The sequence below is a fragment of the Strongylocentrotus purpuratus genome, unplaced genomic scaffold, assembly GCF_000002235.5.
Source record: "Strongylocentrotus purpuratus isolate Spur 01 unplaced genomic scaffold, Spur_5.0 spur5_scaffold_3, whole genome shotgun sequence".
In the NCBI taxonomy this organism is placed as follows: Eukaryota; Metazoa; Echinodermata; class Echinoidea; order Camarodonta; family Strongylocentrotidae; genus Strongylocentrotus; species Strongylocentrotus purpuratus.
The window spans coordinates 4,252,619-4,320,038 of NW_022145609.1; the positions used below are offsets into that span (position 1 = coordinate 4,252,619).

At 38.2% G+C, this 67,420-nt stretch overlaps 3 protein-coding genes across 4 annotated transcripts; 2 read left to right on the plus strand and 1 right to left on the minus strand.

The window, feature by feature from the left end:
• Window positions 1-16,045: 16,045 nt before the first annotated feature.
• LOC115928762 (tyrosine-protein kinase receptor Tie-1-like) lies at window positions 16,046-18,457 on the plus strand. The gene is made up of 4 exons (XM_030996635.1): window positions 16,046-16,064; window positions 17,315-17,590; window positions 18,034-18,168; window positions 18,429-18,457. The coding sequence occupies exons 1-4, from the start codon at window positions 16,046-16,048 to the stop codon at window positions 18,455-18,457; spliced, it is 459 nt and encodes a 152-aa protein (XP_030852495.1).
• Window positions 18,458-20,289: 1,832 nt separating this feature from the next.
• LOC115928763 (receptor-type tyrosine-protein phosphatase U-like) lies at window positions 20,290-38,930 on the plus strand. Its single transcript, XM_030996636.1, has 10 exons — window positions 20,290-20,317; window positions 21,086-21,214; window positions 23,083-23,379; window positions 29,266-29,571; window positions 29,999-30,069; window positions 34,633-34,864; window positions 35,578-35,819; window positions 36,256-36,325; window positions 37,925-38,030; window positions 38,493-38,930. Exons 1-10 carry the CDS (start codon window positions 20,290-20,292, stop codon window positions 38,782-38,784), a joined length of 1,773 nt encoding a protein of 590 aa, XP_030852496.1. The 3' UTR covers window positions 38,785-38,930.
• A 10,283-nt stretch (window positions 38,931-49,213) lies between these two features.
• LOC115928699 (thioredoxin domain-containing protein 12-like) lies at window positions 49,214-58,995 on the minus strand. Of its 2 annotated transcripts, XR_004066188.1 has the most exons (7): window positions 58,810-58,995; window positions 55,006-55,066; window positions 54,120-54,172; window positions 53,011-53,084; window positions 51,915-52,068; window positions 50,921-51,109; window positions 49,214-50,838 (listed from the first exon to the last, which is right to left on the minus strand). XR_004066188.1 is itself a non-coding variant. In XM_030996484.1 (6 exons), exons 1-6 carry the CDS (start codon window positions 58,889-58,891, stop codon window positions 51,048-51,050), a joined length of 486 nt encoding a protein of 161 aa, XP_030852344.1. In that variant the 5' UTR covers window positions 58,892-58,995; the 3' UTR covers window positions 49,214-51,047. The 2 variants fall into 2 exon arrangements, 1 of the variants encoding a protein (XP_030852344.1); XM_030996484.1 differs by having other exon boundaries at window positions 49,214-51,109.
• Window positions 58,996-67,420: the final 8,425 nt, after the last annotated feature.

Consider the following 67,420-nt stretch of genomic DNA (forward strand, 5'->3'; position numbering starts at 1 on the left):
TGCCCCTATAACTTTGTAAAAGTGTCCCTCCCCTTTCCACCTCTTATGAGTGCCCCTTTTATTTTGACACGTGCCTTTTTACCCTTGACAAGTTCCCATTTACCTTTGCAATGAAGTGTCCATTTTCCATTCGCATAAATGTACTTTTTAAGGCAGTGCTATGGGAGTGGTTAACCCCAAAGTGCCCCTTTTTACATAGGAAAGATGCCCTTTGACTTCATAAGAAGTGCCCGTTTTCAGGTACGAAAAGTGCCCCTTTTATAATTTGAAAAGGGCCCCTTCACCTCTGATAATTGCTCTATTCAAATCTAAGTGGTGTCCCTTTTACTCTGACAATTGCCCATTTTTCCTTCTAAAGAGGTGTCCCTCCCCTTTTAATAACTACCCATTTTTAACTCAAAAGAGTGCTCCTTTTATTTTCACAAGTGCCCCTTTTCCTAATGATAATATCCCCTGTTTAAAAATAAGAGCTCCTTCCCCTTCTCATAACATGCCCCTTTTCATTTCCGGTAAATGCTAGTTTAACTTTGACAAGTGCCCCTTTCCCGTCCTGATAAGTGCTCTCTTCATCTCTGATGAGTGCCCCTCTTCCTTTCTAATAAATGCTCTTTTTCTTTTTGATAAGAGCCACTTCCCTTTCACTTCCCTATAAATGCCCCTTTTCTTTCAACAAATGAACAGTTTCCTTTATTACAAGTGCCTCTTTTGCATTTTCATAAGTGCCTTTTTTCATTTTCATAAGTGCCCTTTTTCATATCTGGTCGGTGCCCCTTTTCATGTGCGATAAGTGACCCCTTTCACCTCTGATAATTCCTCTATTACCCTTGATCCCTCTGATGTTCCCCTTGATATATGCCCATTTTCCTATCTACTAAGGGACCTATCCCCTTTTCATAAATGACTCTTTTTACCTCTTATAAATGCCTTGATCAAAATCTGATGGGTGCCCTTTTACAAGATTCAAGATTCAAGATTCAAGATAATTTATTGTCTGATTTTAAAAAAAATACAGAAATTCGTCCTCCACTGGCGAGTAACGTACATATACAAACAACATAAACAATATATAAATACATTCGAGGATACAAAGAAAATACAATAATAATAATAATAACAATAATAATAGCAATAATAGCATTAACAAAGCTGACATGTAAACTTGAAAACTGGCATTTAAAAATGAATCTTGATAATGCACAGAATGCATTGAATAAATGAATTTAAAAGTGCTCTGAAACATTCACCCCTTCTCTCCCAGAAAAGGGGTATGAGGAGAGAGAGAAAAGAACAAATGAGGGAGAGAGAGAGAGAGGAGTCGAATGGAGTAGAACAGAAAGGAAATGTGAGGGAGAGAGAGAGAAGGAGGGAGAAAAGAGAAGGTGACAGAAAACGAGGAGCTCTGGGAGGGAAGAGATGAGGTAGAGGTAGAGTACAGGATATCAAGAACAGTGACTGCCCGTGGTTAAAAAGACAAATGAGTCGTCAACATTCAAAAATTCGAAAATTCAGAGCTGCAAGCTAGAGATAGACCCTGTGCAGTAGAAAGTTAGAATAAAAAAAGTGTTCAATAAGGAACCTAGCCTTAGCCATTTCACATTTACATATACACAAGTGTCATGGGACAGCGGCCATAACATACTAAAAACATGTGAGAGGGCATGCATGAAGTCTGGTACATGTATGCAAAGAGATGCAGTGTAGAAGAGAGGGGAGAAATAATAAAAAGTGGTAGATAAGGGAGAAATGCACACCTAAAACAAAGCTTCAAGTGAAAGGAGGGAAGAGGGAGGGAGAAAGAACATAGCAGCTGACACTCATGCACGCACTCGAGATACGTTGTTCATTCATTAAAAGTTTAAAAGATTACTGTTTCGCATCATTATGGACAGAGTGAAAGGCATTTTAACACTATCATAAAAGACAGTTCTTCTCAAATATACATATTTGTTGAGTTGAAAGACATTTACTGTTATAGGTTACATTATTGCACTTAATACTGACATTTGAAATATTGACATTGATTAAAAAAATTGATTAAAAATTTGATCAAAAAAGCATGACAAAAGACCTCAACTGTTCGAAAAATGGTTATCATGAAAATGACTCTTAGTAGGAGACCAGCCTGTAGGTCCCGTGACCAATCTCTGGGAACAAAGGTTTGAAAGTGTTTTTGTGTTCCCTGATGAATACTGAACAATTTTGACTTGGGCTGCCCCCTTGAAAATCCCGGGCATTTTCGTGAGGGGTCAACAAAGGTCACACAGGGATAAACATTCGAATAGTTCCAATCTTGTCAATATGCATATTAAATTACTCGTCTGGTCATGAGGATTCAAAAAATGTATAGTTTGCTATACCTCCGACCTTAAATGAGGGCGCTATGGTCAAAAATGTTGAAAGGTCAACACACTTTTGACAGGTGGTCAACTTCTAAAACACAGTTAACCTAATCAAATCGCACATCAAATTACTCGTCTGGTCATAAGGATTCCAAAAATGTATAGTTTGTTATACCTCCGACCTTATAGGAGGGCGCTATGGTCAAAAAGGTCAATACACTTTAGAAATTCACCAACACAGTTAACATTGTCCGATTCTAATGATTTTAGTGTCTAATAATATGTTTCCTGACATGGCAAATTCAACTATACAAGTTTCAAAATTAAAAGTGCTTACCTTGACCATGTACATTAAAAATGGCTGCCGTTTCGGTGACAAACATCTAACAACTTCTTATCCATGGGTTTGGGGAAATTTTAAGATTATGGCAACCACTTTTGATTTTAAAAGTTGCTTAGTTGAATTTGTTATGTCAGAAACCATATTATTAGACACTAAAATCATTAGAATCGGACAATGTTAACTGTGTTGGTGAATTTCTAAAGTGCATTGACCTTTTTGACCATAGCGCCCTCATTTAAGGTCAAAGGTTTAACAAACTATACATTTTTGGAATCCTTATAACAAGACGAGTAATTTGATATGCAATTTGATAAGGTTAACTGTGTTGGTGAATTTGACCAACAGCCAAAAGTGTGTTGACCTTTCAACATTTTTTACCATAGCGCCCTCATTTACGGTCCGAGGTATAGCAAACTATACATTTTTAGAATCCTCATGACCAGACGAGTATTTTGATATGCATATTGACAAGATTGGAACTATTTGAATTGTTATCCCTGTGTGACCTTTGTTGACCCCTCACGAAAATGCCCGGGATTTTCAGGGGGCAGCCCAAGTCAAAATTGTTCGGTATTCATCAGGGAACACAAAAACACTTTCAAACCTTTGTTCCCAGAGATTGGTCACGGGACCTACGGGCTGGTCTCCTACTATCTGCTTAACATGACAAGACATGCAAAAAACCAGAGTTGTGATCCGAGCATAACATACCAATTTACATGTATGCATGTGTGTGTGCAGGCATGCGTGAAGTCAGGTACATGAATACAATAGAGATAGAGGAAAGGAGATAGATAAGGAAATAAATAAGAAGAGAAGAAAGTGGTAGAATGATAGGTGCACACCCAAAACAATGCTTCAGGTAAAGTTAGAGAGGACAGAAAAGGAGAAAAGATTACGACCTGGCTCCACGCATGCACCCAAACCATCCACACATTACATACACTCAAATTAGAAAATCATCGTTTTACAGAATTGTTGAAAATGTGTATGGCATTTGGAACAAAAGATTGTCTGAATCTACATCGTATTGTTTTAGGCACTGTTAGACGTATACCTGAACGGTTGAACTTAAAGAGCTCATGTAGAGGATGGGATGAATCTTGCATTATTTTATGAATCTTCAGTAGAACCTTCTTTTCATACAGAGCACCAATTGTGGGCAACTCTGTGTGAGTAATTCGCTGAGCGACTTTCCTAGCTCTATTAAGCTTCTTCACATTCTCATTTGACAGGTTCCCATACATGCACACGAGACTGAAAGTAAGGATACTTTGTAACAAACTTTGGTAGAATAGTACCAGGATGGTATTGTCAACTCGGAATTCCCTTAATTTCCTTAGGAAATACAACCGTTGATTAGCCTTTCCTGCGAGAACTTGTGAATTTGGATTCCAATTCAGTTTGTTGTCGATGATTGTCCCTAGATATTTGTATTCTGGGACCTGTTCTATGGGATGTCCATGGATAGTAATAGGCTCATGAGAATGTGAAGAGCGACGAAAATCAAAAATTATTTCCTTTGTCTTTTGTACATTGAGGATTAGATTTGATTGATCACACCATTCTACAAAACTCTGTACTTCTTGAAAGTAGTTCTCAGGCCCATGCTTTAGAAAGCCGCATATAGCTGTGTCATCAGCGTATTTTACGACAGAGCAGTTAGAGAAGAGAGAAGTGCTTCCACTGGAGTAAACAGAGAAAAGGAGGGGAGAAAGCACACAACCCTGTGGAGCTCCTATACTTACACAAGTATCACTAGAGGAAACTCCATTACACCTAACACGCTGTGGCCTATTTACAAGAAAATTAAGGATGATCCTAACCAATTTAGGGGAGACATCAAAATTTGATAGAGAGGCAGCCAATTTATGTGGGATAATGGTGTTGAAAGCACTACTAAAATCAATAAAAACACATCTCACAAAAGCCTTTGGGATTTCAAGGTGTTGGTATATCTTATGTAAGAAGACCAACACAGCATCTTCAACACTCCTATTGGTTTGATAGGCATATTGAGTAGGGTCAAAGAGACCTGTCTGACGTCTCAGAGATTTAGCAAGAATGTTCTCAAAGCACTTCATTACATTAGACGTAATTGCTACAGGACGGTAGTGATTTAGCTCTACCGGTTTTGTTACTTTAGGAACAGGAGTTATGATAGAAGATTTCCATAATTGTGGGATGTCACCAGTATCTAAACATGTTTGGAAAATAGCTGTAAAAACCTCAGCAAGTTGCTGGCTGCAAGCTTTTAGAAGTTTGTTTGAAATCCCATCCTGACCAGTAGCTTTACCAGCTTTAGCCCTAGCGAACAAAATTCGAACATCGTTAATATTAACCACTACATCATCATCAGATTCCCTAACCTTGGTGTGAAGCAGTTCTAGCATAGAACTGTTTTCAGCAGAAAAGTCATGAGTGTCGAACCTACTATAAAAATCACAGAGTTCATTTACAAAATCCGCACTGAGTTCTTGATTTTTGAGTTTTTTCTTGTAACCTGTGATCAGTTGCATCTTTTTCCATGCTGCTCTAGAATCAGAGCTTCTAAAATCCTGTTCTAACTTCCTTCTGTAGTCAGCTTTCCTACATGATATCTGTTTCTTTATCATTTTCTGTAGCTCCTTCAAACGATCCTTCTCGCCTTTCGAAAAGGCATCTTGTTTCTGCTTCAGAAGCCCCTTCAATTCTTTGGTGATCCATGGTTTATTGTTAGGATATATTTTGAATTTCCTAACTGGTATTGAAGACTGTACGCAAAAAAGGATATACTGGTTAACGATGGATACAGTATCATCCGCAGATTCTGCTGAGTCGACAAGAACCTCCCAATCAGTGCACTCCAAACTAGCACGCAGCACCTCCACTTCCTCTGAGCCCCAGATCTGTTTCTCACCGGTGACTGGCTTGCGAGATTTAAGCTGCTGGCGGTACTTTGGGCGTAGACGAATGTTGCAGTGATCGGAGTTACCGAGCTGAGGGCAGAGAGAAGAAACATATGCATTTGGTACATTGCTGTAGCAAAGATCCAGTTTGGCATTATCACGGGTATTCTGGGTAACATATTGCTTATATGATGGCAGTGTAGAATGCAAACTACATTGATTGAAGTCCCCCAAAATGACCTTAGCTGAATCTGGAGAACCATTCTCAATATCATTTACTTTTGCTGCTATGTTTTCACTAGCCACTTTAACATTTGCTTGTGGTGGAACATAAACCACAAACACAAATATTTGGCCGAACTCCCTTGGCAGGTAGAATGGGCGGAGTCCAACAATCAGCAACTCATAATCAACAGTACATATCTTCTCTTTAATCGACCAGTTATTGCACCATGACTTGTTCATAAACAAACATACACCACCACCACGGGTCTTACCGGAGCTTGCAGTTCTGTCACTTCTGGCAAGTTCGAAGTCTGTGATCTCTATTGCACTATCTGGAACGGCAGGGTGAAGCCAAGTCTCTGTGAAACAAAGCAGGTTTGCTTCTCTGTACTCGTATAAATACCGAGCATTCGCACGTAATTCATCCATTTTGTTCTGTAGTGAGCGTACATTCCCAAACACAATTGATGGAAGCGGGGTATTGTGTCTGCGCTTTCTTAGTCTTCGTCGCAGACCGCCGGGCTTTCCTCTCTTGTGTGGCTTGACTTCCCGCGGAAAGTTTTCATATCCGCTGGGCTTGCTACCCGCACCCGTGGGGCGGTAGGACAGCAGCTCCGCTCGTGTGTACGAGACGCTAGCTCCTTGGGTGTGGTCAAAGTCAGAGGGCAAACAGGTTGTCAGCTTAAAAAACCTCGTAAACAGCAACACAAACATCAGGAACAAGGTCCATCTAAAGCCTAACAAATGAGGCTCCATTTTGACACAAATTCACAAAAACACAGGTCCACAAAAAGTACAAAAAAATGAAAAAATACCGACGGAAAACGGGAACATAAAAAGCCAGTGGTGGTCGCCACGACAAGTGCCCATTTCCATTATCATAACTGCCTTTGTTCATCCTTGGTGAGTGTCTCTTTTCAGATGTGATAATTGCCAAAATTTTAGCTCTGATAATTACTCTTTGTATTTTGACACGTGCTACTTTTCTTTTCTAATAAGTGTTTTATCAATTTCGATAAGTGTCCTTTTTTTCCTCTCATCATTAAACGTGCCCCTAATTTAAAAATATTGAGAGCAACTTCTCCCAAAGCTCGCTTGCTACGCTCCCTCGCATTTATAGATGATATAATCATGTTACGTATCAGGTCTTTTCAGTCTTCTGTTATGAGAATATGCTTATAACCCCATCATGATTGTGTTTTTTCCCCTCTTTATAAGATGTAATCTTTGTACTGCGACCTCACAAATCTTACAAAATGTCCTCGCTTGCTTCGCTCGCTTGCAAATGAATATTCAGATCATCACCCAATTGCAATGTTTTGGGAAATTTTGAAATTAGATGGACAGTAACTCTTTCAATTGTTGATGTATTTGGATGCCTCTGTGGATGTATTATTAGCACTAGGAAATCTGACCCAAAAAACACTTCTGCTTTGGAAAAATTGAATAATCAAATATTTACCGGTGCTTTCAAACATTTCAAATACCGCTTAAGGCCATTCCATGGTAGCTGCGACAATGACAATCTCAGAATATGCAGTTCTGATATATAATTTCAAACTGGGAATAGCTACTCGGTCGATAGTAGTCAAGAAACATTGTTTTAAAGCTAAATTAAAATCAGCCCCTTCCTCCCCCATTTTGGAAGTCGCTCCGCACCCCTGTACAGGCATATGAACATATGCGTATATAGGGCAATTTTTTTCGCGGAGGGCTCAACGATGCTTGTACGAATGTTAAATTTGCAGTGACAATAAATAGAATAGAAAAACTGAAAGTTGGCGCGTACGCATGGGGGGGGGTGTTTTGGGGGTTTAACCCCCCCCCCCCCACTCAATTTGTTTAATGTGTGTGTTCTCGAGGGAACCCCCCCCCCCCTAAAATACATTTGTTTTAACAAAACTGAATACCGTCTCTCAGCGCTGTACAGATATTATTATAATATGGTATCCCTGTGAATCATCAGCGAACCATTTTTTCAGTTTTTACGTCTAACATCTCGTGCTGTTTGTACAGATAACCAAAGAACAGAGGAAAATACGTAAGGAACATGATCTAAACACGCTTGATAGTTGTTCATGAATTGCATTTATCTTTGAAGTAAATATTTTACAGTAACATGCCTTTAATTTAGCATGGGGTGCATGTTTTTACATGTCTGAATCCAATCTTAAAGGGAAAATCCACCCTGATATTAAGATGGTTTTAATAGAAGCAGAAATGAGACAGAAATTAAACACAAATTGGCAATTCTGTGACGTATCTTTTGAGGCGCTTTCCATTTGCCCTGTACACGTACTAAAAGTATTTAAAGATCCACATTTTCCTTTAGGAATATTTTCATTCAACCCTTGTGTGAAACAACTCTATTCTGTCATCAATAACTGAGAAAAGAAAAGTTCATAACACTTTCTGTACATGGGAAATCGGTGAGTAGCTTGCACGATACGTCACAGTGTTGCCAATTTGTGTTTCACTGATTACAACTTCAATAATCCATTATTTTTCTATTTCTAATCTGGTATTGCTCAAACTTTCACAAATTTGTTTCTCTCCCTTTCCCCTCGCTTATTCAAACCAACTTAATATCAGGGTGGAATTTTCCTTTAATGGCAAGTTGCTCTTAAAGAACCAAGAAATACCAAAGGAGTAGATGTGTAAAAGTTTGAACAAAATTGGGACAAATTGGAAAGTTATGAATTTTGGAAAATTGTATTCATTACCCATATGGGAATTTGAGAATTGCCAAATAATTGATTACAATACCTGTGTGATATAGTGCCTGAAAACTCTACCATTTGTTTCAACAAAAATGATAATTAAAATAGACTATTCCATAACAATTTCAAACTGAAATATCCCATACTAGTTATTAGCTAGTCAGTGATACAAACAGCACAGAATAAAAAAAAATTGTTGTGTATTTTCCATTTTTCCAATATAAAAATAGAAGAAAAAGAGTCTTCTACAATGTGGGAAATACCATCAGAATGTAAAGAAAATAGCAACAGGAACTACAAAATGTTCACATGTGGGAAACGACCAGGGACTTTTCCTCGTCCCTCTGTTCTTCCCTTCCGTTTGCTCACAGGATAGGGAGAAAGGGTTACAGAAAGGAAGATATTTCATTAAAGGAGAGAGAAAGAGAAGAAATGAATGCAATGGAGGATACTATAGGAGGAGGAGGAGGGAGAGGGAATGGAAAGGCGGATGAGAGAAAGCTGGATAAATGGGATGAGAGGAAGTTAGCAGGAAATTAACTCTTTACATGCCATGTAAATATTGTCCTTGTGCCGCTCTGAATTTGGCACTTTTTTTACAAGTTTCCAGTGCAAGAATTGTATACCGGTATCAACACCAGAAAGGTGTAATTTTGCATTAGACATTGTGTTGCTCAAAACAATCTTTCTGTCGATTGGTGCCTTTTGTTTTGTGCAAAATCGTACATGTGGTAAACGATTTACCATGGACAGAGACATAGAAAGCAACCAAAGAATTAAGATCAGAGAGGCATGTATTCACAGAAATAAAGGGGTGGGGGAATGAGAATATGCTGTAACAATTGTAAAAAAAAAAAAAAGGAGACCTGTAAATTGAAACTGATTTGCTCATTCATCTAACTGTCATGTCAGAGGTGGTTGCAATGATTTTTGTATTACAGTGATACATTCTTATAGATGTGGGTAAAGTCTTAAATATATGATCTTTGTCCTTTTTTCCTGTTTGGTAAAAGCTCTGTGATGTATTGAAGATTGTAAAGGCTACTCACTCTAAGCAAACAATTTTGTGCATTTGATCTGTGACTGATCTACGAAAGACCATTAGTGCCACGAAGAAAAAAAAACACACTTTCTACTAATCTGTTTAAACAGATTACGATATTTCTTCTAATCTGTTTAAACAGATTATAATCTGTTTAAACAGATTACGGTATTTCTACTAATCTGTTTAAACAGATTACGGTATTTCTACTAATCTGTTTAAACAGATTACGATATTTCTTCTAATCTGTTTAAACAGATTATAATCTGTTTAAACAGATTACGGTATTTCTACTAATCTGTTTAAACAGATTACGGTATTTCTACTAATCTGTTTAAACAGATTACAGTACTTCAACTAATCTGTTTAAACAGATTATAATCTGTTTAAACAGATTACGGTATTTCTACTAATCTGTTATAACAGATTACGATATTTCTTCTAATCTGTTTAAACAGATTATAATCTGTTTAAACAGATTACGGTATTTCCACTAATCTGTTATAACAGATTACGATATTTCTTCTAATCTGTTTAAACAGATTATAATCTGTTTAAACAGATTACGGTATTTCCACTAATCTGTTATAACAGATTACGATATTTCTTCTAATCTGTTTAAACAGATTACATTACTTCAACTAATCTGTTTAAACAGATTACGGATCCTACTTTTGTCACTTCCCCTGGCCTGCGCGCGAATTTTTTTTCCGTACTCGAGAGGGCAAATACCCCATGTGCGCATGCGCGTGGACTTGTGATTTCTCTGCTACTTCCCATACGAAATGTACATGTATTCGCATGTACTGTGCACGATTCGCGTTCTACGAGTAAACGATGGCATAGTAGTCTTCAAACACAGACTCTGATTTGCCAGTTTGACAAATCAATATGCGTATGTGTCACGATGTGCTTATTCAAGTCTGTGTAGTTGTATGATTCAGACCCAGTAGTGCATATGGAAATACATTGCAACTTGTATAGAATGGTATAGTAGTCTGCAAGCACAGACGCTAATCTGACAGTTTGACAACATACTAGTAGTGTGCTGAGAAGTACTTTATTCAAGTCGCCAACTTGTATAGAATGGTATAGTAGTCTGCAAGCACAGACGCTAATCTGACAGTTTGACAACATACTAGTAGTGTGCTGAGAAGTACTTTATTCAAGTCTGCGTAGATGTATGATTCAGACCCTACTGGTGCGTGCGTTAGAAATGCATCTCAATGTGTAGAGTGTAGTATAGTAGTCTGCAAGGACATAATAATATATTGTGTATTGATGAGTAGTGATTTTATGCAAGTTTGTGTAGTTTAATGATTCCAGACCCCATGGTAGGCCTATGTATTGTGCCACTGCTCTCTCACACTCTTTCTCTCTCTCTCTCTCTCTCTCTCCATATCTCTCTCTCTTTCTCTCTCTCTCTCTCTCTCTCTAGCCCTCCCTCCAGTATGCTCGCACTCTCTGTATTAATTTTATTTATAATCATGGTCTGCTGAGAGCCAGAAGGATGTTAACTCTTAACACAACGAATGCCCTTCTGGCTCTGAACAAACCCACACACCATGAGGTCATTTATTGGCCTTCTCAAAACCGTCATTCTGTAATAATATTTCTAACTTTGGTCTAATAACTCCTTTGTCAGTATAATCCATGGTCAAATTAATAAATGTTGTTATCAATTTTAACATAATAAATCAATACAAAGGACGGAAACTAGATAAAAATCACAATTTTATTATTCATTCGACCATTGATTGCACTGACAAAAGAGTTATTAGACCAAAGTTAGAAACATTATTACAGAATGACGGTTTTGAGAAGGCCAATAAATGACCTTATGGTGTGTGGGTTTATCATATATAGGCCTACTATCGTTTGTTCAGAGCCAGAAGATCATTCGTTGTGTTAAGAGTTAACATCCTTCTGGCTCTCAGCAGACCATGATTATAAATAAAAGTAATACAGAGAGTGCGAGCATACTGGAGGGAGAGCTAGAGAGAGAGAAAGAGAGAGAGAGAGAGAGTGAGAGAGCAGTGGCACAACACAGAAAACTACGAAAACTTGAATAAAAGCACTACTCAATACACAATAGGCCTATATTATTCTGTCAAACTGTCAAAGGAGAGTCTGTGCTTGCATACTACTATGCCACTCTATAAGTTGAGGTGCATTTCCAATACACGCACCAGTAGGGTCTGAATCATAAAACTACTCAGACTTGAATAACACTATTTTGTCAAACTGTCAGATTAGCGTCTGTGCTTGCAGACTACTATGCCACTCTGCAAGTTGAGATGCCTTTCCAATACACGCACCAGTAGGGTCTGAATCATAAAACTACACATATTTGAATATAAAGCACTACTCAAGACACTATGTTGTCAAACTGTCCGATTAGCGTCTGTGCTTGCAGACTACTATACCATGCTATTCAATTTGGGATGCATTTCTGTAAGCACTAAAATGTCTGAATCATACAACTACTCAGACTTGAATAAGCACATCGCGACACATACGCATATTGATTTGTCAAACTGGCAAATCAGAGTCTGTGTTTGAAGACTACTATGCCATCGTTTACTCGTAGAACGCGAATCGTGCACAGTAGATGCGAATACATGTACATTTCGTATGGGAAGTAGCAGAGAAATCACAAGTCCACGCGCATGCGCACATGGGGTATTTGCCCTCTCGAGTACGGAAAAAAAATTCGCGCGCAGGCCAGGGGAAGTGACAAAAGTAGGATCCGTAATCTGTTTAAACAGATTAGTTGAAGTAATGTAATCTGTTTAAACAGATTAGAAGAAATATCGTAATCTGTTATAACAGATTAGTGGAAATACCGTAATCTGTTTAAACAGATTAGAAGAAATATCGTAATCTGTTATAACAGATTAGTGGAAATACCGTAATCTGTTTAAACAGATTATAATCTGTTTAAACAGATTAGAAGAAATATCGTAATCTGTTATAACAGATTAGTAGATATACCGTAATCTGTTTAAACAGATTATAATCTGTTTAAACAGATTAGTTGAAGTACTGTAATCTGTTTAAACAGATTAGTAGAAATACCGTAATCTGTTTAAACAGATTAGTAGAAATACCGTAATCTGTTTAAACAGATTATAATCTGTTTAAACAGATTAGAAGAAATATCGTAATCTGTTTAAACAGATTAGTAGAAATACCGTAATCTGTTTAAACAGATTAGTAGAAATACCGTAATCTGTTTAAACAGATTATAATCTGTTTAAACAGATTAGAAGAAATATCGTAATCTGTTTAAACAGATTAGTAGAAAGTGTGTTTTTTTTTCTTCGTGGCACTAATGGTCTTTCGTACTGATCTGTATTTGTGGGAGAAAAGAATATAAAGGTTGAAATTCAAGAGAAACAACAATTTCATGCACGAATGTACATGTCATTGAGGGGATATACTGATTTATGTATCTGTCAAAAGTTTTTGCAATATTATATCAAGTCTTGCTAATTCTACAGGTGAAGATTACTATTTTGTAGTTGGTAGTTGTCTAACTGAAGGTATAATTTGAAATACTGTAAAATGATCTGTTAGTTATATAAGTGTGCTTAAGGATGAAGATTTCTTTCATTGGACTATTTCTATAATTTACCTTTTCAATACCTACGTCATCAAAGTGTTTACAGTATACGCCAAAAATATCCGCAACACGATTACACGGTAATTTTTTTGGATTACACGGTTTACACAATTCACCTAAATCGTGTAATCGTGTAATCGTGTAGATATACACGATTAAAGACTGTCGCTCTGAATCGTGTAATTCTGTAAATAGTTATAATGGTTATAAGGGCATTGGTAGGGTGATTCGACCGGCTCCAACAATCGTTTAATCGTTTCTTGCTTAAACCAAGTAATTGCTCTATACACCAGTTGCCTACATCAGGTAATTAATGTACTTTATATTCGTGTATAGGCCTAAACCTCATCACTTTCTACTAACCTGTATCGTATATTGATCCGTGAGACAAGTTAGGAAAACGTCAGAAAGAGGAAGACAGGATAGATGAAAAAGTACAGGAAAAAAGATAGCTACGAGGAGAAGGGAACAAATTACAAGGAAATATGGGTTGAAATGGCACGAGAAAGATGAGAAAACACTATGCAAGTGAGAGAAAAAGGAAAACACAAAAAAAAGTTGACCGGAAGAAAAGAAAGACGAAACATAGTGAAAGAAATAGAAATGAGAAGTAGGAAGGCTATGAAACAGAACGGAAAAGAGAAAGATAAATAAGGAACACAATGAAAGAAAGAGAGACGAGAAAGATAGGACAGTGGAAAGATATTGAGAGAAAGAGAGAGAGAGAGAGAGAGAGTGAGAGAGAGAGAGATAGTGAGAGAGAGAGAGAGAGAGAGAGAGAAAGGAGGGATGAAACAAACATTAGTTGAAAGAAAAGGGGCACCGATCATATTTTAATAGGGGCATTTAACGGAGTTGGTGGGGACATTTATCAAAAGTGAAGAGGGGCACTTCTCGTACCTACTTATAGATACTTAATTGAGATGAAAAAGGACACTTATGAGAATGGAAAATGGACACTTATTGCAAAGGAAAAAAGGAACTCGTTGAAGGAAAAGGGGCGCGTGTCAAAATAAAAGGGGCACTTATCAGAGTTTTAAAGGGGAAGGAGCACTTTTACAAATCACACATGTCTAGGGGTTATTAGTTCTGATTTGAATATTTTGCTTCTCAAAACATGCTACACTAAAATTTAAATGCATTACGTTGCTGATCAACACAGGGTTAGGTATTGAATGAACATGTATTTTCCCAGTGTACATACACATATGTTTATGATACTAAACTTGATGTATTAACAAGTGTAATATCTCAATGGCAGTTATGTTAATTTCCAGCTCCAAGTACTACTGATGTGCTTCTACAAATCTGCAATAAAATTATGATTTCAATAGCTATGTATATTTGCATTCTGGATGCATCTTAATGCAGCAGTACGCTTCTTTGATTATAACTGAGTCTTTCAAATGCAGTTTCTGAATGCGTGGAGAAAGATGTACTCTAAAGTTGAATGTATCAAGCAACAGTAAATTTCTGTTCATTTTTTTATGTTGCAGGTGAGGTTGTTCATATCACAGTGCTGACCATACGATACACCAATGTAGGTTCATCTAGTGGTCAGTATCTATGTTACCGCAGTGACCAAGATACAGACGCTACACTATTATTCGGTCGAACGGCACCCATAACAACAGACATATCACCACCACCAGATGTAGGACACTCATTGCCAAACGTCAGACGGGTCATATTCCCTGCAGGAGGTAAATGGGATAATGATGGTTTCGGTCCTTTCTACTGTGAGGCTTCTAAACCTGATCGAGATGTTACAAGGGTTACTACATTTTTCCAACGAAATGATGGTAAGATTATTATTCCACTCATTATGATAATAAGTATAGGATTTCCTTAATTTTGTAACATTTATTTTTCGATGTTTACTAAAAAAAAAAAAGCTTCCTGTAGTGAAGTAGTCAAAGTGAAGTTCCGAGCATATTCCATGTGAGGTCATTATGAAGTCAATTTAAGAAGAAAAAAGTATTGCTATTGATGATTTTGAAATTCATGAATTGTCTGTCAGATATACTGTCTCCTTAAAATCTGAACATATAAATATGACAAATTTGTATAAATTATTAACTGAATTATCAAAAGTAATTACAATTGCATTTCCTTTGCTTCATAGAATGTATAGTGTTATCTTTTATAGAATTAATATTTGTACATGTATATTTCATGTACATGTCCGTCATACATAAATAACCAAAATTATTCTCAGTTCAAATCCTGAATTGCCAATGAATGTAATCAATTAATATCCCAAACACCTGATATCAATGTTTTTTCTGACAGATCAGTATCGCGCTTTGTAAATAGGACGAAATAATTCAAATCAATCACAATTTCAACAGATCTATATATTATATTGTCATGTAGAATAGAGAATCAAACATCATATTTTGTTATGCGAGAAAAGTTGAAATGTCATTGTTGATTATAAGTTGTTATTTCTAAAAAAATCTTCGCAACGCGGCTTTGTTGTAATGATGTTTTTCTATCAATAAACCATTATCTCTTTCTAACAATATAGATTGAGCTTATATTGCATTTTGGAGATTCCTCAAATATTAGAGGAATCTCCTCAATACAAAGATATATCAAGGTTTAACAACAAATCATGAACACCGTCATATTATTACTCATGGAACATCACGGAGTAATCCTCATTGAAAATAATGCATTACTATAGGCCCATTTAAACATGTTTCCAAAACAACAATTTGAAGAATCATCAATTTGTGACTACTATTTACACTACTGGAAAAAAAACCTGTAACAAAACCCGTCAAAGTTTGATCATACCGATTTTGTTTGTGAGTAGTGCGCATGTGCCACTTGTCGGTGCTCTGCTGCATGTGTTAGCATGGAAGCGAGGAGAGTCTGTGAGCGATAATGGGTATCTTACCAAAGGTTGCATTTACACTGCAACAAATTTGTGAAATCTTGGCAGGCGTTAAAAAAACCACACTGCAGGGGAGTGTTTCACAGAGACTAAGATCGATTTAAGTTGGAATCGCACTATGGCAGGCTGTTCATGTCACTATTTCCTCGAACCATTCCTGGCATTGGTTTTTCAAGGAACGTACACATCGCGGTCACAAACCTACATAACTTACATTTTGTTACGGTTAATTATTAAAAGAAAAAATCTAAAGATCATTTCTGATGTTTTTTCCCTCTACTTTTACACTTTGGTTCAGGGCTTGTTTAGGGCAGAAATTGCATTTGCAGTAGTAAGTCCAAGTCTTGAATATAGACAATGTAAGAAACTCTTTTTCTTCAACAATGGACGATCACAAAACCTAAATTCTGTAGATTTGTGAAGTCCCTTGAGAGACCAATGGTGAGAGCGACCATTTTCATGAATGGCCTGCCGTAGTTCAATTCCAACTCTTCGTGAAACACTCCCCAAGAGAGGATTTTTTCGATTTCGATTTTTCTTCGTGTTTTGGGAGAAACACCGGAAAGTAAGAAAAATCAATACATTTTGGTTGCAGTGTAAAAAAAAGGTACTGTGGATTTTTTTTTTGAAAGAAGCGTTTATACCGCAAAACGGTTTACTGAGGATCAGGAGTGAGAGTGATTCATTGCTTACGATGCTTTTGAACATTTAATGCTTGATAATGGCTATTACAAAGATTTGATGCTTTTTACATATATACTGAGAATAAATCTGAAAATACCAGAGTACGATTCTTTTAAGAATAGCACAAAAGTTTCAAAAATTTATCATAAACAAAGGATGCACGGTAATGCGTTAAGTCTGAACATACCCATTTATGTTGATGTTGTTTACTAACATTAACATTGTCAAACAGAAGTCCAAACAGATTTTGATATACACCAGACTAGTTGCGGCCATGTTCTAATATTGAAAATGATCTAAACTTATTATTGAAAAATATCAACAGGAACAAATTTATTCCAATATGCAAGTAAATATTTTTCTATATATATTTCAATATACATGTACATGTATGCAAGGCCTATATAAATGTTTCGTTTCCTTCAGTGAGTAAATAGCTACAGTGCACATGCCATGTACATGTAGGTGCTATATACATGTATTCTTAATGTATTAAAGTTAACCTTTGTTATTTTGTTAATGTATTATTATCATCCCTTTTAACAGCTAAGTTCACATCGAGTGGTGGATTGTTTACAAAGACAGTCAATGTGAATGAGACCGGAGTGATGATCAGCATGACTGATCGTTATAGTCCTGATGTGAGTGACAATGTGATTACTTGGATGAAAGATGGAAGTGAGGTTCTTACATCATTTGGTGGGCAGACTCAGATCAACTTCCCAAACCCAATCCAGACAGCAGACCAAGGAATCTATGAGATCTACTATAAAAACGAGAGGGATCAAAATAGAGGAGGACTATACAGACTCATCGTCAGAGGTACATGTATAAGTCTTTTCCTGCCTTATTCAGACTAGGCTTTAATATTGAAATGGGTCATTTGTTCTCCAAGATAGTTTTGTTTGTTACGATGATGTTAAAAGTCTGGTAGACAGTGTCCAAGTCTGATCATTCGTGATGGCGCGCTATTGTAAGATGGACAGCTCTTACTCTTTTGCAAATTTTATTTCAAAAGATTTATGAGACTTCAAATGATAAAATTCAGATGTGAGGATATTATTATATGTAATGCGATTTGTACATACGGTTAGTTTAAAATACCCGGATGTAAATTCAGGATGTGAAAGAGCCTATGGCATTCACTATTCTACGCTCGAGAACATTGTTTTGTGACAAACGCTACGCTACTTTGTTATGATGTAATCTTTAGTGACAGGTATTTTACTTGATTATTTTTCTCTCTCCCCGATTTCTCATATTAGAATGCCCTGCTGGTAAGTGGGGTCCTCCTGAGTGTTATGGTATCTGTGATAATTGCTACAATGGTGGAGTCTGTGGTGACAAGTCTGGTCTATGTATCTGTCCTAACAACTTCAAGGGAACGAATTGTTTAGACAGTAAGTATAGGCCTTTGGAACTTCACGTAGAATGATGTTTATGTTTATCTGAAAATAGATGAATTGAGGAAGATATTTCTTGTCCTATTCCATTGAAAATGAACAGAGCTATGTACATCTATTTCACATGCACATTTCAAATATGTTGATTCCAGGAGAGCAATCATACTTGAAATGTATCTTAATAAATATTATTTCTTATGCAAGTCTAAAAGTTTAAATTTGACAATGGAACTGTTTTTTTTTCCTTCAGTTTGTAGAAACGATGGCGGAAATCGATTTGGATTGAACTGCGAGTTTAAATGTTCATTCAGGAATGGAGCAGACAGTTGTCATGGGTTTCTTTTTTGCCTACCTGATCCTTATGGATGTTCATGTGACGTCGGTGCCCATGGTCTTGCATGTACCACAAGTAAGTATTCCGATAGTCATTTAATTGTCCTCAAATTATATTAGTGAAAGTATATTCATGTAGGCCATTTATAGCACATACCATAGGGTGACTGGATTCATGGGTGAGGTCAGGGGCAACTCAGTGGACAAAAAAAGAGAAGCAGAAGAAGAAAATAAAAGTGGGGGAAAGAAAAAGAAAAAGAGGAGGAGAAGGAGGATGAGAAGATGAAGATTAATTAAAAAGAAGTTATTTAAACATGCACATTATCTCCTTTCTGCATCTGATGAATGTATTGTATCTGTCCATCTTGATTTTATATTTTGAATTCCTTTGCAGTATGTGATATTGGTTCATATGGTCCAGGATGTTCACAGACATGTCACTGTGCAGGCGGTTCATCATGTAATATCTACAGTGGAATATGTACAGGTGGATGTCAGACTGGCTGGTCTGGGGACAACTGCCAGAGTAAGTCACAGTCAGCAACGATAATAAATGATATGACATAAATGCTTTCCCCCAAATAAGATATAAATCAGAATTTTACATTTACACGCAGCTTTATCATTTTTGTCATTTTGTCATTTTGTTATTTTTTAACCTCGGGTGGTTACTGTATTATACCTGTGGTGTATAAGATAATTCAGTTGTATTTTGTATTTTGTATTTTTGTAGACAAACCCACTTTTAAGATGCGTTTTGGGGACAGCTCCTTCCATATATTCCACTTTCATTAGTATTCGAAGTAGAAGTAGTAGTAGAAGTAGAACACTGGACGACTTCATTGGACAACTTGTTTAGCACTTGTCTAATCTGCCACAAGGTCCATATCATGTTTGGAAATAGAGGAAACGATTTCTTTCTCCTAAAAAAACGAATATATCTAGTAAAAGCCCTGTTAAACGTTAAATTCAAGAATGGGTGATATAATTGCAATCAAAAGTGTAAATAAAAAATTAAATTTCTAGTTACAAGAAAACAATCAAGTTGTTACAACCTAATATTATTTGCACGTAGTAATTGCTAAAGTGTGATTTCTAAAATATTGTTGTTATCAATCCTAGTTCCAGATGAATGTGAAGCCGGTTACTATGGATCTCAATGCACTGATAAATGTCATTGCTTAAATGAGGAACCATGCGATAAAGATACTGGAGAGTGCTCTGAGCAGAAGTGTGCTCTAGGATACAAATTACGCAGTGGCCAGGTCACCTGTCAAGGTAAAATTTTATTTTTCAAAAGGGTGTTGAATTTCCAATATCAAATATTTCTAGTATACAAATATTGACTGCTTTGAGGAGCATGTTGAAACTGTTGCCCAAGGTAATCTTGAAACTGTACTCCGCCTCAACTCAAGAGTTTATTAGATATGACCTCCAAAATCAGCAGTCATTATTTGGTGTACGATACTTGTTTTCCTGCCATTATCGTACACAAACCAAGTTTTTAGCTTGGACCCTTGACCCAACAGTGCCCTTAACCCTAACCCTAAACCTTAAATAAAACCCAATTGCAACCCGAACCCTAACGAATACCTTTGATGAAATACAGCCCGGAACAACTGTCCCAGGAGCAAACGTCTGATCTCCATAGAATACCTACTAGTGCATTACATAGCAATACTCGGCTGTATTTTGTAGCAGAGAGAGAGAGAGATAGCTGTATCCTAGTTGTGACTATTAGTTATCAGGGCCTTTTAGATTGAGTGGACGAGAACACGACTGATCATGCGTGTGAACGTACTCAACTACCCAAGTTGACTACAATTAGAAATATTTTAGATTGCACTCGACGATATACATGCATGCAGCAATAACACTATGAACACGACGGACAAAGAAAGAGGACAAAATATACAGTTCCTCATTCTACCCTCAACAATTGCTGTGGTAGACAAAAGAACATCCCTTCACTGCTATTATGTAAAACTGTGTAGAAAAGGTGAATATGCATGTGACACCTGTTCTACACATTTTTACATAATAGCAGGGAAGGGATGTTCCTTTGTCTACCTGAGGAACTGTATATTTTATGCGCACGCGCCATATACTAGTACCGTACTAGATTTAGGAAAAGCAAGGTTGACGCATTCTCGATCGCCGACTGAGATGACGTGACGCATGCGCAGTGCCTTAAAATGACGTCACACGTTGCAGTCAAAGCTGTCGACGTGCAAATCTTAAAGTCCCTATTGTCTTAGAATGGAGAGTTGCAGCCAGCATAGTTGGTTGTCCACCTGAAAGTAGTAATCGAGAGAACAACAGATTTAGAGGTGGTCCCTGAACTGCTGGCTGCAACAGATTTCTAGTAGTAATGAACCTTCAATTCTAAAGTTAAACTAACCCACAGTGACACGAGTCAGAAGAAAATCTACTCGTTTCACCTGATTGAAATAATTAGATTTTTGTGTTTACAACCCTGTTTCCAGTAGACCCCGGCCAAAGTTATCTTTGCCTTTAGTAATCAGTGATAATCATTGACCAGATGTTTCCCATAAACATGACTTTTGTTTTATTTTTCCAGAGTGTGAAGGGGGTACCTTTGGTTTGGATTGTATTCAGCTATGTCATTGTGCTCCAGAGGCTTGCGAGACGGAGAGGGGTCTTTGCAAGGGACAATGCCTGGATAGCTGGATTGAACCATACTGTCAAAGTAATTATACCCAGCATATTGTGATCTGGTTTGTCTTCTTCTTCTGCTGAAAAACGTTCAGATTAAGAAAACACTTTGGAGTCCATATGAAACTATTTGTGCATGTATTTAATAACGTTTAGCTGTAATTCACAATCTTGCTTAATAGGCTTGTGGAGCAAGTACTTTTACCTTACTTTAATTTAAGCAAATTTACCTGAGCGCTCAATGAGTGTCAGTACTTGGCAGATACCGGCGCTATATAAATGACCATTATTTTTTTTTTTTTTTTTTTTGCTTTTTGTGTAGACACTTGAACATGTACACATAAGTTTACAAACTACGTTGTGTTGTTTCTTTTTATAAAGCCCATTCCATATTTTAAGGAAGTCTCTTTTACCTTACACACGTAGTCAATAGATCCACACAAAACTTCTTGAAATTATTATCGGTTATTGGGAGGTCTTTGTATTTAAATACAAACAGTAGTTCATAAATCATGTGTGATTTGCATACCAGGACTAATGCATTGATAAATATTACGCAATAGGATTTTAAACAAAATAATCAGATTGATATCTCCCCTTGTTTAGGTACACCTGTATGTACATGAACAAGTTTATTTGTGGTAGATTTTTATGATCTTGATTTAATAGTTAGTGATAGAAATACTAATCCAATGAAGTGACTAGGTTGCAATCTGCTATTGCTGTAGACATGCACATTTGTATTTAATGTTTTTTAATTTTGCTTGGTTTGTGACATGAATTTCAAAATCATAAGTAATTGGTCATTCTTTCTATTAAAGGTGAAATTCAAAGAAAATCACAAATATGTCAACTAATGTATCACTAGAAACTGGTAAGCTAACATAATGCCATCGTACAAGTTGTAGCTCAACTACATATCGGGTGATTTATGAAAATAAAAATACAACCACCTCCATAGCAGCTGGGATATACGAGAGATTCGCCGGAAAATTAACGATGTTTTAATGACGTCACTATATGGACCAAGACTGCCCAAGCAGACGACATCCCATAAAGAATGAACATAATTGCAATGCTATTATTTGTCAAATTATAATGAGTTTAGTGTATATAAATGTAATGGCATGTCGAACCATACAAAAGGGGATATGACCCGATTCTGATAATTAAAATCTTTTGCTTGTAAATACACAGGATAGGGGTTAATTAACAATCAAAGAAACCAGACTTTCCAATTGAAAACAACCCGGAATGATATTAAGGACGGCATTTGTTCCCTCTTAAACCGCCGAACATACCGCGGTGGGTGCAGCTGAATATACAATAGCGTCTTATTTTGTTTACAAGCGACACATTCATTTATTTTTGTATCGCTGCATTTGTCATCAAAATAAAACCATGCGCGGGGTTTAGAGTGAGGCAATATATTATACATTTAGCCTGACGGTAGTGAAGTAAGAGAAAGAACTCAAGAGAAGATGAAAACACAGGCACTGAAAATGTGTGAGATGTCATGGGAAATCCTCTGCTTGTGCAAATCATGTCCATACTGTGATCTCACACATCTAAGCAGCGTTCGGAGAGCTCTTCAGGTTATGCCGGGGCTGTATTTAAGCGTTTTGTAATTTATAATAATCATTACTTTGAATGTTTCCAAGCACTGAATTTTGATTACCTTGTCAAATCAAAGTTTCAGATTTGCAATAATGAAAATAAAGTTAGTTTTTAAAATCAATGAATATCTACTTTAAGATAAATAATCCCATTCATATTTTTTTAATATCATGATTGATTAATGTTCTAAAAAGTGCATGTATGATGAAATGCATAGAGCGAGCAGGTTTTGTGTTCAATATTGTGTTTATTATTTAATGTTTTTCTTTTCTTGGTTCTTAACAGGAATATCCAGATTGGTTCCAGTGAGAGTAAACCCATACCAACCATCTAGCTTCACATGTTATGTTGAGGGTATCCCACTACCCGATGCATCCTCAGTTGACCTTTATCGACGTACTGGAAGTACCTATAACAGGACAGGAATCACCAGGAGATCTAGCACTGTCTTAGGGTCAGAACGAGCTGTTGTCTTTGATGTTGATAGTGTGTATCCACATGAAGATGATGGGGGATATGAGTGCAGTCTTATTGTTGAAAGTATAGGCTATCCCAGTATGTCTATTACCAACCCAACCTATGGTGAGCAAACTGTGTGACATTGCTTTATCAATTGTAATTCTGTGAGATACCTGTTTGATAGAAAGTATGAATTTACTTTTTTACATGCATTCTCAGTCATGTTGTCTGCATCCAGGTCGGCCGGGTTACAGGGGATTGCATCAGTTATGTTGTTGGAGGCTATGGGTTTTCTGGACTCTCATGTCTATTGAAGAAGCAGGCACATGCCTTCCCTCGCCATGTATTAACAACAACAACAACAGCTGTTAAAACATAAATGACAACACAACTACACTACCAACCACCACCAACACCACAACAATAACAGCTGTAACAAAGCAACCTCAACAACAGTAACAACATCCTCAAAAGCTGTAACAACATCAACAGACATATATTTCAAAATGTGTGTGAAGCATTCAGTAATACCATGGACCTATTACGGATGGACATTCATCGGTTTCTTAACGAATTCATTGTGATTGTCTCCGTCAATGTCGTCTCAATAACATTCCGTTCATGTTTCTTCACTTTGATCTCATGATGGTCACCGCCAAAAAGCCGGGACAGAATCAAGACACTGATTTTACACATGTTAGTCTATACATGCGCAGAAGATAATTACTTGCCTAAATCATGGAAAATCGATGTGCAGTTCTGGCTTATAATCGGAAATTGTTGTTCCGTGTACTGTATTTTATTTTGAAAAACATGTTGATATACTAGATAGAGGTTATATTTGGATTGGTTGTGATTTAAAATCCCGTTTCCCCCTATTTCCTCATAATATTCTAGAGTTACAACGCACGGGGCTTATAAACAGGCGCGCCGGAAGCAGTTTGGGATGGGGGGGGGGGGACAAACATTCCAGGGGGCTCACCTTCCAGGGGCAGTGACATAACGAGCAAAAACGTTTGGAGGGGGGGGGCAGAAGAAAACTATGCATCACTACCACTCTTACACTTTACATGCAGGCCCCGCGGAACGTTTTTCAAAGTGGATTATTAACGATCAGGTATGGAGTAAATTGGCGTAGGGTCCAGGGCCTGAGCCCCCAGAAGCTCAGAGGGTTTAAGCATTACAATTACGGTAAGATAAGCATATTTAGATACCTTATTTGTGACACTGGCAGGACACTCATTGGCGGAGAGGCCAGGGAGCAGAGCCCCCGGAAGCTCGGGGGTTTTAGGTATTTAATAACGGTCAGATGAGCATTCAGAGCCTTAGGGCACTTGATGGGGTCCGGGGGCGGAGCCCCCGTAAGCTCTAGGGTTTTAGGCATTTAATTACGGTCAGATGAGCATCCAGGGCCCCGCCTTAGGGCCCTTAATTGGGGGGGGGGGTCCAGGGGGCAGATTACCCCCAGATTACCACCCCCCCCCCCGCATCAGTACGCCAGCGTTCAGGGGCTCATGATCTTCTCACCCCTATAACAAAAAAAAAGACACGCCCCATTCTCTCACAATATGTCCACGATTTGCGCGTATCGCTATTATAAAAACCTCCGTTGATAAATATAGGTAGCATGCGCAATGTTTAGGAAATTTAATTCCTGCCAACTTTCCTTTTCTTTGAATGGAATTTTATACGTCATTTAAGTCAGGTTTTTATTATTGTTACGTTCTTTTGGGTTAAAATACAAACCATCTTAACTCCTTTACTGTTTTTTTTTTTTAGAGGGGGGGGGGCGTTTTTTGGTGGGCAAAAATGCGTTTTGCCCCCCACTTTTTTGACTGGGGGGCAACTGCCCCCCCTGCACCCCCCCCCCCCCCCCACTTCCGGCGCCTATGCTTAAAATAAAGATCATGGCCTTCTAATTGTTTTATAAGGTCATGGGTGTGTGCGAAAGTGTGCAAATCAGTAATAATACATTTAATATCACCAAAATCGTCTGCTTTTCAACTTTGCTGCTCCCCCTTGGGGATGTTTTTATTTAAGACACACTCTTACAGAGCACACCATCCAAACAAAACCCAAGAGAAGGAAACTGCTCCTTTGTCAATGACCAAAAATGCTTACGTAGACGTTATTGTTAAAACAGCAGCATGTTCTCATTAAGATGCACATAATCAGAAGGCGGTGACTATCATTGGATCAAAGAAAGAATCACGTCGAATTTCCATCCGTAATAGGTCCATGGTAATACAAACAAATGGCTGAGCTTAGGGGGCATACTGAATAAACTACTATCTATTAATATTAAAAGATACTAAATTACAAATTCATAATGACTTTTGTTGATTATCACATATCTTTTGACTTGTTGATGTATATTAATGTCATATATAAATTTATCTATATATTTATATTACTTTTGTTCTACCTCAGTGCTAAGCTCCACCTCTAAAAAAAGCCTCCAAAAGTAAATGACTTTTGTGACATCATTATGCCAGTCAGTCATCAGTCAGCTAAATAGATGAACAAAAGACATTGGTACGTCCCTTCCCATCAACTGACCAACTGTTCACAAAAGACGGTGGTATGTCCTCACCCACTGAGAAACTTATTGCATTAGCATTGCATGTTTTCATATAATAGCCCATTTAAACCTTTCTTTGCATGGTGTTGCTTGGGTATTTCTGACATAGCAGCTGCCTAAAATGTAATTGAATTGTGTGAGTAAGCATTGTATAAAAACATGCAATGCTATAGTGAACAGGTGGTCAGTTGATGGGAAGGGACATACCAATGTCTTTTGTCCCTCTAGCTCACTGATGAATGACTGACATGATATGACATAAACTTACATTAAAAAGACAAAAGATATGTGATGTATACATTATATAATTACAGATCAACAAATGTCAACATGAATTTGTAATTTAGTAACCCTTTAACATGGAATGTATGTTCTTATATTGATATAGTTGTTTCTACATGCACGTCGCCATCTGTACATTGACCAATACATCAGCCCTGCATGTGAATTAATCAATGAACTTTATATTTTAATATGTGATATTCTGGGCTTATCAGGAAGCTGTAATGAATGGAGATACCGTCTCGAAAGAATTTTCCGAGGGAAAATTATTCAAGATTAACCTGGCTTAACAAAAAGAAATGTAACCCTCTCCAGCCATCATTTCCATCAACAGCTGTCCATATCAATGCACAGTCCCTCTCTGGCATTCCAAATAGTACGAAATGTTACGCAACGCCATCTGCTTCCCTAAGTTCTCTATTCACTCGTTTGCAAAAATATCCAAGCATCGGGCTTTGAAGCCATGAGTGGCACCGGAAGATGTATTTATGTATAACATATAAAATGCAGAATTCACAACATTATGACCAATGCAACTTTCTATTAGTCATCAAATGCGTTTTCCGTTCTCGGATAGCTCTACAGAAGACATGGCCATTTTAACCAGCGAAATCGACCAAGGAAATCATGAGTTAGAGCGAATGAAAGATTTTCATAATCATGATTTTCTCATCTAATTATTGACATTTTTCGAAAATTTCCGAAATTTGTACATAGCTAGGAAGGTAGTCCAAAGGTTTATCTTCCTAAAGAACTAAATGAAATTGTGTTATATGTTTGCGCATTTATTGATTTAGGGCTAGAAGTTGTCAAGTTAGCACCACTATTCACCCAAAGTACGGGCCGGTGTGACGGCGTTTAGTGTGACTGGCGGATCGTGTTCGCGGAACAAAATTCGCCGGCAGATATTGTTCCCGTCACAAAATCTGCCGGCAGATATTGTAACCCACCACGCAGAGTGGCTGGCAGATAGTGTTCCGTTTTGCAGCTATCGTTCCATTCTGAAGGTATCGTTTTTATGAGTGGTATACGGTCTCCGCTTGCTGCATGCATGCATGCATGCTGGCTAGGCTGCGTGCGATTGCAATTGGGTGTAGTGCGTGCGCGCTAATGTTGTGCCTGGTCCCAGGGCCAGGACCAGGACCAGGGTACGCTCTAATTGATGTGATGAGTATAAGTCTTGGTTTAGGAATGAGGTCAGTAAGAACGGTAGGGAGCATAGAAAAGAAGTGCTTATAATAGAAGTTGAGTGTTTATTAGGTCTATATTGTTTTATTAGCTTATAAATCTATTTTTAAAGAAATGATCGAAGCCGTTGATAATTTCTATTTCTTGCAATTTATCATATAAAATCAAAGGAATCTGTTTGGTTGTTTTTTTGTTTTTTTGTTTTTTTTTTGGGGGGGGGCTTACCAATGTTTAAAACGCTACTATGGGAGTCAGGTTGTTTTATTCTAAAAGGTTTTCTTGGCTAACAAATGCAGTAATACAAAAGTTTGAAAGATTCCAAACAAACACGTCAATTTGCTCTGACCAATCATGACCCTTCCCATATCTGCCTTCATTTTAGTTATAAATGAAAAGAAAGAAAATGAAAAAGCACAGAGACTGGATCACAGGAAAAAATGTTTAATGAAATGAAATAAATACGTAATTAAATTATGATTTATTTCTGTTAAAACAGCAGTTGGGGAGGAGGTCTTATGTATAGGCCTCTAGAGGCCATTAGACCCACTCTGGCATAAATAAAACAAAAAATGCCAAAATGTCAATTATGCTGGTTTTAACATAAAATTAGAACGATGGACAAGAAGAATGGACAAGAAGAAAGAGAGACAACAAGGCTTTGTCGCCTGTGGGCGTCAATGCAATACAGGGGGGGATGCTTTTCGGAATAGCCTACAGATTCGATGTCCAATACGAACAAATCAGACAATTTAAGTCTAGCAATCCGCCATGTTATTCACGATAGAATTATCAGACCATGTCCTGTAGCCACTAGCGTACCTATGGGGGGGGGAAGGGGCCGGATTGCCCCCCCCCCCCCCCCCGATGAAAAAGAAAGAGAACGAAAAGAAGAAAAGAGAAAAGGAAAAGAAAGGAAGGAAAAAGAAAAAGAAAAAAGAAGAAAAGAGAAAAGGGAAACGAAAGGAAAGAAAAAGAAAAAGAAAAGAAGAAAAAGGGAAAGAAAGGAAGAAAAAGAGAAAGAAAAAAGGAGAGAGAGAGAGAGAGAGAGAGAAAAAAAATGAAAGAAGTAGGGAAGGAAAGAGGAAAAGAGTGACGCATTTGCCGACAGAAATTTTGAAGGGCTTCATAAGCCCAGTTCCTGTCACTGTTGAGGGAAAAATCAGTTCGTAATGCCTCGCGCTCGCATGATTATTTTTTATCACTGATATGTGGATTCAGATACAAAAAGGGGGCTAATTACTTTTTTGTATTTGTTTTCAGGTCGATCACGATGTAGAAACAAATTAGTTGCATGTTTCAATATTATAGGGGGTAATGATTACTTCAAAAGGTTTTTTAATTTGATAAGAGCCTAATTAAACCATGGAATAATTAACATTTAGGATAGGGAAGGAGGGTGGTAGATGCTATGCATTTGTTAATCGGCAAATTTGGATGACGTCGCACCCTTAAAAGTTGGCAGCAAATTTGGGTGTCACACCCCTAACCCTAACCCCCCCCCCCCCCCCTGACGCGGTATGCCAGGTTCGCCACTGCCTGTAGCTATATAGGAACAAAATCCGCCAATGCACATTTTTTGTTTTGTAATGTTCTTTAGCGGGTACGATATCCGCTGCTGATCACGATATCTGCTAGGCAGATTTTGTTCCGAGAACACGATCCGCCAAGGTAACAAGATCTGCCGTCACACCGGCAAAGCAAAAGCCGCCGTGCTCGCTGGGCTGGGCTGTGTGTGGAAAGGGAGGACTTAGTGCTACTAGGGATCTGTAAGGTTTTGGAGGGGGATTAAGTGGATTACGGTAGGGGAAACAAAAGACGCGCGGTGCCACGGATGACTTCAAAGGGGCCTCTTGGACGGGATCTCCATTCATTACAGCTTCCTGGTGTGTCAGTGATTTTGACGGTATTTCAATAACTTATTATATTAAGTATTACTGTCTCTGTTTGTTTTTGTTCAGTTCTGCCAGTCATTGATATAGCACCAGTGATAGTGAGTACTACGTCAACTACAGTTGGTCTTCTATGGAATGCATGGTCTGAAGAAGATGACATAGGTGATCCTGCTCTGGTAGGATATGATGTCTTTGTAAAGAAGGATGGTGACTGGGATACCGATCAGAGAGTAGACCCACTCACAACATCAGCCATCGTTAGTAACCTGACACCCGACACAGATTACAGGTTTCGCGTAGCAGCAGTGAGGGAAGGAACAGGTGGAACAGGACCAGAGTCTCCTAGGAGCGACACAATAACTCTCTGTAGAAGTAAGTTATGCTCAGAAGAAAAATAATTGAGTGGGTTGGAGTTATACATTTGTTTACAGGTACATTGTTTTTGCGTTTTAGTAATTGATTTGTACATTTAGATGTACATTTGGGATATTAATGCCCTTTTCATTGATTGAATGCACTTTCCATTGAAATGGTTTACTTATCTAGTTTTTTTTTAGTAAAGTATGTACAAAGAGATGTTTGTATTTTAAATGTTCCATACATTCTATGTTTTATTTTTTTATCTTTATAAATTGTGACACGGACAATTTCTTTTACAAAGCATGCGTTTCCCTACAAATATGTTTATTATGCCCTTCATTTTGTTTGGCTCAACGGTAGTTTCATGTTCGACTTTTAATCTAAAACTACATGAAGTGTCCAAGCCATTTAGTATATTGTGTATACTTTAAACCTTCAGAACCCAGTGCTTCCCCAACTGGACTACAAGTTTCAGCCATCAACCCTAAAGAGCTAGAGGTGACATGGGAGGTATGAACTGTTTTAAGAATAACGGTTTGGTCGCTTCGTGAAATGTAGTTGGATGAAAAGACTCGTCCAGAGCACAAAATGTATAACTGTTACTAGTCATACTTTTATTACATTCTGGTAGAACCGCCAGGCGCGGATCCAGGGGGGGGGGCCGAGCGGGCCTTGGCCCCCCCCCCCCGCAAAAAAAAAAAAAAAAAAAAAAAAAGAGAGAGAAGAAAGGAAAAGAAGGGAAAGAGAAAGAGGAGAGAAAGGGAAAGAAAGAAGAAGAAGAAGAAGAATAAAGAAAAGGGGAAAGAAGGAGATCGGGGGGGACCGAAAGGGCCTTTCCTCCCAGGCTGTTGACCCCCCCCCCCCCCCCCCCTCCAATTAAAAAAATAAGAGAGAAGGAAGGAAAGGGAAAGAAAAAAGGAAAAGAGGAGATACTGGCGTACTAATAGAGGGGGCTTTGGGAAATCAAATTCAAACGTGGTTTATTTATAATTCCACAACGGTGGATTACAAATAATGCTGAAATGACATAATTTCCGAGATTTGTCCTCACTTTTTAGTAAATTATACGTTTGTATATGTGTTTGTTGGAAATTGACAATTCCTAAATTTACAGCCAGGCACGAAATATGATTCTTGAGATTCCTACATGTCAGGGCCCGAGGTACGGCAGGGATCGGGAGCCTCGAGCTCCCTCCCCCCCCCCCCCCCCCCCCCCCCACTTTATTTGAAAAAGTATATTAAAGAGAAAAAAAATAGAATGAGCGCAAGAAAGAACGAATAGTTAACTGCCAGTGTTAAAAAATTAGTCATCAAAATATGCTCATCTGACCGTGATTAAATGCCTAAAACCCTTAAGCTTCCGGGGCTCTGCCCCTGGATTCCACCTAGGGCGCTACGGCAGGCCCTTAGATGCTCATCTGACGGTAATTTAATGCCTAAAACCCCGCTTTTGGGGGGATCCGCCCCTGGACCCCACGCCAAATAGTGACCTGCCAGTGTCACAAAATAATAGGTATTAAAAAAAAATGATCATCTGACCTTAATTAAACGCCTAAAACCCCTGAGCTTCCGGAGCCGGACAAGTTATCAAAATGTGTTTATCTGACCGCAGGCGCGTAGCCAGCCAGGGGGGGGGGGGTCCCCAAATTGGAAGAGGACGTAGAAAGTAAAAGGAGCAGACAAAGAAAATCTTTGAAATTCAGACAAGGATTAAGAGTATAGAGAACGGTACAACGTATCGTCTTCTTTCTCTAATAATTTAATGAAACGTCAAAGCTTCGCGCAGGAGGGGAGGGGGGGGGGGGGGACTGAATTCAGACAAGGATTAAGAACGAGAACGGTACAGTGAATCGTCTTCTTTCTCTTATAATCTTATGAAACGTCAAAGCTTTTGCGCGGGAGGGGGGAACCTGAATTCAGACGAGGATTCAGAGGCGAGAACGGTAATAATAATCTTTAATGAAACGTAAAAGCTTCCGCGTTTTGCGCGAGGTTGGAGGGGGAACTAAATTCCGACGAGGATTATTTTCGAGAACGGTACAACGAATCTTCTTTTTTCTCTATTGATTTAATGAAAATTAAAAGCTTCCGCGCGGGGGGGGGGGAACCTGAATTCAAACGAGGATTAAGATTCGAGAACTGTACAGCCAATCGTCTTCTTTCTCTCATAATCTTATGGGAGGGGGGGGGACCTGAATTCAGACGAGGATTAAGAGTCGAGAACGGTACAACGAATCGTCTTCTTTCTCTAATGATTAAATGAAAAGCTTCCGCGCTTCGCGCGGGAGGGGGGGGGGGAACCTGAATTCTGACGAGGATTAAGAGTCGAGAACCCTACAACGAATCGTATTCTTTCTTTAATAGTTTAATGAAACGTCAAAGCTTCCGCGCTTCGCGCGGGAGGGGAAAAACTAAATTCAGATGAAGATTTTGAGTCGAGAACGGTACAACGAATCGTCTTCTTTCTCTCATAATCTTATGAAACTTAAAAGCTTCCGCGCTTCGCGCGGGAGGAGGGGGGGGGAACCTGAATTCAGACGAGGATTAAGAGTCGAGAACGGTACAACGAATCGTCTTCTTTCTCTAATGATTTAATGAAACGTAAAAGTTTCCGCGCTTCGCGCGGGAGGGGGGGGGGGAACCTGAATTCAGACGAGGATTATGAGTCGAGAACTCTACAACGAATCGTCTTCTTTCTCTCATAATCTTATAACACTCAAAAGCTTGGGGGGGACCTGAATTCAGATGAGGATTAAGAGTCGAGAACTCTACAACGAATCGTATTATTTCTTTAATAGTTTTAATGAAACTTCAAAGCTTCCGCGCCTCGCGCAGGAGGGGGAGGGGGGGGGACTGAATTTAGACGAGGATTAAGAGTCGAGAACGGTACGAGTCGTCTTCTTTCTCTAATGATTTAATGAAACGTAAAAGCTTCCGCGCTTCGCTCGTGAGGGGGAACCTGAATTCAGACGAGGATTAAGAGTCGAGAACTCTACAACGAATCGTCTTCTTTCTCTAATAATTTAATAAAACGTAAAATTTTCCGCGCTTTGCGCGGGATGGGGAAAAACTAAATTCAGACGCGGATTAAGAGTCGAGAACGGTACAACGAATCGTCTTCTTTCTTTAATAGTTTAATGAAGCGTCAAAGCTTCCGCGCTTCGCGCAGGAGGGGGAGGGGGGCTGAATTTAGACAAGGATTAAGAGTCGAGAACTCTACAATGAATCGTCTTCTTTCGCTAATAATTTAATTAAACGTAAAAGCTTCCGCGCTTCGCGCAGGACGGGGGGGGGCTGAATTACGACAAGGATTAAGAGTCGAGAACTCTACAACGAATCGTCTTCTTTCTCTAATAATTTAATAAATCGTAAAATTTTTCGCGCTTCGCGCGGGAGCGGAAAAACTAAATTCAGACGAAGATTTTGAGTCGAGACCGGTACAACGAATCGTCTTCTTTCTCTAATAATTTAATGAAACGTCAAAGCTTCCGCGTTTCGTGGAGGAGGGTGGGGGAAAACTCGCCCCTCTCTGCACCGACCCCCCCCCCCTCCGCATTACGTCACTGTTGGTCATCGTTACGTACCAATATTTGGCTCGCATAATTTCAAATTTGGGCCCCCCCCCCCCCCTAAGAAATCCTGGATCCGCGCCTGAGAACCGCATCGTTATATGTGATATGAAGCTGGCAAAAACACTTACAACCTTATTAAGATTTAATTGTACCTATATTTTCGTCAAGATATGTCAAATAAGAACTCCTCCACGCCACTGACTATTTGTGAATATTTCTTTACGTACCTCAACAGTTGACTAAATTAAATAGATCTTGTGTAAAAAATCCAAACAAAATCAAAAGAGTACCAATTTGTTTTGTTTGCTAGTTGCAAGTTAGAGCTATTGGGTTTATGAAATGAAGTTTTTATTTTATTTTACAGAAGGAAGCAAATATAAATATGTTTTGTAATCAAGAGATTCTTGTTTAGCAGGACCATATAGCAGCTTTCTTATTAAAGCGAAAAACTGTAGATTAAAAAAACAAGATAACGGCTCATAGTTTTGTTTATTAGTGTGAAAGTAACTTCTTTTATGGGGTCTATTCGCTATTCGTAAGGACCGCTATTCATAAGGTCCGCTATTCATAAGGACCGCTATTCATAACGTGGAAATTCCCGTACTTCCTGGTCCGCTATTCATAATGGTAAAAGAGGGTCACTATTCATAAAGAAATAAGGTTCGTTAATCATAAGGACCGCTATTCATAACGTGAGATGAGGACCGCTATTCATAATATGAAATCAGCGTCGCTATTCATAATACAAGAAGAGGGTCGCTATTCATAATACGAAATGAGGTTCATTACTCATAAGGGTCGCTATTCATAACACGAGAAGAGGGTCGCTATTCATAATACGAAATGAGGGTCGCTATTCATAATAGGAGTAGGGGGTCGCTTTTCATAAAACGAAATGAGGGTCGCTATTCATTATAGGAGTAGGGGGTCGCTATTCATAATAGGAGAAGAGGGTCGCTATTCATAATACGAAATGAGGGTCTCTATTCATAATAGGAGAAGAGGGTCGCTATTCATAATACGAAATGAGGTTCGCTATTCATAATAGGAGACGAGGGTCGATATTCATAATACGAAATGAGGGTCGTTATTTATAATAGGAGTAGAGGGTCGCTATTCATAATAGCGACCCTCATTTCTTTTCATGAATAGCGACCCTCTTTCTGTGTTATGAATAGCGACCCTTTTGTAATATTATGAATAGGGACCCTTATGAATTCCGACCCCAATTTTATATTATGAATAGCAACCCTCTTCTACTATTATGAATACCGACCCTCTTGTTTGATTATGAATAGCGGTCCTTATGAATAATGACCCTTATGAATAATGACCCTTTTCTCCAATTATGAAAAGCGGACCTTATGAATAGCGGTCCTTACGAATACCGGACCTTATGAATAGACAACCTAATGAATAGCGGTCCTTACGAATAGCGGCATTGACCATCTTTTATGTGGTTGTGCTGCATGTAATATGAATTTGCTTTTTAATATTTCAGCATATCCCCTCGGAATCAGCAGAATGCAGGAGTGGCGTGACCTATTATACGTTATACTACGCTCCCTCTGGTTCACCTTCTTCAAACTCTATCTTGGTTTTTCGTGACACTAGCTCCTACACGGTAAGAGGATTAGACACCTATCTGGACTATACCATTCAATTGACTGCATCAAATAAAGACGAGGAGGGTGACAGGAGCAGTGAGACTATCGTCAAAACGATTGAAGAAGGTTGGTGTTAATCTTAGGATGTATTTTTTCGTGAGAGTAAGGAAGTTGTTGCTTTGCTTTTCTAAGTGAAGCAGTTAATATTCCTGTAGATATTTTTGTTACAACCTTCGTCCAACATGATTTGTTTTTTTCGGTTGATACTTCTTTTGGTTCATTACTTTCAGTTTCATCTAAAACTTTAATTGATCTTAATAGAGTGGGAATCATTCATTCTGCTAGCTTGCAAACTGTTTGGTTCGTATACTGCTAATTCATTAAACTTAATTCGAGGACTACAGTTTGTTAGAATCAGACCTCGGTATAACTTCTTTGTTAAACTCAATGAGTATGTTTAATTCCAGCGTCGGGTTAAATGTTAGTGGAGTGAGATATCAGAGGAGATCGAGAGCAATGAAATCTGTATATATATCTGTAGCAGTATTTGTATACTAAATTACTTTGCCTGCACAATATAAATCATATACATGACTCTTTGATGCATTAGATTACTATTTCCTTTATGTCATTACATTTTCATTGTGATTCAAACCCCAATGTAATTTCATACACAGTCGCTTTAATTGCAATTGAAATAGATTTTTTTTTCTGGAATTAGACATTGTACTAACCTATTAAAACGAGAGTAACCAAAGTAATTGATATTCCGGAATATCAATACACAAGTCTACCATATTTCAGCGTGACATTGTTATAAACCATTTTCTTCTAATCAGTCGCGCCTGCTCCTATCAATGTGGCTATACCACAGAGTACTACAAGCTCCTTCACTCTATCCTGGTCTACTCCTCTACCATCCAACATCAATGGTAACATCCAGAAGTATATCATCCGCTTCAAGCAAACTGATCCCGTACTTGTTGATGGTGACTATAAGTCAGAGGAAGTATTGAACGGTGCGTTTGAAGGAGAGCATACTGTGGTAGACCTACCCCGTGAAATCAACTATACAGTTCAGGTAAGATATCTTGATATCAATCCTTAGGACCCAACGTTTAAGGGAATATTCAATCTCTTCATATTTTAGTACAAGCTTTTCCTATTTAGAACATTTTAGTTTGAGCTGTTATCCTAATCGTTTTTGGAGAAACTATATACTTTGGGATGAAATCACGAAGTGATTCTTTTTTTTAATTGTGCCATTTATGTAGCAAGCATTCCCCAATTACATGCATGATACTGCATTAAACGAAATTACATTTGAATGCTTTAATAGCATCTAAATACATGTATTTAACTGTTGTTATGCGGTCGCTTATGATAGTTGTATTTTCTCCAGGACATGAATATCTATAATTAAGATTGAAACAATTCTTTTGTGTGTCTTGTGTGTGGACGATGTTTGTATCGCCGTTATTGCTACAACACTATATTCTTATTTTCATGTTTGTCAGGTCCAAACTGTCAATGGAGCTGGTTCTAGCAATTGGTCCGAGCCCGTGAATGCAAAGACCATCCTCTCAGGTAAGAGCATGAAACAAATTAAACTTGTTTTACCCTGAATGTCATACTTAAAAACATTGTGTAGGTAATGTGGTTTTCCAAAGGATGTAAAAGTAAAGTGCATTCGGCATTATAATTAAGTGTTCCTTTATATTCGTGTGTTCTATATTAGTCCTGTTCTTTATATGGATGCTTTTATGCGATTTATTTTTCCTTTTTTCATACAAGTGTGCCTTGAGCATTTGATTTCAAGAAAATAACGCGCCTTACAAATCTCATGTATTATTATTATTATTAAATACTAGCTACATGTCAAACTAAAGTCAGTTTGTAACCTTAATAAGTATGTATATAAGTTTGTAGCTTATCAGCGTTCTTTACATATTGATCCTAATATTACTCCTTATTCTCTGTTTGATTGGCTGAGAAAGTTGAATAGTCTGCATTAATCATGTATAGTTTAATATAAGGAGAAATGGAATGTATACATTTTTCTAAAACATTTCTTTGTTACAAGTTTTTGTGAAACTTTATGAGACAATAAGAAAAGTTGTCATTTATGGAAGTAAAAATAATTCACACTGTTGCTAATAAAGATGGAATATTATTTGTTTACCCCATTTTATGGAATTATTTTGACAATGATTTATTCCTAATAGATCTAGAAAATAGTATACATTCTCAGGTTTTATTGAATAATAATTTGCTAGTGTTTGTTTTGCGTGACTGCTAAAGCATGTGTATGCTACTATGCTTATCAACTAGGGGACCTATGCCCTTAAGTAAAAAATGACAGTAATGAGGATTAATGCCCCACAAAAGGGCACTTATATAGTCGACACGGTTTTGATCCTGGGGCCTCACAGTTACGAGGCTATTGCTTTGCCACTGAACCATGAATGTACGCAGTGGGTGGGGGGGAGGGTAGGGGGCAGTTCCCACAAAAAAAAGTGCAATAAATTATCAATAATTCATTGAATTTTCCCCCGGTCCCCAACAGAAAAACATCTTTTGTGTGCCCATGCTTTGAGCCATAAAGCATGGCTGTACAGAAGATTTGTTTATGTTGGGGACCGGGGTAAAATGCAATAAATTGTGTTGTCGTTAAAGGCTGAAATAGCGAATATTTACATGTTCAAACTTGGGTACCGTATAAATCATTCCTCGACCCTCTCATTGTTTGCTTATTTATTTAATGATGCGTGTAATTTGAATCTGCAATCACACTCAAAAAGATATGTTTATGCAGATGATACATTTATATTTAATAATGATGTTAATTTTACTCAAGTTAAGATTAATTTACAAGATGATTATGATCTTATTGTTAAATGGTTTGAAATTAATGGCATGCATATACACCCGGATAAAACAGAGGTCAGTGCTTTTGGCTCTAAAAGTTAGACTTCTTTTTTGTTGGGGGGTTCGTGTATTTGTATGTTGCAGCAGGGCGTCATTGTAAAGTAGTTTTTTAACTGAATGACCTACACTGCTCGATAAAATAGACACGAATAAATAAATGAATAAACAAAATCAAGAAAAACTTTGTAAAACGGACCAACAAAATGTATACCTCATTACAGCATAATTACATTTATGTGATTTTTGTTTGTGCTAAAGGTGATGATAGTGGTACCAGGAAACCACTAAGTGCTGTGATAGGGGGTGTGATAGTACCCATCGTTCTCATCGCAATACTACTAATTACTTTGGTGATGTATAGAAGGTAAGTTAACTCAACTACAGTAGAACAATTAAAAGTGAAGTCCATGCCACTATATGGTAACATTTTTACAAATATAGATATGAATTTATTTATCTAAAGGGAGCCAAAACGATAATTGATAAAGCGATTGCAGGATTATCCTATTCTAAAGGCCCTTAAAATACAGTATATTCATACAATGAATGGTTTATAATGATTTTGTTTTGAATGTTATAAGGGACATCCACAATCATACGCAGTGAGCTGTTATGCTCATCAGGGACCATTCCCACCTCACTTTTATCTGAACTTTGTGTGCGTGTGGGTGTATGTGGGGGTGCGCGCGCGCGTGTGTGTGTGTGTGTGTGTGTGCGCGTATGTGTGTGTGAGCGTGCGTGCGCGTGTGCGTGTGTACCTGAATCTCAATGGTATTACAAAGAAGGAGGAACTTAGTGCGTTTTTATTATTGAATTTCACTTCCAGGATCAAACAAAGACGTTTAGAGACTGAACCAGCCGCGTCCCCACCAAACAATGCACGTGAGACCTCACCAAAGTATGAGAACCCTGTATTTGATGACTCAAAGCAAGACCCCAATACCTACGAAGACCGGAATGCTGATACCCATGTCTACCAAGATCTTAATACAGATACCCCAAACTACCAGAATCTTACCGACCCCCATACGTATCAAGATCTAAAGAAACCCAACACCGACGTTACCTATCTAGAAGCCATAACATCAGATCCGGGAGACACTTACGAAGAAATATAGAGGGAGCTCTAGCGAGGCAGAGGCTTGTGTATGGTGCCAGCATTGATACATGCTGGATCAACAATAATGAACATGTTATGCAATACACAGAGTTGGTAATATTTATCATGGTGCTCATACTTCCTTACTATGTGCTCATACTACGGTAGTACATCAAGCTCATCAAATCACTACCATCTAAACACTGTAAATTGGATCCAATTCCCACGTGGCTCTTGAAGGACACCCTTGACGAACTCCTCCCTGTTATCACCAAGATGTTTAATCTCTCCTTGTCTTCTGGTCATGTCCCGGAATCATTTAAAACATCCCTACTCCTTCCTCTTCTCAAGAAGCCGAACCTTGATCCAAATGGACTGAACAACTACAGGCCCATTGCAAATCTACCTTTCCTAGATAAGGTCTTGGAGAGGATTGTGGCTGCTCAGCTGAAGGCCCACCTCGAGAGATTTGGCATGCTTCCTGTTCATCAATCTGCTTACAGGAACCACCATTCAACAGAAACTGCTACGGTTAAAGTCCTGAACGATCTTCTCCTGGCCATAGACAAGGGTAATGAAGCCGTGCTCATCCTCCTGGATTATACGGCTGCATTTGACACCATCGACCATACCCTGTTACTTCATCGCCTGGAAAATGACTTTTTCATCACCGGAACTGTGCTTGATTGGATACGCTCATATCTCCACAATCGCAGTCAACGTGTGATCATCAACGACACGCCTTCTGCAACATTTCCACTGATCTGCGGCGTTCCTCAAGGTTCCGTAATCGGCCCACTTCTCTTCGTTCTCTACACCAGCCCACTGTCTAAGGTCATTAACTCTCACCATGGGATTCAACATGCGATGTACGCTGACGACACTCAGATTTATATAACTCTTAAGCCTAACGGGAAGGATGATGCGACTCGGAAACTCAGCAGTTGCCTTGAAGACATTAGGTTCTGGTCTTCTAACAATAGACTTTGCCTTAATGAACGAAAATCTGAAATGATCCACATTACTTCCAAATTCAGAAACACCGATTCCTTCCCCGACTTGGTTACCAGAGATGGCTCACTGAAGGGTAGTGAATACGTTCGAGACCTGGGTGTTTTAATCGACAAAAATCTTACTTTTCAACAGCACATTAAAAACGTATGTAAATCGGCATCTTTTGGAATCTTCAAAATTGGGAAAATTAGGAAACTACTTGACCGGCCCACAACTGCAAAATTAACCCATGCATTTGTATCCTCCCACCTTGATTATTGTAATTCAATTTTTTCTGGTCTTCCGCAATCGTCCCTACTTCCACTTCAAAGAATTCAGAATACTGCTGCAAGGCTTGTTACTCTCTCGAGAAAGTTTGAGCACATAACCCCAATATTGCGTTCTCTTCATTGGCTTCCCATACACCATCGTATCACATTCAAAGTTCTTCTTCTTACATACAAAATTCTCCATGGCCAAGCCCCTAAATATCTTTCAGATTTGATTTCCATACGTTCTTCTAGTTCTTTAAGACATCTTCGATCATCATCAACCTTGCAGTTAACCCTCGGACCTCGTACCGCTACAAAATATGGCGACCGAGCTTTCTCAGTAAATGCCCCTATCCTTTGGAACAAATTACCAGCGCACTTTCATAATATTCATTCTCTCGACCAATTCAAGTCCTTGCTGAAAACGCACCTTTTTAATTCATAAATAATATTCTGCAGTTGTGAGTCGGTCAAAGGAGGTGCACACCGTCTTATTTTTTGTTTGTTCGATCCTATGTTTGATCCTATGTTTGACCTCTTGTATGTATGTTTGTTTGATCTCACTCTTATCTTATTTTGTATTATTATATATGCATGATTTATTGAATAAAGAACAGATGTATAAGTTGTGTGTTTATTATAAGTTTTGGTAAATAATTGTTAAGTCAGAATATGGTGCGCTTAGAGACACCAGTATTAAGCGCCTTATAAATATTGTTTATTATTATTATTATTTAGTACACTATTTCAATTGTTGCAAGAATTATAACGAAACTTAAACAGCTACTTTCAAAATGTTATAGAAACAGTAAATGTCTTATGTGGTTTTTATATCCTGGTACTTGGTTAGGTAATCCCTTTGGCAGCTCACTCAGGAAGCTATACTGGGATGGTAGGTGCTCATGAGGCGAGTAACTACAATATCACTTCTAGTTTGTAAGTTAAGGGATGAAAGGGTAAATTTACGGCTAATTTCGTCAAAGTAACTGTCATTTACAATGCAAAAATGCCACTTTTCACTGATTCAATATTTGTGTACAATAATCTTTTTTATCTGTTTTTCACTTCAAGCTGTGTAACATTTCTTATCGTCAGGTTATAGATATGTTTTGTACATATTGGTTAAACGTGTACATTATATAGATTTATTCAGAATCTTGAGCCGAAGGCAGGATAAATATCTTGTTGTAAACTTGTGTAAGAATATATATTATTCAGTGTTAAGGTCTATTAAAAATCAGTATGATTTCTTTAAAACACGTCGGTCACCCTTTTGCCCAGGTAACGCATGGATAAATGCATGATAGATAGTTCAGCCTTCGCTTGCTTTCTTCACCTTTCTGCCAGTCACCCGTTTGTCGCACGTGCAATTTTGCACAAATCAATAGGCACCAACTATTGACGGAAGCATTGCTTTGTCCAACACATGCAGTCGCTTTGTAAAATTACTAATTTCTGGTCTTGATTAGCTCCGTGACAACCATTTTAATACTGGTACAGATTAATGTTACACTGCAACTGTTAAATATTCCTGAAGTGGAGCAGGGGTTTAATTGTGTTGCATGAAAAGAGTTAACTCGTGAAATAAGCTGTGATAAATGAATAAATGCAAAGTGACACCAAGACTTTTCAGGGTTTTTTTTTCCAAGATGGGGTGCCGAATCTGCTATTATCCCTCCCAACTTCAGAATATTCAGGCCAGCCTGAATAGTAATTGAATGCACGTAGTTCATTTGTTCTGAAGATCAAGATATCTTTCTCTCTCTCTCTCTCTCTCTCTCTTTCCTTCTCTCTCTCTCTCTCTCTCTCTCTCTTTCTCTCTTTCCTTCTCTCTTTCTCTCTCTTTCCTTCTCTCTCTCTCTTACCTTCTCTTTCTCTCTCTCTCTCTCTCTCTCTTTATCTATGTTTATCATGTCGGTCACTCCGTCTATCATGGATGTTTAAGTATTTAACAGGTGAACAAAGTGCTTGGAAAATTTTGTTTAAATATTGGATCAAGAAAATTGAGTATTTGCCTCTTTGTTCACATTTGAATTGCAAAAAGAGCGATATGTATCGTTGTGACAGTGGCATTCGAAATTACTTTATCACCTAAGTCATTTGTTTCGTGTACTATTGATGCATGACGTGAATACACAATATTTGTAATATCACTTCCTCAGGCAATGTGCCTAGTATAGCGCCACCTATTGATATTCACTCAGAAGGATACATGAACATGGTTTTACCATGAACAGAGGTTCAAGAATCCCTTTTTGTCAGCGCATCAAGGAGATTTAAGTCATATTGTTGTCATTAAGTCAGGCAAAGAGGTCAGTTTTGTTATTTATTTAATGTATTTCTATGAATTTTCGAAACATAAAGTGGAATTTAGTGTTTATGTTTTGAACTTCATACTGAGAGATGTTGATGTTTGCAGTATGTAATGTAATGTAAGAAATACAAGCCCATGCTGGTTTTACCTTGTATCAAGAACAAAGATAACAGTAAAGATACTGCTAAATACTTTGAAGATATATTATGAGAGTGCTGAAGCACTAAGTAGAGATTTTGAATTTATTATTGTCTAGTTAATTGTTCAACCAAGCTATTATAGTGAAGTCTAGTAGAGACACTCGTAATGCGAGTTTGTATTTATGTAAAGCCATAATGCAGATGGACTAGAATAGTGACTGGGGATATTTGAATAGGTTATGAAGATTATGACACAATCTACATTATTTCATGAGTATCTCAAAGAGACTGTGTTATTGCTATATTGATGATGCTATGATGTACTTGTATTTACGATTCTTTATATGTGATTTATCCACAGTTTTCACGGAATGAAACGGATGAAATGGTCACTCAAATCATTAAATGCTACAAATTCTCGTAGAAGCCTTTGTTTAGACTTGTTTATTTGATATCGACCTCGCTGCAGCCACAGTATCGTATTTGTAGAAAGAAAGAAAAGTGGCTTAACTTTTATGTAGACATGTTTTGTTCCAGAGGTAAATTGAAATACATTTATATGTTTAAAGTAACATGTATCGAAATTGAAATGATTTGGTATAATAGCGATATTAAAAATAGATATGAGTTATTGCATTTTCCAAACTGGATAAGAAATAATATACTTAGAGTGTAACATGTCTTAGTAAACAGTATTTGGAAAGAAGTTGATTCCATTTATATTAATTTTCAAGAAAACGAATTACTTTCCGCCTTCAATTGGCAAAGTTAAAAAGTGTATTTCCGATTTTTGGTTACAGAAGTTACGTAATAGGATACAATATGTAAATAGTTCACAGATACACAGATCCCAGATACAACTGACCACCTTTTCCTGGTTTGTCAAAGGTTTCGCTTTTTTGGAAGCTTGTATTCAAATTAATGGATACTTCGTTTAATGTTAAAATCTTTACGAACGAAAAAAATCATTTAATAGGTCATGAAATAGAGAGAAGAGAAATTAATCTTGTAAATCTTATTTTAAACCTTGCTCAGTTTATTATCTATAGAAACTTTATTAGAGAATATTTTGGAAGTGAAAAGCCAAGATACATGCTGTATTTGATAAAAGAATTAAAGGTAGAAATTCGCATCTCCAGGCGCGGATCCAGGATTTCTTAGGGGGGGGGGGCCAAATTTGAAATTATGTGAGCCAAATATTGGTACGTGATGGTGACCAGCAGTGACGTAACACTGGGGGGGGTGGGTGCAGGGAGGGGCGAGTTCCCCCCTCCCTCCTCCGCGAAGCGCGGAAGCTTTCACATTTCAATAAATTATTAGAGAAAGAAGACGATACGTTGTACCGTTCCCCAAAATAATCCTCGTCTAAATTACGTCCCCCCCCCCCCTCACGCGCGAAGCGCGGAAGCTTTTACGTTTCATTAAATCATTAGAGAAGAAGACGATTCGTTGTACCGTTCCCAAAAATAATCCTCGTCTGGATTATGTTTCCCCCCCCCCCCCTCCCGCGCGAAGCGCTTAAGCTTTTACGTTTCATTAGATTATTAGAGAAAGAAGACGATTCATCGTACCCCTCTCGAAAATAATCCTCGTATGAATTTATTTTCCCCCTCCCGCTCGAAGCGCGGAAGCTTTTACGTTTCATTAAATCATTAGCAAAAGAAGACGATTCGTTGAACCGTTATGGCTTTTAATCCTCGTCTAAATTCAGTTCCCCCCCCCCCCCCCTCCCGCGCGAAGCGCGGAAGCTTTTACGTTTCATTAAATCATTAGAAAAAGAAGACGATTCGTTATACCGTTCTCGACTCTTAATCTTCGTCTAAATTCAGTTCCACCCCTCCCGCGCGAAGCACAGAAGCTTCGACGTTTCATTAAATTATTAAAGAAAGAAGACGATTCGTTGTACGGTTCTCGAAAATTATCCTCGTCTGAATTCAGTTCTCCTTCCCTCCCCCGCGCGAAAGCCTTGACGTTTCATTAATTCATTAGAGAAAGAAGACGATTCTTATTACCATTCTCGACTCTTAATCCTTGTCTAAATTCAGTTTTACCCCCCCCCCCCCCCCTTCTATGGAAGCAGGAGACCGTCAAAAACATGGATATACGTCGTGTCGTAATTCGAATTGCCACACTACCTAAATAATTACGTCGTGTAGTAATTCGAATTGCCACACTACCTAAATAATTACGTCGTGTCGTAATTCGAATTGCTACACGACGTAATTCCGAATTACTGCCCAACGATTTAACGTCATGACGTTAAATGAATTAACTACACGACGTTAAATAATTAAGGTCGTGTAGCAATTCAAATTACTACACGACCTAAATAATTACGTAGTGTCGTAATTCGAATTGCCACACGACCTAAATAATTACGTCGTGTTGTAATTAATTACTGCTCAACGATTTAACGTCGTGTAGTTAAATCATTTAACGTCGTGTAGTTAATTCATTTAACGTCGTGTAGTTAAATCAACCAATGAGGTCTTTCGTAATATATGCGATGCGAAGATCATATTTGCGCGCCAAAAATATGTATACGATGCGCGTTTGTGTGCGCTATAGTATGGAAGCAGGAGACCGTCAAAAACATGGATATACGTCGTGTCGTAATTCGAATTGCCACACTACCTAAATAATTACGTCGTGTAGTAATTTGAATTGCCACACTACCTAAATAATTACGTCGTGTCGTAATTCGAATTGCTACACGACGTAATTCCGAATTACTGCCCAACGATTTAACGTCATGACGTTAAATGAATTAACTACACGACGTTAAATAATTAAGGTCTTGTAGCAATTCAAATTACTACACGACCTAAATAATTACGTAGTGTCGTAATTCGAATTAACACACGACCTAAATAATTACGTCGTGTTGTAATTAATTACTGCTCAACGATTTAACGTCGTGTAGTTAAATCATTTAACGTCGTGTAGTTAATTAATTTAACGTCGTGTAGTTAAATCAACCAATGAGGTCTTTCGTAATATATGCGATGCGAAGATCATATTTGCGCGCCAAAAATATGTATACGATGCGCGTTCGTGCGCGCTATAGTAGTGGCCGGTCTTCGCATCGCATATATTACGAACGGTCTCATTGGTTGATTTAACTACACGACGTTAAATGAATTAACTACACGACGTTAAATGATTTAACTACACGACGTTAAATCGTTGAGCAGTAATTAATTACAACACGACGTAATTATTTAGGTAGTGTAGCCATTCGAATTACTACACGACGTAATTATTTACGTCGTGTAGTTAATTCATTTCACGTCATGACGTTAAATCGTTGGGCAGTAATTCGGAATTGCGTCGTGTAGCAATTCGAATTACGACACGACGTAATTATTTAACGTCGTGTAGTTAATTCATTTCACGTCATGACGTTAAATCGTTGGGCAGTAATTCGGAATTGCGTCGTGTAGCAATTCGAATTACGACACGACGTAATTATTTAGGTAGTGTGGCAATTCAAATTACTACACGACGTAATTATTTAGGTAGTGTGGCAATTCGAATTACGACACGACGTATATCCATGTTTTTGACGGTCTCCTGCTTCCATAGTGGCCGGTCTTCGCATCGCATATATTACGAACGGTCTCATTGGTTGATTTAACTACACGACGTTAAATGAATTAACTACACGACGTTAAATGATTTAACTACACGACGTTAAATCGTTGAGCAGTAATTAATTACAACACGACGTAATTATTTAGGTAGTGTGGCAATTCGAATTACTACACGACGTAATTATTTAGGACGTGTAGTAATTTGAATTGCTACACGACCTCAATTATTTAACGTCGTGTAGTTAATTCATTTAACGTCATGACGTTAAATCGTTGGGCAGTTATTCGGAATTACGTCGAATTACGACACGACGTAATTATTTAGGTAGTGTGGCAATTCGAATTACTACACGACGTAATTATTTAGGTAGTGTGGCAATTCGAATTACGACACGACGTATATCCATGTTTTTGACGGTCTCCTGCTTCCATACCCTTCTGCGCGAAGCGCGGAAGCTTTACCTTTTATCAAATTATTAGAGAAAGAAGACGATTCGTTGTACCGTTCTCGACACTTAATCCTCGTCTGAATTTCAATAATGTTCTTTGTCTACTCCCTTTTCTTCCTACGTCCTCTTCCTTTTCACTCCTCTCTTTATTTGGCTGGCGTTTTTTTAGGGACCACCCCCACCGCCCCCTGGATGAACATATGTTGATACCTTGTCCGCCCCCGGTAAGCTCAGGGGTTTAAGGCAATAATTTACGGTCAAATTAGCATTCAGGGGTCCGCCTTAGGGCCCTAGGCGGGGTCCAGGGGCAGAGCCCCAGAAGTTCAGGGGTTTTAGGCATTTAATTACGGTCAGACGAGCATTATTTTGATACCTAATTGTGACACTTGCAGGTCACTAATTGGCGTGGGGTTCAGGGAGCGGAGCCCCCGGAAGCTCAAGGGTTTTAGGCACTTAATTACGGTCAGATGAGTATCAAGGGGCCCATCTTAGGGCTCTTGGTTGGGTCCAAGGGGCAGAGCCCCCGTAAGCTCAGGGGTTTTAGGCGTTTAATTACGGCCATATGAGCAATTTTTGATACCTTATCATTTTGTGACACTGGCAGGACACTATTTGGCGTGGGGTCCAGGGGGCAGGGCCCCAGGAAATCAGGGGTTTGGGGCATTAAATTGCCGTCAGATGAGCATCTAAGGGCCCGCCTTAGGGCCCTAGGTGGAATCTAGGGGGGCAGAGCCCTCGGGGTTTTAGGCATTTAATTATGGTCAGATGAGCATATTTTGATACCTCATTATAATGTGACACTAGCAGTTAACTATTTTTCTTTCTTGCTCTCTTTCTTTCTATTTCTCTTTAATATACTTTTTCAAAAAAAGTGTGGGGGGGTCGGGGATCCTGATCCCCGCCGTTTCGCGGTCCCTGATATGTAGGCATTTCATAAAGCATTTTCTTGCCTGGCTGAAAATTTATGAATTTGTCATTTTCCAACAAACAACTTTCCTTCCTTCCTTCTCTTTTATTTTTTGATTGGGGGGGGGGAGGCGACAGCCTGGAAGGCAAGTCCTCCCCCCCCCCATCTTCTTCTTCGCTCTTTTTTATCTTCTTCCTCTTCTTTTTTTCGCTTTCTCTCCTATTTCCCTTCCCTTTCTTTTCCTTCTCTCTCTCCTTTTTTTTTTTTTTTTTTTTTGCGGGGGGGGGCAAGGCCCGCTCGGCCCCCCCCCCCCCTGGATCCGCACCTGCCTACCTCAATATGGAATGAAATCATAACAAATTCGATACAAATAAAGTAACTAAAATATTTCATTATTTTAGTTAGTGATTATGTCACATTAGTTTCATGTTTGTACTACAGAGTGAGTCAAATAAAAAAAAGTATACACCTAGCAAAATTCCTAATTATTTTAAAAATCATTTATAAACAGTAAACTAAATGTGCTTTGTGTGTGTGTTCCTTGTGTGTGTTTGTGTGTGTGTGTGTGTGTGTGTGTGTGTGACTTTGCTTCTGAAAAAAGCATATTGCAATGCATCTCATATGATACATTCAATTCATTCTCTTCCTTTGAAACTTTTGCGCAAGTCGATTCTTGCACTGTCGCAAACAATGTCTCCTGTTCATCCAAACGTGAACACATCACACAGAAATGATACCAAACGACTCGGGACATAGCAATCGTTCAAAACATGTAAGATAATCTTTCATTCATAGCTGACTTTTAAAATAAATGACAATTTTCCGAGTGTAAACTTTTTTTTGACTCACACGGTATATATGATATGTTACAATCGCGTGAATTCTGTATTTAAGCTCTGTTGTAAATAGTTATTTTATAATATGAACAAATAAAGTCCCTCGAAAGAGGATAAATGGAAGAAAAAAATAAATCTGTATCTCACTCCTTTCTCCCCAATCACCTAGTTTTCTTCTCTCTCTCTCTCTCTCTCACCTTCTCTCTCCCTCATCTCATTCTCTCTCACTCATCGTCCCACTCTCTCTTTCTCTACTTGTCTCCCTCCTACCAGCTCTTACTCCCTTCCTCCTCTCTCCTTTATCCCCAATCACCTAGCTCTCTTCTCTCTCTCTCTTTCTCTGCCTGTATCCCTCCTACCAGCTCCCGCTCCTTATATCCCCTTCACTCAATTCTTCTCTATTTCTCTACTGCTTACTACAATTACTTATATTTTACCGTAATTGTATAATGTACCAAGCGACACAACAGACAAGTGTGTTTATCTCCCCTCCCCCCCCCCCTTTCTTTCTCTCTCTCTCTCTCTCTCTCTCATTATGAAGAAAGGGAAAGAGCAACTGTGTTATAGGACACAAAGATCAGATGACATGTGCTCCATGGTCTATCCAGGGTATGTGATCTATCTCCTATCTCCTGCACGAGTCCCTTCTACATTCATGTTTAACCCTAGTACCAACTCTGTACCTTAACCTAAACCTCTACCTAAAGGTAACCCAATCACAATGCTAGCCCTAACCATAAATGTCACCTAAACAAATATCAGGTTACCACGAAAGAATTGAGATTTATCTTTTTTCTTTTTTATTCATGCAGTGTAATAACATTCTATATACAAATATATATAAATGTCTAGATAACATACACAGCCTAATAAATTCAAACTAAGATCTTTTGTTACTCAATGAATATGTCACCTATAGAATGTAGACAAAAGCATGAAATTAGTAAAGCTTGTTTAGCTTGTGAGAATGTATTTTGCTTAGTCCATCTACCAATTAGAAAAGTAATCATCTGTGACAATTTGACAAGAACCAATTTGCCTGTCCATGATTTTGTAGAAAAAAAGAATGCGATTCCAACTATAAGCTCGGATAAATATGAATCTCCCTAAATTGATATTAAAACATTTTATCCAGACACCAGGGCCCTGTTTCACAAAACTTGTCATCCGTAACAAGGTACCATAACTTTTATAAGCTACTGAACTCGTGGCATTGATTGGCTGAGAGCAAATTTGTAAATTTGTCATAGCAATTTAGCATTTGTTATGGAGAAAAAGTTTTATAACACAGGGCCCAGAATCATGAGTCTAATATAGGTATTTTGTGTAATTACTCAGTCCATGCATTTCATACGAAAATATATAAACAAACCATTTTCCACCTCTATATGTATAATGAAGTTTGGTATGGGTCAAGGACTGTCAGATTAATCCACAAAGTACCTCAAAATACTTCAAAATATGAGTATTCCAAGGCGCTTGTCTGTAAAAGTATACAACTATAAAGGCCCATACTAATAGAGTATACAACTATAAAGGCCGATAGACTAAGCAATCATTATTTTGTTTATAAATTTATGAAAAACTAATAAAATTCAGCTACAGAATATTTCTAACATTTACATGCACCTAACAAATCTTATCATTCTTAAAATCCTTTTCTAAGTATCCTATTCTAACTAAGTATCCACTTTGCGACGTTGAATGCTAAAGTGTGTATGTCTATGATGTTGGTCTCAAAGAAACGATTATTTTTGACCAAGTATACCATGAACCATCTTCAAAGGCATGAATCACTATTACAGATGAAGACCTGACCCTTGTTAATGAAACGGCCATTGCAGCAATCGGGCGATGGAAGAACTTAATTTAAAATTTAATTTAATTTAATAAGGAACTTTACATAACTATCTTGATCTAAGGAGACATGAACGAACGAACCATTACAATATATATCTGTTTTGACCACAATACTAAATAAACTTCAAACAAAGTTTGCACTCGAAAGCCAGTGAGGCATTAACATTTTGGGTGCTTTCTTCAACTCTCTGCAAGGTCACTTGTTTACCACACGTGCACAAAACGATAGACGCTACTAAACAAAACGATTCATTGTGCATCACGATGGTTTTGCAAAATTACCCGTTACTAGGGTCTTGATTATTTCCATGACAACCCTTTTAATATCAGTATAGATTAATCTTGCACTGGACATAGTTCAATAATCTTGAAAGCCTTTGGTAGGCCTATATCTATCCCATAAAAGAATAACATTGGCTAACATGTGGCAAAGGGACGATATCTGCATCGCATATAAATAGTATACATTATATGAGGTAATGTTATTCTGACCATCAGAAAATGATGAACTTGTGCTTGACTTATATCGTATTGTGAACAAATTATGTTTTAAACGTCTTATTATTGTCAAGATAAGTAGCATAAGTAAGGGACATCAAAAGGCCTGTCATACACTTTTAGAAAGAGTTAGCACCTTTCTGTCTCTGAATAGACAAATCATAAAGGCCCAAATTCACAAAGAGGTTTAAATTCAACCCATGGTTTAAATCTTTATTTACATAACCCATAAGCGTGACACAGACAGAGGTCCAATATTTTGCACTAATTTTTAAACCATGGGTTATGTAAACGAGGGTTTAAAGTAACCATGGGTTAAGTTAAACCTCCTTTGTGAGTTCGGGCCCTAGTGTTTACATCACAAGAGTGGGCACCTGCCATTATTGCTTGATGGTAAATAGTTTAAACTAGAGATCCATGTCACAACTCATCATTTCTGCTTCCTCCTAGTGCTTTGACTGCAGACTTCATTGCTTCAGTCACTGTAAGGGATGAATGAGAGACAAAAAAATATATAAAACAAGAGAAACCATAATTGCAAAATTTCATTCAAAGCTGAATATATGACAAAGATTTGACAAGTGGCAATAAAAGGGAAATAAGATTTAGAAAGAAGTTGTTGCACAATTTAATAAATTGGAAATGAAGTAAGGGAACCCAAAAGATCATAATTGATATTTTTCATAAAAAGGTAATTATATGACAAAGATTTGAAAAGTGGCAATAAGAGGGCAATAAGATTAAAAAGAAGTTGTTACATAATTTAATAATTGGAAAAGAAGTACCGGTAAGGGAACCAAAAAAATATAATTGATATATTTCATTCAAAGCTAATTAAATAACAAAGATTTGAAAAGTGGCAATAAGAGGGAAATAAGATTTAGAAAGAAGTTGTTACACAATTTAATAATTGGAAAAGAAGTAAGGGAACCAAACAAAAACGAAAGGCATTGAGTTCCTACATTAGCACTACCAGGGGATCTTAATTATTTGTACCTTACTTGTAGAATTCTCAACTTTGTTTTTGCAGATTTGAATTTGAAGTACATGTACATGTACATGTATGTTCAGGAGATGTAAATCATTTTGAAAGAATGATTTGGCTGAGCATGCAACCAAGCATATTATTTTGTTGTACCTGTCTCTATCGAAACGTTGGGTGGGGTGGGGGAAGGGGCTACATATTACACCCCCCCCCCCCCTAATCTGCAGATCAATATCTATAGGAAGTGTGTTATATAACCTACTAAACATATACATGTATCACTCATGACTAGCTGTACATACCCATTAGAGCATTTGAATAGAAGTACTTGTATTGGGGATTTCCTAACGTGTTGATTAGGTCAGGTTGAACTACGCCATCTGAGTTTAGAAAGAGTATACGAGGAATGTATCCACCGTCGGGTTGAAATTGAGACCCTTCAGGTTCCTCGTCATCCTGGGGAAGATAACCATCACAAAACATCACAATGAAAGTTTGATCTCTTAACCCTTTCAGTACCATCATATATACTTCTATCAACTTCAGCTCCAACTTTTTCAACTCCCAAAGTAAATCTTTTGATCCACTGGCCCACAATTTTAGAAACAAATCCCCTGCATTTTTGAACAATATTAATTCCCTTCACTTCTTCAACAAAAAAAAATAAACAAATACCAATTTAACTTCATGTACTTAAAGTGTACCCATAACCAAAACATATCTTGCTCGTGATGTAACGGGTTCCAAGTCGCTCTATTGAATTCAAAATATAAGCTTCAAATATTATTTCTACAAAGAGATATTATAGTTTAAATACGTTCTCAGTAAAAAGCCAACACACAATTATGCACTCGCATAGAATAGGGTGCGCATGAAACCCAAGTGTGACTTATATTCTGTGTGAACCTTTTATGCAGGATTTTATGTTATCCTTTATTGTTATTATTTATTATCCTTTACCTGTGTATACACTCGAGGATAGTGCCTCGTATCATTTGAAATTACTATTGTCATTATTCCTAGCATAAAATGTTCAAAATAAGGGGCTCAAGGCAAATCTGAATACACATTCACATTCTAGTTTCAGATTGGCTAAAAATTTCATCCATGATACGTGAACATATTTTCAAGAATCCAGGCTAACTCGGCTCAAAGACAAGTCGGCCCAGCTGCAAAAATGGTCAGTTTTTGTCATTTTACCCTAACTCTAACTCTAACCCTAACCCTTAACCTACCGGGTAACCCTAAACCTGCATAAACTGACCGTTTTTGCAGCTGGGCCGAGTTGTCTTTGAGCCAAGTAAGCCGGACTCCATTTTGAACTACTGAGATATCATATTATATTATATATATATATATATATATATATATATATAGGATTTTAAAATGACAACTCACCTCTACGTTGACCATCACAAAGTCACTGCTTAATTTAAGTATTTCTTCACTGGCAGCAAACTTGGGTTTTAATGCTACATGGTGAAGACAGGAAAGGAAAACAGAGAGATATCAATGTGTGGAACACAATGCAAAGTGTCACAATGGGGTAACATTCATCAAGATAAGAAGCAATCATCACTTTACAACAGGGCTCTGCACTATTTTTTTCCATGCGGGGTCCCCCCCCCCCCCCCCCCCACTCAGTGTTATTTATGGTACGCATATGCATGTTCCCTTTTTTTGAAAACACCCCCCCCCCCCCTAAGTCTGGTGTGTAAAGTCAATACGGGCCAGATTTTTGTGTACTACGAGCCGGACTTTGGTGCGTGAAAAGTATCCCCTTTACCGGACATTTTGGTAACACGCATTGTATCACGCATGGTATATGTACGAGGCTAAGATCCCATGACTTAGATTGTAAGTAGCCAAATATATCAGTCTAGCCACTGTCAGTATTAAGCTATATTTGGCAAGTTTGATGATTATCAAGTTAAGGGTATGAATAATTTAGTTGTTAAATTAAGGTCTCAGAGTAACAATAAAACTTGGAAGGAGAATTGCATCAAAGCATAAAGTCCTTTGGTCCAGGGCTCTCTTAGAGGCTTCTGTTTATTTTGTTAAGATAATCTTGATCTGGTTCAATCTGAGCCATATTTAGAAACATTTCCAAACAAATTCCATGACTAATATTTCATGAGTAATGTTTGTTGAGAAGGATTTGGACCTGTGTGTGTGTGTGTGTGTGGGTGTAAATTGATTCTTACCGACGTGATATGATTATGGGACCAACCTTTAACGTCACCATCTGAAAGACATTGCTTATTTTCATACCAAGGTATGCTTGACCCAGTTTGTAGGCAAAGAAAGCATAAATCATAATTCATAAAACATGTCTATTTAAAATTCAAACCTGTTGCTGTTACAAATTAAAAGCCAACCTGTTTCCACAGTTCCATTTTGCATTAGTCACTTCAAATTTGTCAAAAAGTTTTCTAATACACATCTAAAGCTTTCCTGCTTCCTCTGTCATTTGATCTCAAATGAAGAATACAAGATTATTAATTCACCTTTACATGCTCCACACCAAGTCTTGTGAATGACCAACATCATAGGTTTGTTGCTGAAAGAACAATATTATTAGAGATCACATGGTAATATACACACATACATACATACAGATCCAGGCTAACTTAGACCTGGGGACAACGCAGCCCTGCTGCTAAAACTGTGATTTTTTGGTCATTTTTTGGTCATTTATTTAACCTAACCCTAACTCTAACCCGAGCCCAAACCCTAAACCTGCAAAAACTAATGGTTTTTGCAACGGGCCCCAGTTGTCCCGGGTCCGAGTTAGCCCGTCCCCATACATACATGTACATACATAGTTTTGTGCTTTGGCTCAAAAACTTTAATATTCCTGGGTCCATATTAAATTCAGTACACGTCAGTATTATACTTAGTATTTTACTTCGCTAAGAAATTCTGATTGCATCTGAGCATTTACTTTTAAAGCAAGCCAACTGCAAGGTAAAATAATTACTGACAAGCATTGTGATGTCACACGGTCACTCCAAATTTATGTGCAACAAACCCATCGCATCATATGCACCCTTATAATAATTGTGCGCAGCATTTGATGACCATGTATGAAAATTATATGCCTGCCAATCAGGCCCTCTAGAATAATTGGTCTTCTAGGGAGTCTTATCCAACACATGTAGATCACAACACCTAGGCTCAAGAAATGTTTTAAGTTGGCAACATATATACATGTTTAAGTTTAAAATCAATACTCCACAAAAAATTTGGCATAACTTCAGGAAATCATTTATTTCCTACTAGAAAAATACACCAATCAGCATCACCCATTTGAAGAAAAAGAATAATGTATTTTAAAAAAAGTGATGTATGGGTTTTAACCATTGAGTAAGCTACTTATCATCATAAACTTACTTCTCTTTGGCTAGCTTCAATCCATCTTCAAAGGTAACCCAATCATATTGTTCTCCTAAACCTGTTAAAAGAAAAGAAAACATTTCTTTCACAAGTGCAGGTTTTCTTTTTCCTTTTTTTCAGATATAAAACTTGATTTTGAAATTAGACAACAATAATAATTACTGTATAAAGGTGAGCGCGGGGGAGTGACGCTAAATTCAGCACACTCCCTGCCCTAAGTATGCTGAACTAATTAATGTCAATTGGTGACATCATCATCCTTTACGCGCAGTAACAGTTTAAACTACGGCTGCGAGAATTTCAACACAGGGTGCAACTTCGACCAACAAAATGCTGAAAAAAGACATCTAAATGCATCATACAGCCAAGCCTAGGCTTAATTTTCAAGTATAAATGTGTAGTGATTCGGCCCAAGCCCCTGTGGCTTTTTGTGCATGTGGGCGAGTCGTTGTGGCCTGGTTTAGAATAGAATAACGTTAGATTTGAACCAATACTGAAAGTCAAAGGACGCAATTTGACAAGTCGAGCTGCTCCTTGCTTCGTGCTTTCGTCCCCGACTGGTATACCTTCAAACCTTGTGACGTTAGAGCACGTTTTTATTTCTTTTTTTTGTATACGGTATGGTTTGGCGGGAGGTTTTTTTGGAAACCGGGAGATAATACATCGTTGGCGGGAGAGCGGGAGAAAGGCGTGGTGGCGGGAGTCTCCCGCTACAAGCTTTTGGGGCGCCAGGAGAATGAGCGTGGTGGCGTGAGACTCCCTCCAAATGCGGGAGGGTTGACAGCCCTGAGTAACTTGTTGCTCGTCTAGCGTCTTGCCCATGTCAAAGACAGATTTGTAAAACACATTTACCGGACGAGTCATCTTGACTAGCCTTAAAGGCTCCCTGGAAATGTTTTTTATGATATGTTATTCCAGGGAGCCTTAACCGGGTCCCATAGTACTGCACGGAGAGACATGTAAACAACACCTTAAATGTGTCCCAAATCACACTTTCCCGCACCCGACCAATATTGGACAGTGGCCTTGATGAATTGTGTCGGACTTTTAGTCCTATATAATTACCTCCTGAATTTAAAATCGGAGGTAAGAATAACAAAATAATTTCAAATTTATTACCAGCGCTCTAGCGCTGGATTTCAGACAGCATGCATGCGCGTAAATGCATGCGCATGCAACGACTTGCATACCTTGCCGACGATATATCTACCCATATGGCCAAAGCTGAGATTAGGGAGGCCAATGCCCAAATCTAACTTTCTAATTACGAATTTGTTTAAAATAAAACAAAGATTAAAAGAAAGCATTTACTTTCACTAAGAAAACTCACCCATCTGCCGACTCCAGAAGTTCCATAAAATAGGAGATATCCAGCTTTTAAGCACTCCCTTCCTTCTACGCTTGGCCGTACGCAAGAGCCTTGAAACAATCAATTTCATGGTCCCAAAAATTACGTCGAGAATTAGACAGGCCCGAGGGAATGGGCGTGTCATCATGGTCATTGCCCGGACAACAAGTTCAAAACTTCGCGCGAAAGTACATTCATCATCACCGGCTAGCCTTGAATTAGTCGCACACACCGACACAGTACTATAGGCCGTCCAGGTACGCGATCGAGCCATGCTAGCCATGCCATAATGAGAGAAAGCTCGAAAACCACTCATTGTAAATTAAGAAAATGATTGAAATAAATAAAATGGCCTACCTTAGTTTTGATATGTATTCCAATTATTTCCTCATGAGTAAAGATCAATCTGACACTGCAAAATCCAACAGTTGCAGCGAACACAATACGATCGATAAATCCAACAGTTGCAGCGAACACAATACGGAATCAAACATAGTCAATAGGACTGCACGCATTGATAGACGTGTACTGACGGAGATATTTCTCTCCCTCTCTCTCTCTCACTAACCATGATGATATCATACACTAAAGCACACACGTTCAAATCATGGCATTCATTACACTTCTCAATTGGAGTATAGACTGCTCACGTAGACTTTTTTTTTTTTTACTGAAATGTCTTTTTTTACACTTCTCATACATTACTGCACGACACTGGTGTCTAGTGCTGAGAAAAAGGTACTATGTGTGAGACTACGTCAAATTTGTTTTGCGCGCGATGAGACCGGACCTCATACATATTCATATTATGATGTCGCAAGACTTCTATTTTGGGCTGGAACAATGACGTCTTTGTTCACAGTTTTGCTCCCCAATTTGAGATGGCTCTAGCTATGGGGCTCAAACCAACGCAAGATTGACAAAAACATCGTACTCTATCTACCTTTGAATGTGCAGTTTGTAAAAATCTGCAATTAAAAAAATATAATCCTTTTTCGTTATATTTTCTAGTTGTTAAAAGTGACATTTGTGCACAACTGATATGTTAATCTCTATCAAAAGTTCTTTGATATTAAATTGATTCCATATTTTTAGGCGCTACCTTCAGTCATTGCTTACTTTGCTTAAGTCGGGTCAACTGCCCGAGCTGTGATGGCCATCCACACATTCCTGTCCAGCATGGCTGCTTTTATCTCTGACAGTTCAAGTCCCGTATCCTTCTTGAGTAGGTCTGTATAAGTAAGATGAGGTCTTCCAGGTTTCTTCTTCCCGTGTTTAGGCTTCCAGAGTAAAAGCTGAGATATTGGTTCATTGATGTTCCTACAGCTGTGGCCTGCAAAACGTAGTCTTCTTTCCCTGATCTTTTCTGATACTTTTGGTAGATTCCCGTACAGCTCCTTATTGGTTATATGCTGGCTCCAGTGCACGTTAAATGCTGTCCTAAGAAGTCTGGTGTAGCAACCATCTAATTCTTTTGCCAGCTTTGTTGTAACTGCCCATGCTTCGCAGCCGTATAGAAGCACAGTCATTGAGAAGGATTTTAGTGAGCTATAACCTCATCGCCCTCTAGGACCCGTCTAGTTTCTCTTGTGCGTCCGTTATTTTCGTCTGCTAGCGCAATTATTGGATCAAAATACATAAAAATCTGCAAGATCGTCAACAACTGGTGAAAGACCATTACAGATCCGTGATTATAGGTATGCTGTGGAGTGTGTAATTGTGTATTTGTTATACATTTTATTCCATAGATATTTGTTTTCTTTTTTTTTCCCTTTTTTTTTCTTCTGGTAATTTTCTGACTTGGACGACGAGCGCACAAATCGTAGGCGTAGAAGCCTTACGCCCGGGCATTGGCCTCCCTACTGAGATGAGCCGACTGTTCAGCCAGCTAGCTAGTATAGAGTTTCCAGGTCGTGATAGGCGCAAATCACCAAAAAGTTGACAGAAATAAAATATCAAATATCAAATAACATGGTACACCCTCCTCCTCTTTTTCAAAAAATCCGGACGATCAACATGTAATCAATTTTACATGGCCTTAGCTCCCTTTTAACGTGTAGTGTGTGACTTTACGATCTCTACACAATGGTGTTGACCTCTGACTGGCACTTCGTTAATGTGCTGCTGCCGTAGGCGCTAACACTCATACAGCGCATATTAGGTACCGTCTAGGCTAGGCCTATACCGTATACGGAAGCAGCACAATCACGGAAATGCCAGTCAGAGGTCAACACCATTGTATCGTAAAGAGATCGTAAAGTCACACGATACACATGAAAAGGGAGCTAAGCTGTATCGGTCTGGAAAGAAATTTGCAATTGTTTCATTATTTTCTCTGATCTGGAGCTGGATGTCTTTGGAAAAGTGCAGATTTTTACATTGCAGTCCCATGCCTTGATAATTGTGTGAGCATTCATTCCGATATTTCATTAAAATAGACAAAAATTACTTACCACGTCCCTTAGTGTCCTGTGCTAGCGCACCACCAAGCACAACAAGAAATGTACCGATCAAAAGAGTTGAATACAGCTCCATTTCGATATGATCCTGATATAGACGGATAGAAATCACTTAAACTCGAGAACCACCGGAGTTAAACAGAATGATTATGAAGACGTGGCCAAATTTACTATACCGTACGCTACATATACATAGTAGCAAAAATAACGAGCGCCATCCAGCGGTGCTATAGAGGTCAGTGGGTGCTACGGTAGATAGTTCCTATGGGGCGCCATGTGACACATGTGTGATTCCGGCGTCAGATACTAGTATCATCACTCCAAATAATTGATTTTGCCCAGGGTCTCAGTCTTGTAGAAGTAATGTAAGCACGCGTGACCACATGTTTTTCAAACGCCCCCTAAACAAGGAATTATTGTGAAGCCAAAATTCACCCTATAAAGTGAGGATTTCGCGTGTTTTTATCACGAATTATACATTTATACCCTAAACTGGTATTTCACTATTTAAAGTGTACTCCTAAACAAGTATTGAGCATTTTGAAGTGAGATAGGGCCCCTATCACACTTCAAAATACTAAATACCTGTTTAGGAGACCATTTAAGTTGTTTACAATGTTAAAAAAAAATCCAATTGCGCTTCTGAATTTAAAATTCACAATGTAAAAATGTATTTCAATAGAAAAAGTATCACATCAACCTGTACACTTCCATAAGGGTGTAATATGCACAGCCATCATTTAAGTCCTTTTTTTTTTTAAATTAACCAATAGGCCTACCCTTAAACGCGTAGGCCTACAGCAGGATTTTGAAAAAAGTACCTTTTTTCTGAAATGTCCTCTTTTTTAATACGGCACCGCGTGGACAGCGTTCACTGAGCTGGCTGAGACCCCTGGGCAGTAGCGTACGCAGGATTTTTTCAAGGGGGAGGGGGGGTTTAAGCGGACACTTCTAATTTTTTATTTTTGGTCTCGGAATTTGAAAAATTGACATTTTGTTCCGTTGGAGGGGGGGGGTAAGGTCACCTTTTTTAGGTCAGCCATTGGAATTTTTTTATTTATTTTTTTTAATTAAAACAAAATAATAAAAATCTCAAAGGGGGGGGGGGGGGGAGGAAATACTGATTGACGTCATCTACGCCTTCAGTTTTTTTATATGTGTTTCTTCTTCCATTCAAACCATAATTATTGCAAGCAAACCAAAATGCCCTTTTTAATTGAAAACAGCAATGTGTTATATTTATCCTTATCATTTCTGGTAAACAAAGCTGACAATGTATTCAATTCAAATTCAAAGTTTATTCAATACTCTTAATAAACACATTTAAAACATACATCTACAGAATGGAATGATAAAAAACAAAATAGTGATATAGTCTAACATGAAATGCTAAATGAGAACGAACCTTGAATTATTAAAATTGCCCATATATGAACGGCTGGCCGAAGAGAAGGGGAAGTGGTTTCTTGAAAAAGAGCTATTATCTTATAAAGAAACTTTGGAATTGAACAAACAAAAGAAAAAAAAGATTGAAAATAAAACATTATTTGTATGCCTAAATGTTGCGGTAATTTGGATGTGACGGATGGTTAGCGAGAAGCGCACCTGAAAATGACGTATGATTGGAGAGGAGCGAGAGAGGGGGACGATCGCCAGGGGTAGGAGGTAGAAGTGACAGAGTGAATGGTATTGGGAAGGAAAAAGAGAGAATATTATATAATAGTGAGCGAAAGACAGAGAAAGACAGACACAGAGAGAGAGAGAGAGAGCACGCGATATGATAGAGCTAATAATAATAACTAGACATAATACTTGTTTGGAACAAGTATAGGTGGGCTGATCAACTAAAATTTGAGACAAAATAGAGCAAAAATAAGCGAGATACTGCTAAAAAACAATGTCATTGATGTAATGATGTAAACGAAATTCACCTTCCATAGGCATAACACGAAACTTCAGAAATTTCAGATATGTGCCCTTTAATCGAAATTTTTACTCTGATGACGTCATCAAAATGAAAAATGATTATTATTGAACTTGTAGAGAATTATCTTAGCTACAACATATCGAAATTTTGAAGAAAATCGATCAATATATACAGAGATACAATCAATTTTACATAAATATGCTGACTTCATAATATGCTAATTCGTATTTTGAGTTCCAAGGCCATTATGATGATGTCACGATACACTTAATGGCCAAATGAGACATGGAATCATATTTCCGACTCATACTCTATTTAAAAATGAAAAAAACATTGAAGGTCACGGTTCATTCCAAAGAGCTATAATGGATTTTGTATAGGCATGTTTTTGCCCATATATGCTATGTAATAAAAGAGCTCGCGCGCACGGACATTTATCTTGAATTGACGCTCATCTTGTTATTAATGGTCATAAGGAGATAAACATGGTATCAAATTCTTCGAAAAAATATGAGAAATATCATGAAAGAAAAAAAAATGGCGATTCTTTGTTGTGTAATGGTGTTACGCGCGAAAACGCGCGCGCATGCTCGTACGCGCGATTTTTTATAAAATGCTTAAAATGACCTGAAACGTATGCAAAATTAATTTGAGACGATTTTGAGCATTTAAAAATTTTGCGCGCGGACGTACGCGGACGCGCGCGTTTTTTGATCTGAAATTGACCGGACACATATTGACCTTGATCGTGATAAATATGAATGAGAAATGAATTACCGTTATGAAAATATGATCATGAGTAAATTTTCAGAAAATTTCACAAAATGGCGCCTAGATGACGTCATCAATCAAGGTCAAGGTCAGATCAGAGAAACGGGGAGATGACATTAAAATGTAAAGGAGTGATAATACAAATTATACAGAAATTTAAAAAAGCTGAAGATGAACATTAAAATCATCAATCATTAAACTATAACATATAAGTAAAATAGATAAGAATGTTGCATACCGTTGTCTATAGTCGATCAATAGTCTTTCATTAGGATACCACATACCTTTGGGGCCTATGTGCATTATTATTCCCTCTCTAATAAATTCTTCCAAATTATATTTTCAATATCAAATCAATTATATAACGAATATATATGAGATCCTATAGAATAGAAACTGGCTGATAAAAGGTATTTTGCCTAAAATTCCTCGTCACCATAAACAAAAAAGTACGTATTCATAAACTATCACATTACGGTATCCTTCAACTACCTTTTGATTCGACTCTCGACAAAAAACACCCACTGGTTTTTCTTCAGTTTGAGAATCTTTACAGAAATCTACACATCGTTTGATGATCTACCTATGATAATGACACTATTTATTAGTTATTTTTGGAGAACTAATATGTATATATATTTTTTGGAACAATTATAGCCCCAAAACTTGTTTTGGGTTATTCGGGATAAATCAAATGGATCGTGACCGAGACTATGTTCTTTAGCTGATAGTATCGCGATATATCGATATCATGTCTGGCATGGTTTTGTGAAACGGTTTACCCACTTCATGACATATCCGTAGGTCGCCGACAAAGATATGACTGTCAAGTATCAGCAATATGCTGAAAGAACTTGATTGGACCACTCTACAAGAGCGCAGAGAAAATGACAGGCTAACTATGATGTATAATATATACACATCAATTTTGCTCATCAGGACTATATCACACAAGTCACCCAGTCGACGAGAGCCACCCAACCACATTCCTATCAGATGCCATACGTACTAAAGAACTAAATCGCATCGGCATCTTTCCGAGAACAGTAAGGAGTTGGAATTCCCTGCCCTCAGAAATTGTTGCAGCGCCATCTTTTGGAGCCTTCCGTAGTCAAGTGCAGACGGTTAATGACAGTGGCTAGTCTTCCTTCATCCTATACATGAACTTGTAAATATTTGTAAATATACTGTATTATATTGTATGTAGCACTCGAATGGACGTAAATTGCGGTTCACACACAATAGTTTGCAAGAATCTTCAGTCAGTTGAAGGAGGCAGACTTAATCAGAAGAAGAAGAAGAAAAGCTCGTGAGAGAGATTAGGGGAAGAGAGAGAGAGAGAGAGGAAGTGAGGGAGAAAGCGTTAGTGAGAGAAAGGGAAGAGATGAGGGGGGGGGGTCTGACACAGTGCATTGATTTGAAAAGAAAACCTTATCCCGAGATAAAGAAGCTGAAAAGAAAAAAAAACATGTAACAGCGGCGTATAGCTACGAGAGCATAGATGTTGCCGTTTATCTATCTAGTAAGGCCGTGCGTGTGCCCCCCCCCCCCCTCCCCCACGAAGCACGTGTCCCCTCGATGACTGCATCCACGCTATATACGCCATTGAACTGCAGACCGAGAGAGAGAGAGAGAGGAAAAAGGGAGAAGGAAAAAGAGAGACAACAAACCCCGGCGCCCAGTCAGTGTTATTTCAGTACGCATATGCGTGTTCCCTCCTTTTGAAAACACCCCCTAAGTCCGGTGTGTAAAGTCAATTTTGTGTATGTACGAGCCGGACTTTTGTGCGTGAAAAGTACCCCTTTACCGGACATTTTGGTAACACGCATGCGGTCCGATTCCGACCCCGGAGTGGGGGGGGGTGGGGGGCAACAAACAGAACTTTGTTATTCCTGGCTCATTTTTCTTCATTGAGGTGTCATATGAAAGGGCAGAAAATAAACTTTCTAGAAATGTGATTTTCTCTTTCAAATTCTCTTTCAAATTCAGATACCGCCCGCCAAATGTCTTGTTGGTACCCTTCTAGCTTCAAATTATTTTTAATAACTCATGCGTGAAATACGCATCACATGAGTTGCATCAAAATAAGAGGAGGATCTAAGCTTTACAAATATGTGTCATTTATTAATTATAATTGTGATCAAGTTGTGATAAAACATCGATAATTTTCGGTTTCGTTTTTACATGGAACGCACTGTATAGGAAGTATGCAATAATTATTATAATTACTGAACTAGAGTTAATGCTTAAAGATAAACTTGAGTACTGGTAATGCGATTGCATTGTGAAAGAAAGTTGTTGAATGGATCAGAAAAGTTGATCATATAGCATGTAAGTAATGGTGTGTAATGCAAGATTCTAGAGTCATCAAAATCATCATAAATTTGGCAGAGTCTTGGTAAAGTAACAATCACTTACACAGATAGATGTATATGGGACAACACACATGGTGTCGGGGCTAGTACTACCCTGATTTCCTTATCTTTCTATGCTCATTACTCAGCCAGTATACATTTTCTTCCAAAATTGTTTGGCACATGACATTTATTTGTAATCTTGAACATTCAGTGTAAGTTTCGTTAGATTCTGTGAGAATTCATCTTCTTTTTTTTTTACCAGAACTCAAGTTTATCTTTAAAACCCCCTTCACATACACGGATTTTTCTTACGAGTCCTTACGGATCGCCAACTCGTAGCCAATCGCAAGCATCCGTAAATAACTCGCTGGTACCCGTAAATAACTTGTCACAACTCTCAACAACTCGTAGACACTCTTAAGGACCCCTGAAAAGAGCGGTAAATTTTTTGACATGTAAAAAATCTTCTTACGAGTGTCGACGGATTGATTTGTCCGTAATTAGCTCGTAAATAGCTCGTAACAATACGTAACCATCCGTAAACCGCTCGCAACAACACGTAAACATTCCGTAAACTGCTCACAAGAATCCGTTAGTGACTCGTAACAGATTTTTGTAACGATTCGTTACGGTTAGTTTACGATTTGTTCACGGATTATTTACGGGTTATTACGAGAATTTTGGGTGTAGTTACAAGTACTTTACGAATAGATACGTACACTTTACGTATGCTTGCGAACTGTTTACGATTTGGGGAAAGGTATAAAAGCTGCAAATTCGAACACTTCATTTTCGGTTGTTATGTTTTGGCTAAAAGTCGTAATAAAGGACCCCTACATACTCGTAACTTACTCGTAACAATTCGTAATAACTCTTAAACAGGTCGTAAAAGGATCCGTGAAAGATCCGTGAATTTGTGCGATAAGGACTCGTAAGACAAATCCGTGTATGTGAAGGGGGTATAACGTAAGAGGTTGTATCATAGGAAATACTGATTGATGCCATCTACGTCTTTTTTTTGACAACTGCACGTAAACGAATGGACTTGATTAACTGGGTCAGCGAGAGCTAGCGTTCGCGAAACAGACCGAAGTTCGATCATCCCCAAGTGGGCCTCGGGAAAGACGCATACAGTCTCGTCATGCTAAAGCCCCTTTAACGTATGATGGAGATATCACCAACGCGCTGAGCGCATACATAATTATATGCTCTTCGTTTAGGACAGAAATTAGAATCTGAAGGTTTCGAAATAAAAGAAAAATTAATTTGTCTGGCGTTTCCCTCGTTGTTTGGGAACCGTATTTTTTTAATTTGACCGGTTCGAATATAAATATCTCCTCAGTGCTTTCATGGCATCTATCCCGTTACTGTAAACGTAATAGCCTAAAGGCCCGGTCCCACTGCACTTACGGATGCAAAGAGGATGTAAAACGTAAACAAAATCTTGCCATCCGTTAGAAAACGCTATGCATCCGTTGTGTACTCATTGCATACGTGTTTCATACGCTCTATCCATCGAGCATCCGTCCACTGTGATTTCATCCGCGCAAAAAGTTTTGAGCTACACAAAACGTTTAGAACGGATGAACTTCCGCCGGGTACGATGTAAATCCGCGACAAATACGAGCAACAAACGTTCTATGTCCGTTATCATCCGTTAAACGTCCGCTGTATCCTCTCTGCATCCTCTGGGCATCCTCGCGACTCACATCCTCACATTATGCATCATGTTGAGTCGGGTGGCTAGCAAATAATAAGTGTTAATGTGCAATAAACCAAGCTCCCAAGCATTGAATTTGCTCACAAGGGATCTCATTCGTATCATTTGAATGGAGCTTTGTGTCAGGTTCGCGGACAATGCCAAATGTAAGCATGACATCATACCAGTATTAATGTAACACGAAACGAGTCAAGTGTATTTTAATACCTTTCAAGGGCTTATGACGAACGTTTTACACCTTTCATTGCATTTTGAGGAAGCTGGCCATTAAAAAAAATAGTACTCCGTTTCGACTTACAACGACTTACATTGTCATTGCGAGACAAACGAATGTCACTATAGCGATATTATTTTCGATATCAACGTTCTTGTGTACAGGAAGCAGAGGTAAGAGGAACAATATCTTAGATGAGCCTCGTTGTATGCTATGGTGGATATCCTTCATCGAATCATGTCTGTGTCTATGCAGATGTTGGCCATCTTGGTGTTGATTATCAGCCTTTACAGAGATACTTGGCAAGGTAAAACACGCATTGATGCGAGATCTTATACCGCACTCACTTCGATTCCGTTAGCTGGTATTACCTTTTTGGAATAGGATCCTTCATCGTGTTCATGTCTCCATTTCCTGTTCTTTACTGTTTCCTTGAACAATTAACTACAAGCAAATCAGACTGACCTAGGGTATGTTATGTAGGCTGAATGTGTCTTGGAGGTGGCTATATTGTTGAAATGTCGTGTTGTTCATTCACTTGACTCTCACTCCAAGGGTTAAGGGTTCGAATCCCAGTCGGGCACTTATTTCCTTTGGCAAGATTATTAATCCGCATTTGCTACTCTCCATTCAGATGTAAATGGGTACCTGACAGTTACTGGGATAATTTTATTACAGCAAGAACAGCATGATGCTGATGGGGCTTCCCTGGGGAAACAGAATTACCATAATTGTTCTAATTATTATTATTATTATTGTTATTGTTATTATTATTATTATTGCCATGCCTATGTATGTATATTATTCTAATTATGTATTATTGTTGGTATTGTTATCATGTCACATGGTAACTCAAATATCTTCACTTACTATACACGCCATATACCATACAGAAACACCCTCACTTAGGGGGAAAACACATACACAGTCCTTGCTGTAAACAAAGACAATGAGTTAACCTTTAGGGTTATACTTCAAATATAACATCGAAATCAGATTTGTATCTCAAGGCTTGCAAGTCTCGTAGCACCTCCTACTCCTCTCCTCCTTTGACTCTGTAGAACTTGGTCCTGTAATTGACCTACAATCCCCCACACTTCTCTAGCTTCCCTTTTTATGTCACACGACTGGAATTAAACTAACTTTCACAGTCGAGAACAAAAAAAAAATATTTCTCTTTTCCTTTCCATACTTAGATGGAAGCCACTAAATTACACTTATTTATTTCTAAATATTTCAAAATAAATGACATACCTTCATTTCCCTGACATTTTGAATATCATCGTACAAGAACAAATAACCAAGTGATAAAATGTAAAATAATACATTCAGATCGCATACCGATGGTTGCAATATTCCAAAACTACACAAAATGTCAGCCATTTCTGCTAGGCCGAATCAAAACCGTCTGTCTCTTGACTTTTTAAGAAACTAAACAACTTCTGCCCAGTAAAAACATCATACACAAATCAGCAATGTCTGCAGAGCAGAACCGAATCCCGTATGCATCTTGGCTTCAAAATTGAGGTGTGGCAAAGTCTCAGACTGTACTCACGCCAAACCTCTACACGTTTTATACAGAACCTAAAGCAGGTGCATAGTCATGCCTTCCTTTT

What these genes read in the sequence shown, in the direction of transcription:
- LOC115928762 (XM_030996635.1), top strand. An exon ending in ATACAGACTCATCGTCAGAG is followed by an intron (nt 17,591 to 18,033) that starts GTACATGTATAA and finishes TTCTCATATTAG; the next exon opens with AATGCCCTGCTGGTAAGTGG. An exon ending in GGGAACGAATTGTTTAGACA is followed by an intron (nt 18,169 to 18,428) that starts GTAAGTATAGGC and finishes TTCAGTTTGTAG; the next exon opens with AAACGATGGCGGAAATCGAT.
- LOC115928763 (XM_030996636.1), top strand. Translation starts at nt 20,290, where the DNA reads ATGCGTGTGAACGTACTCAACTACCCAA. An exon ending in GAACGTACTCAACTACCCAA is followed by an intron (nt 20,318 to 21,085) that starts GTTGACTACAAT and finishes TTATTTTTCCAG; the next exon opens with AGTGTGAAGGGGGTACCTTT. An exon ending in CGTCAAAACGATTGAAGAAG is followed by an intron (nt 34,865 to 35,577) that starts GTTGGTGTTAAT and finishes TCTTCTAATCAG; the next exon opens with TCGCGCCTGCTCCTATCAAT.
- LOC115928699 (XM_030996484.1), bottom strand. Translation starts at nt 58,891, where the DNA reads ATGGAGCTGTATTCAACTCTTTTGATCGGTACATTTCTTGTTGTGCTT. An exon ending in TTGAAGCTAGCCAAAGAGAA is followed by an intron (nt 54,173 to 55,005) that starts GTAAGTTTATGA and finishes TTGTTCTTTCAG; the next exon opens with CAACAAACCTATGATGTTGG. An exon ending in TTGTGATGGTCAACGTAGAG is followed by an intron (nt 52,069 to 53,010) that starts GTGAGTTGTCAT and finishes TATCTTCCCCAG; the next exon opens with GATGACGAGGAACCTGAAGG.